General features: G+C 32.8%; 5 protein-coding genes and 1 pseudogene across 8 annotated transcripts; 1 reads left to right on the forward strand and 5 right to left on the reverse strand.

Moving 5' to 3' along the window:
• Positions 1–15,285: 15,285 nt before the first annotated feature.
• On the reverse strand, positions 15,286–18,783 carry LOC110263615 (uncharacterized; annotated as a pseudogene).
• Positions 18,784–20,362: 1,579 nt separating this feature from the next.
• LOC107648521 (putative WRKY transcription factor 40) lies at positions 20,363–23,193 on the forward strand. The gene is made up of 4 exons (XM_016352351.3): positions 20,363–20,728; positions 21,143–21,409; positions 21,852–21,968; positions 22,575–23,193. The coding sequence occupies exons 1-4, from the start codon at positions 20,717–20,719 to the stop codon at positions 22,977–22,979; spliced, it is 801 nt and encodes a 266-aa protein (XP_016207837.1). The 5' UTR covers positions 20,363–20,716; the 3' UTR covers positions 22,980–23,193.
• A 51-nt stretch (positions 23,194–23,244) lies between these two features.
• Positions 23,245–35,397, reverse strand: LOC107605420 (formin-like protein 18). 4 transcript variants are annotated; one of them, XM_088490074.1, is made up of 18 exons: positions 34,741–35,397; positions 33,070–33,770; positions 32,009–32,230; positions 28,874–31,911; positions 28,638–28,758; positions 27,764–27,835; positions 27,155–27,253; positions 27,001–27,042; positions 26,599–26,679; positions 26,446–26,496; positions 25,901–25,982; positions 25,467–25,561; positions 24,847–24,918; positions 24,623–24,739; positions 24,357–24,425; positions 24,190–24,256; positions 23,654–24,022; positions 23,245–23,554 (listed from the first exon to the last, which is right to left on the reverse strand). In XM_088490074.1, exons 1-17 carry the CDS (start codon positions 34,811–34,813, stop codon positions 23,841–23,843), a joined length of 5,184 nt encoding a protein of 1,727 aa, XP_088346200.1. In that variant the 5' UTR covers positions 34,814–35,397; the 3' UTR covers positions 23,245–23,554; positions 23,654–23,840. The 4 variants fall into 4 exon arrangements, with proteins under 4 accessions (XP_088346200.1, XP_088346203.1, XP_088346202.1 ...); XM_088490077.1 differs by having other exon boundaries at positions 25,467–25,571; positions 34,741–35,396; XM_088490076.1 differs by having other exon boundaries at positions 34,642–34,747.
• A 7,868-nt stretch (positions 35,398–43,265) lies between these two features.
• On the reverse strand, positions 43,266–45,891 carry LOC107647678 (putative polygalacturonase At3g15720). The gene is made up of 7 exons (XM_016351733.1): positions 45,733–45,891; positions 45,512–45,649; positions 45,007–45,186; positions 44,506–44,713; positions 44,127–44,208; positions 43,824–43,932; positions 43,266–43,643 (listed from the first exon to the last, which is right to left on the reverse strand). Exons 1-7 carry the CDS (start codon positions 45,889–45,891, stop codon positions 43,266–43,268), a joined length of 1,254 nt encoding a protein of 417 aa, XP_016207219.1.
• A 5,394-nt stretch (positions 45,892–51,285) lies between these two features.
• On the reverse strand, positions 51,286–52,132 carry LOC148563088 (uncharacterized). Its single transcript, XM_088489745.1, has 2 exons — positions 51,563–52,132; positions 51,286–51,474 (listed from the first exon to the last, which is right to left on the reverse strand). The coding sequence occupies exons 1-2, from the start codon at positions 52,130–52,132 to the stop codon at positions 51,286–51,288; spliced, it is 759 nt and encodes a 252-aa protein (XP_088345871.1).
• A 38-nt stretch (positions 52,133–52,170) lies between these two features.
• On the reverse strand, positions 52,171–54,285 carry LOC148563089 (uncharacterized). The gene is made up of 5 exons (XM_088491161.1): positions 54,070–54,285; positions 53,489–53,980; positions 53,225–53,371; positions 52,386–52,904; positions 52,171–52,212 (listed from the first exon to the last, which is right to left on the reverse strand). Exons 1-5 carry the CDS (start codon positions 54,283–54,285, stop codon positions 52,171–52,173), a joined length of 1,416 nt encoding a protein of 471 aa, XP_088347287.1.
• Positions 54,286–72,089: the final 17,804 nt, after the last annotated feature.

A 72,089-nucleotide genomic window follows, 5' to 3' on the forward strand; every position in this document is an offset into this window, starting at 1 on the left:
ATCATATCCCTCTTATAAAAGTGTAAAGATAAAGACAAGGAAAAATATATCTAAAACAATACAATACATCATATAAACGGAAACGAAAATAAACTCTTCGAGACTTATTCGTCTGTATCCTGAAAAGGAAACACCTGTAGGGGAGTGAGAACATCGTCCTCGTTGGTTCTCACTATAGGGTTAAGGAAATGCTATAATAAGATATGTAAAATAAAACTATTTTCAGAGTACAGTGATCGTTGTTCGCCTTATGTATCTTTCTTAAAAACCAAAGGTTTACATCAAAAATAAAAAAATTCCGAAATCCAATTTAAAAGAGAAATCTGTTTATTCTTCAAAATCCAAAACCCTTTGTATTAAATAAGAAAAAACTAAAGACACAAACCAATCACGGCCTCCGTCCCATCACATAATTAATCACGGCCTCAGGCCTAAACAACTCAATCAACATCCAATTCACCACAATCCAATCGATTCCAGTTACAAACACAAGTAGAAAGATTCAAACACAAACAAGGCAGTTACATCAAGTATAGCAATTAGCAGTTAAACATAATTATTCACATAGGCAAACCAATTACAATATGTACACCCAAACAATGCCACATAGATGCATATGATGAATGTCTATCCTATTTTGGCTCGTGATATCACTTGTCGGTTCAAAACGCCAACCCGCCACATCCCCGAGATGTCGCCCTTCTGCCACGATCAAGGTTATAGTGCCATGCTCACAATTTCTAGTGCCCAACACTTTATCTTGCGCCTCGTGAATTATAGTGCCCGACACACTCTTTCGGGTTATAGTGTCCGAGTTCACTCTGGCAGCAGCAAGGTTATGTGAGCGGGAGACTGTCACAGTCCTTACATCTTAATGTAGGCGGGAGATTGTCTCGGCCCCTACGCCGGCACCGCTACCTCCGACAAGCGGGAGACTGCCACAACCCTTGCCAAAGGCGCATAGCGACTTTCCAAATCAATGCATGTCACGTGAGTAGGAGACTGCCACAGCCCTCACATCCAAACGTAGGTGGGAGACTGCCACAGCCCCTACGACGGTGGACAATGCATTTCACAACCACATACTCAAACTCATAATCAATTTCCAATTTCTCAAATAAATTTCTCTTTAAAATCAAAACCCATTCTTTTTGGTAACATTCTCTGAAAACGACAACATCTTCAAAATCATATCAATTATAAATCTCTTCCAAAAGTCATCGAAAATCATTCATTCTAAATCAGGATTTGGTAATAAAATCCCACACCAGAGTCTCAAAACTTTAGGGGAGAACAACCTATCTCAATTCCTTAAATTCATTGAAAACCTTTTAAACCTTAGCTTCTTGATTTGAATAAATAAAATAGAATTTAAACCAAAACTAAGTCACGTATCCAAATATTACGAATCAATTTTAACACCAACTTACTTAAACCAAAACCAAATCATTTAAACCGAAAACAAATGTCAAGTTCATTCTTAAATCTGAAGCATTTCCAAAGGCTCGGAAATTGTTTTAGTTTTGCTAAATCAAAGTTTTTGAGAATACATCAAACTTTTCCTAAAACATCGTCAAGTGAAATTAGTCAATCGAAATTCAAGTTTCTTTTAAATCCACTAAAACTCCTTCAAATCTGCTTACCTAATCAAATTCTAAAACATAAGTATTTTCCACTTCAAATTGACTTTAAGACATAATTCTTTTCTAAAATAAATTACATTCGAAATATAATAATTTTCTTAATAAAATAAGTTCAAACATAATCTATTTATCAGTAATTCAATTCAAAGCATAATTCAGTATTTTTCAAAATAACGTTTCAAACAAAGTCTCGGATTTTATAGAAATTTTGACAGCATCTCCCCTAAAATTTAGACTTTGCCACCCTTTTCGGGTCCCAACCAAACCATTTCCAAATCAAATCAATCCAAAATCAAATTGTCTTCAACAAATCAAACTCATTTCCAAAACTTAAAAAAAAAAGATTTAGCAATCGTCCGTTCAACAAATCCAAACAATAATTCAATCAACCAAACAGTCATAATCATCCAAAAACAGCCAGACAATACATAAGACTTGTACAATCACTAAAAAGTGTATTTCTCACATCAATATCTATTTATAACAATTCCAAATTATAAAATAAACTTTTTAGAAAAATCCCCTACCTAAATTGTCAAAACTCGAAAACTCTAAAACGCGTCACAACTCATTTTTCCTCGGCCCGCAACTGCGGCAACCGCAATCTAAGCTCCAAACCACTTTCCCAACAACCACAACGACTCTAATTACAACGTATAATAACCAGGACTCGACTTGAAATAACAAAACAAAGTAGCTGCGACTCCGAATCGACCCGGCAGTAGCTCTGACAATAACCCCCAAGTGACAGCCGCGAGTAAAAACCCTGGTAACGGCGGCGACAGAGTTCCCGGCGACAGCAACGAGGATTCGGACAGCAGAGGCGGCGTGAAGCTCTGGGGGTTCAGCAACAGCGGCAGTGGCTTCCCGTCTTCTCTTCTGTTTGCGTTCCCTCTCCCTCAGACCAGATTGGCGGCTAACCACCATCAATGGCAATGGAGCACGTGATGGCGGCGGCTGGGCTCGATAACGACGGCGGCGGCGAAGGGGATCGGCGACGACGAAGACGGCACGGACAGCAGCAGCGGCGTGATGCTCTTTGCGATGCCTTCCTCCCTCGCGCGTTTCTGCTTTGGCAGTGGGCTGAATGGCGACGACGCGGGATCCATAGGACGGAGACGCCTCCTTCTCCTCGCGCGGTTCTGGAGGCAGCTCGTGGACGGACCGAACGGTGGCGGCGCAAGGACGGCGGCACGACTCCCTCTCCTCGCGGCTCTGGCGGCGGCAGTGTAACACCCTAACTTTTAGCACCTCATGATCGCACTAAAAGTCCGAGCGCTACTTACCTATATTCCTTTAATTATATACTATGTTAATTTAATATTGAGTTTTCGTGAATACGAATTAAAACTTTAGTTAAGAAATCGGAAAGTTTTCACTTTAATTACTTATTTATATATATATATATATATATAGAGACTTATTTCTAGATACTCAAATACAAGTCCTACCCCTCTAAAAATAAAAGACAATAATGGCGAGGGGAAAGCCTAAATCTAAACCAACTACAGAAAATACGGATACATATTTACATTCGCGGCTCCGCGCCAAGGATTTATGAACCTGTTGCTGAAAGAAAAATCTGTAGGGGGTGAGAACGTCATCCTCGCATGTTCTTAGTAGGGAAGTGAATGTTGTAAAAAATACAGAATAAACTACAAATAGTTAATTCATGTCCCAAGACAGTCCTCTCTATTGAACCCTTAAAGTTTTTCCTAAGACTTACTTAAAACCGTTTAAATGTCTTTCTTTAAATTACTTTACTTAAATAAAGTCTCAGACACATTAATAGTGCATCAGCCACAAATTGCATTCCTCAATTCATTACTAAGTTCGCAATATCAACAAAATATCCAATTAAGCACACAAGCAAGTCATCAAGGCAAACAACACAATCACAGAAAAATTAAATAAACAACCACAATCAAATGCAAATACGCAAACAATATGATGCATATCTGTCCTAAGCAGGTCATGAGCTCACGCGTCAGTTGTCTACCCGCAACCCGACGTTACTCGAGGCGAACCCCGAATATGGTTTCTTTACCGTGTTAGTTAGGCACAATTATCATCATGGGTATGCCCGTTAGGATATCTTGGCATCACGGTAGAAACAGGCTATTAATTAGGCAAACATTCCCTCATTAGCAACCTTAGACTATCCGTTAAGTGGGCACTTTCGCATTAGCAATTTGGCACAAAAGCCCATTCAACATACCATATGCTATCAGTTAGGCGGGAACTTCCACATTAGCAGTTTGGTACAAGACCCATTCGACATACACTTTTCATGATTCATTATCCGTTCCAATTATCATTTTCATACATGGCTTCTTATTTTCTTTCTCTTTATTATACCTCCACATCACCAATTACATACACATACCTCTGCATCACCTACATTATTAAATGTATCTCCGCATCACCGCTTAATTACACATACTTCTGCATCACCAAATAATCAATCACTCTTTCCTCCACGTCACCTCATAGGTATACTTTCGGACTCAGCATTAAAACCTTTAATTTCCAAATACCCAAATTTCTTTAACGTTTAATTAAAGAAAAAATCATTTTCTTAATAAATGATCTCAAAACAAAAACGCTTTTCTCCGTAATTCAGAATCATAGCATAATTTATTATTTTCTTAACAAGTCGAAACAAATAATATAGTTTTTAAATTCAACTTTCTTTTAAATAACGCTTTAAACAAGTCTCAGAGTTTTATAAAATTTCTACAGCATTTCCTCTAAAATTCGGGCTTTACCACCCTTCAAGAGTCCCTACCAAACCATCTTTAATTCTCAAAAATCCTTCTTGATAATTTAAACGAATCAAATTCAATACTTTAAATCCATTTTCAATTCTCAAAGATCACTTTCCATTTTAATAAAATTCAGCTCCTTTTTAGTTCTTTTGCTATTGAATCAACCCAATAATTACTAATACATCAAACCAATATTTTCTCAAACTCTTTTCAACGGTTTCAAACCCAAGTCACTCCTTAGTATAAATTTATAATTCAAACTTTGAATACAAAACCCTTTTCTCAATATACGTAAATATGCAACCAGATCTTTTTCAACATAGAATCATTTTCTTAAAATAGGTTTATAAATCGGATTTCCAATAAAAAGATTATTTCTTAATATAAATATATATAAAAATCAAGTTTTCAAAATAAAGAAACTTTTTCGTTTGTTTTTACAAGAATACAGGCAGAACCTCTCCTCAAAACTCGATTTTACCATCCTTATGGGCTCCCTCACTTTCATAACTTCTCGACAGTTTACCAGCCTTCCATCAGCACTTTTCAAACACAAGGTTCTCAATAATCGACATATGATTTCAATCCTAGTAAAATCATTTAATAGTAACACCAAAATCAATTACCATTCACTTTTTCAACCAAAAATTCAATCACAATCACAGCCAATCATCCATAGCAAAGAAATCCAAACTCAATAACATTATAATTACTAACATATTTGCAATTATTTACTATATTTTTGGGTATTCTTAAATTAAAACGGTTAATTTTAAAATAAAACCCCCTACCTGCGTATGGAATCAAAATCAACGAAAGCTCTAGAAAAGTTTTCTGACCGAGCTGCTGAAGAGGAAAGCGTCAGAAATCATCTGTGCCTCTTAGAACTCTAATTGGCCAAACTGAAAGAGAAGAGGAACTACGTCACTGTTAGCTTCCATAAAAAAAAAGTAACACTAACTTGTAGAGGAGGATACGAACACTTTTATCGGATTAAATTTTTTATTAGAGTTATAAATCGCAAGAAATCGAAGCCAGAAGTCTTAATAAAGGTCACGGTTTCCTCAAAAAAAGCTTCGGTCTCTCTCTTTTTCTAAGGCTGGTGAATGAAATGAAAGACAAGGTAAAGATGATGATTAGTGGTGATTAAAGAAAGGGCCGTGTGTCTTAGTTCATTAATGAAGGGCTATGTGTCACAACAAGCTCCCTCTCTTTTTCTTTCTCCAAAGTAATTCGGTCATGCATGAAGATCAAAATAAAATTGATAAATGTTAATGCATGATCAAGGATCATTGGTCATTAAATGAGGAAAGGCATGCATGTGTCATGATTTTATATATAAACTTATGCATAAAAGCCACGTTTTAAAATTTTCTTTCTTTATTCAAGGCTTCGGCCAAATATTCTTTTTGTTTCTTACCAAAACTAAATAATAATAATAATAATAATAATAATAATAATAATAATAATATAATTTTTTTATCTTTTTTTTTGAATTTTTTATTATTTAATTTTTCAAAATCTCGGGGTGTTATAAGCAGCAGCGCGGCTATCTCTCTCTTCTCCTTCCTCAGTTCTCGCTCTCCCTTATCTGTGCTATACGACGGCGCGGCGGCAGTGACGCCCGCCGGCGCTGTGCTCATTCTCCCCTCCCCTTCTTTCCACAGATCCCTCTCCTTTCTTCCCTTTCTGTTTCTTTTTCTTTCTTATTGCAGTCGTTGCTGCTGCTTAGTGTGTCGTGTGTGTTGAGTGAGGAAGAGTGTGAGTGGAAAAATTAGGGTTAGGGTTTATTTTGGGTGAAAATAGGTATAAGGGTGTTTTGTAATTTTAAATAAAATAGAGATAATATAGTAATTGGAAATAATTTTTAATCCAAGAATAATTATGTATAAAAATACTATTTGTTCATCAATTTTACAAATTATTTTCAATTAAAAGCTTAAATCTAAGAATTAGAGATAATATAATTAATTTTCTTTATTTCCTAAAACATAAGTATTAAATGATAAAATATTAATTATTTAATCCAAATCATATAAAATTCTTATTATTTCATAACTACCAACTTTATAATTTAAAAATAAAAAATAATTCAATAATTATAAAATTGGATAAAAATCTTAATTTATCAAAATTTGCTTTAAATATTCTTTAATAAAATAATTTCTGAAATTAAAGTTACAAATAATAAATAATTGAAATTTGAAATTAGTTTATAATAAACCTTTTCAAAAGTTCTGGGTCTTACAATTGTAGCTTCTAAGCTCAACTTGTTGGATTGAAAAGAAAGAAATAAGAAAAATATTGGTAGTGAAAAAGTTATATTGAAAGATTGTGATGTGAATGATCAAATAGATGAAATTGATAAACAAATAAATAAGTAAATAAATAAATAAATCAAGATAGATAAAAAAAAAATTAGAAATTGAGAGAATTATGTCTATTTATAAATTGGTTATGCAATGAATGATAGCTCCAAACTTAGTTGAGTTATATGTCAATACTTATTTAAAAAATAATTGAATGGCAAGAGTTATTTGATCAATAATACAATTGTATGGAAAATATTTTTTTTCTTGAGAATAACTTTTTATGGCATCTATATAGCATTTGTTTGATGCAATGCAAACTGAAAAGTTTGAAAATATGTATTCGTTGACGGAATTAATTGTATGACGCGAGGATATAATGATAACTTATTTTGAAAAATTTTCTAATTCATAATAATTTATTGATAAATTTCTTGCTCAAAACAATTAATTATTGAATATTGAGTGAATAATAAAGATGTTACAACATAAATAACATATGTTAAAAGTAAACATGTATAAATTATTATAAAATAAATAAATAAAAAGGATGAGCCAATTACCCATATATCAAATAACGATAATTACTAACTGAATTTATTCTCAGATTGATAAAAAAATCAATTTCTTTGGATTGATTAATAGCCAATTTTATTCTCAGATTAATTGATTGATTGATTTTGATATATGAAATAATAGATACATAAATAATATGAAGCAATTCAAGTATATAAAGAAGTATATACTTCATAAGAAGTTATAATGTATTGAAATTTGACATAAAAGATTTATATAAGCAAACTAGATTATGCATATATATGATTTTATCGAGGTAGAAATGACTTAATAATTTAATTTGTTGAGGTCATTTGCCTTTTGTTACATTTTGTCGTTGAGCTAATAAGTTGACCGGACCTCGACTTATATTCATATGTTATAACTCGACCTGAGTTGGTGGAGGAGGATGTGGAGTTTGCTCAATAGACATTATCGAGATCCTAGAAAAAAGAGGAATAATAAGTGGAAAAAAATGTGGATTAATGTTAAGGTCGGTCATCCGTTGATTTTCAGTCCGAAGGGACTCATTAATAGCTAATAGCTCGATTTCGGTGTGAGAAGGATTATTTTGCTTTTCTACCATTGATTATGTCCTGGAAAAAGGAGGTAAAAATAAGGTAAAAGAAATGTTGATGGGATTAGTCTAAAATTTTGATTCAACGGTGGGCGCCAAATGTTCCTGCGTAATAAGCCGAGTTTGAGGTATAGTTCGTTTTATTTAGGGATTGAACTCTTCTTTATTTGAAGTGGAAGAGGTATATGTTAGTTTCAAAAGAAATGGCGACGTCGAACATCTGTAAAGGCACTTCGATGTTCAACTTAATAAGAGTAGAAAATAAGTATGATGTTACTCAAAGTGAGTAGCGTATTTTTTACATAATTAAAATTTTATATTTATAAAATTGTTGTATTATAAACAATTATTCAATAAATCTAGTATTACAAAACTGTTAAAGATGTTAATCTAATTTTGTGGTAATTATTTTTAAATGATATTTGATCTTATTCTTATACTAACAAATCTGTTAAAAAAATATGTACCTTTAATTTAGTATGTTTTATTTTTTTATTTAAGTTTTGATTTATAAATATGATTAGTTTGAATTATAACTAATGAAACACTATTGGTTCATTGGTTGTGCTGAGTCAGTAACAAATGGAGGCACAGCACTTAATAGTATCATCCATAGTTATCAAATTCGGCTTGACCCGGCCGGTTCAACCAAAAATCCGGTTACTCGGTCACCTGGTCGAGCCGAGCCACTCGTCGAACTGGACAAGCAATAGATCCGGTAAAAACCGGTTTGACCCGACCAGTTTTCATTAAAACCGATGACCCGGTCGGTTAATTTAACCTGGTCCGAGTCATTTTTTTTTGTTTAAAATGCCTGAAACGGGGCGTCGTGTCACTCCTCCTGTCCTCCACCCCCTGTTGATTTGCATGAAATGAAAGCATGAACCCTAATGGCTAATGTCCCTAATCTGAATGGAATTGGAACCCCTTAACCCCCAGCCAGCCTTGTGTCTCTTCTCTCTCGAGCTCAACAGTCCATCACTCACGGCGGCTCACGGTGGCTCACGGCGTCACCTTCACTTCGTCACTCACTCGTCGCTCCCCTCACCTCGTCGGTCGTCACACTCAGTCTCTCACGGCCTTACCTCATCGCGCTCTCGGTCTCTCACCTCGTCCCCTCACCTCGGTCGTCGTCGCGGTCCCGTGCACATGCGCTCGCTTCGTCGTCTTCTTGCTTCTCAAGGTCTCTGTCTTGCACCTGGTCTCGATCTCTCCCTTCTCTGCGCTCTTCGTCGTCGGTAGCAGAGGCAACAGATCCCGGTGGGCTGATCTTTATTGTCGTCTTCTTGCTTCGAGCCTTGCCGTCAGCTTCTCCCTAGCCATCAGCTTCTCCTTCGCCATCAACTTCCTTCGTGCAACCCGATTTGGTGAGTTTTCCCTGATCTTTCTGCTTCAATTTTGGTGCTGCATCAATGCACTTTGATTTTGTTGCTGAAAGTAATTTGTTGTTGAAAGTTGAATGTGTTGCTGAAATTTGTTACTGATTATCATGAACCTTGAATTTGTTGTTGACATGCCAAAATAATCACTTAGCTTAAGTTTGTTCATCGCCGAAAATCATTACTGAGTTTATTGAACCTTGAATTTGGTGCTGTTTTGCAGAATAATCACTTAGTTAAGTTTTGCTTCATCTCTCTGCCCAGGTGAGTTTCAGCTTTGGCCTTGTTATTTGATGCTGAACATATCATGAATGTGGTTGTTGCTGAAAGTAAAATTTGTTGCTGGATAACTGAGTTGAGTTGAATTTGTCACTGAACCTTGTTGTTGTGATGCTTAAAAAATGCTAAATCTTTTGTTGGTGTATGTTAAGGGATAAGAGATAAGAGAGTTGGTCACTAACAAAATTAGTTTGGTATAGTTAGTTAGGGTTTGTTATTCTGATCTCTAATCTTTCTCTCTTTTCCAATTCTGTTATAAATGAAGCTCTTGCATCCCTCTAAGAGGTATGTAGAATTGATTCATTGATGAAAGAATAAGATGAAGTTAATTTAGTTTGCTAGTTTGTTGTAGCTCTCTCTTTAAACTCTTCTTTCTTTGTTTCTGATGTAATGCAGTGTTTCTTATGGAAGATATAGATGCAAATCAAAATGAGAAAAATGTTGATCAAGCTCCAAATTTGTCTATGAAGATATAGATGTCGATTTTAAGATTACTTGGACTTGATTTATCGATTGTGTTATCTTTTGCTTTTTCTTATTTATTTAAATGGTGAAAGTATTTTGTACTAGAAACTAATTTATCATCTCTTTTTGCATCATTAGTTATGTCTAAAAATTAATATTTGATTATTATTATGTTTGTAAAGACTTGCATTTTAAGTTTTAAGAATTAATTTTAATTTTATTTATATAATTTGTATTTTTTTTAAATTATGACCGGGTCAACCGGATGAATCAATGATCCATCAGTTGAATCAATTACCCAATCATATAACTAAATTGATTGCCAATTCAATTCTGATAACTATGGTATCATCTTTTAGTTGTGCTGAGTCAGTAACAAATGGAGACACAGCACAATACAATAGTATCATCTTTGTCCATCTATTATTATATATATAAAAACCGTGGTGCGTGGGGACAATGGAAGTTATAATCAAAATGTGAGTTACGTGAATAGATTGTATTCTTCTACTTATTAAGCAGTGTACTGAATTCATAGAGTCGTTAGAATATAAATTTATTTTAATATATTTTTAGTGTAAAATAATTATATATATTTTTTATTATATAATTTTATATTAATAAAAATAATTATTTTTTATATTAATTATGTAAATAATTATTCAAATGAATTAATATAATTATATAATTATATAAAATATTTTAAATTTTTAGTATATTAAAATTAAATTTTTAAATATTAATCTAAAAAAAAGTAATGAAAAACTAGTGCCGTTTATAACAGTATTATGTGGCCCTTTTGGTTACTGACATTCAAGTAGCGTTGAATTTGCAGTGTAAACAAAGACTTTATGACTATCGCAGCTTGCGCTGTCTGCATGCATAGCCCACAGTGATACCTAAACATTAAATTGACAATAATCGTGGAATAAGACTAGTACATTTAAAAAAATTGCGAAGTATTTATCTAAAAAAAATATGTCATAAAGTTATTTAATTAATAATTTAAATTGATAAATAAAAATACATAATATTATATGACATGCATCCATGTAGACGAAGCTACATGTGCATTGACTTGACGAAATTGAATGAAAGACTCGAAAAGATGAGACATATATATCACATATCCAACGCTGACTAGTATTCTTCTTCCAAGTTCGATAATTTTTTCTACCTAAAAACAAACTTGTTTATATTACCGTTATTATTATCACTCCTAGAGATGGCAGAAAAAGTATTAAAAGTTAGAGTACACTACAACAAAAGCAGAAGATAGCGGCAGATTATTAGTGTCTGTTTTGATAGCTGCTACAATTTTCTAATTTAACGGTAATTCTGCCTGCAGTTTTAAGAAAAGCAGCTGTATGATTTAATTTGCAGCAATTTTGAAAAATCCGCCGTTAACCTAACTCTTTTAATCCATTAAGGTTCGGCTTCAACTTGCCCTCTTTCTGTTTCATTCTATTTTTCACTCTCCATGTATCTACTCATTTCTCGACTTTTCTCGCCATCATCCCTGGTCGTTATCTACTTCAACCTTCGTCCCGAACTTTTATGGGTGCTGCTTCTGCCGATGTCAAGCTCTTCTGTTTCGTCTCTTCCTCCGGATTTGCTCGCCATCACGTTCTACGTGTGCGTTGTTCGAATCTGCTGTAGTTGCATGAGCGTCCTGCTTCTGTCTATGTCGCCGCCAGCTTTTCACCGTCACCATCCATCACTGGTTCTGCTCTTTCTTCCTTTCTTTGTTTTTTGGGTATTCGCTTTCTTACTTTGTCTTCTTTTTTTTCTTAGGTCATTGATTTCATTTTTTTCATTGATGGAACAGCAAAACGAGGTGAATTCTTGAAATTTGTCTAATTATACTAGCTAATTGTGTTTGTTGCAAGTCTAATTTTTATTTTACCTAATTGATTTTTGTCTAATTTTACTATGAAATCCATTGCTCCTTGAGCCCCCTAAATCTTGTTAACCCTAACCCTTACTCCATGAGCATCGATTGGCGCTGCTTCTGCTGGTCCTGACCCCGAAGCAATGCTCCCCTGCTTTCTTTCTTCTGCCAAATATGCTCTATCCGTGGTTCGAATTTGCTGCAGTTGCACGAGTTTATATTATCATGGTAATCGTATATTATCAATTGCAATTAAGTCTCTACCTTTTATGGAATACTTTGAGGTACAACACTCTTATGGCCATTTGATTTTGTTTCAGAAGTAAGAACTAACTCAACTAAGTATAAATTTTGTTACTGTTTACTTAGAATGTAATCAATCTTTATGGTTTTGGAATTTGGTTGTTCATTAAGTGTGATATTTCTGACATAGGAGTACAAAAAATATACACCCTAAGATATGGACTATATGAATGAGAATGACTATCTAGTATCTAGTATCTATTAACCTTTGCATTACTATTTGCATCTATATTTTGGTTGCTATTTGACAATAATTGTACACAAGAAAAGGGTGTTTCATATGTTAACTTTGACAATGACGGTAGATAACTAGATATAATGTATTTGTTATTACTTATTAACATATTCCAGAGTTAGTCAGGTTCCATTTGCTAGTGTAGTGTTGCTTGGTCAAAAGAAGTTGTTTCAGATGTTAGGTTGGTAAGAGTTATGCTTTTTAAATGTGAGCATAGTTGTTTTCTTTGTTACATTTAGGAGCCATGTCTGAAGTGTCTAGTAGGAGCAATAGTAAATAGGTAAGACGTGATGATCCATTGTAGTGGCATATCTAAGCCATTGAATTGGATGATAACTTATTGCATTCAAACTTATAACATTTCATAAAATTTGCAGACATGGATTGAAGAATTGATTAACTATTTTTTTCAGTTGACAATTCTTGTTGTCATTTAAATTAATCAATTTTCTGTCCTAAAGTCATGTGGTCTAGTCCTCTCTGCTCCTCGTAAGTCGTATTGTGGATCTCAGTATGTTTTCTTACTATTTGTGTATCCTTAATTTTGATGATCATGCAGTATATGAGTAAGGATTTTATTAGTTTCTCACATCTTGTTTGCACTACAAGATTTTTGTTTATTTGTGGAGGTTTTTTTTCTTATTTGTGGGGGTTTCCAAAACCCCCAAAATTTGAGGTGCCACGAGGTCTTTTGTGGGGGGTTTTTAAAAACCTCCACAATCTATTCAGTGGGGGGTTTTTAGTGTGTTTAGTGGATGTTTTATATTGAACTTTTGTGACAGTTTTAAATCACTTTTGTGGCAGTTTAAAACCCCCACAAATTGACTTTTCAATTTAACACAAATTAACTATTTTGTGAGGTTTTCAAACCTCCATAAACCTTGTAGTTATTTATTTTTAATTTCAAATCATTCATTAATCTCAATTTAAAATCCTAAACATTCATTAATCTCATCTCATTTACATATTCTCAAATTAAAAATTTATTTTTTAATATTAAAATTTAAAAACTAAATCTTTTATAACACAATTCCTCAATATAAGACATAATTCTAAATAGGGTAAAGTATATTTTTTGTCCCTGAAGTTTTACAAAAGTTTCAAAAATACCCCTAAGTTTTATTTTGTTTCAATTTTGTCCCAAAAGTTTTCGATTTGCATCAAATATACCCCTAACGGCTAATTTTTCAAAAAATTTAAGATCAATTCAACAACAATTTCATAAGAACAACCCTCAATACAAGCAAATCAAGCATAATTTTCATGCATTATTGTTAGATTGGTCTTAAATTTTTTTGAAAATTTAGCCGTCGAGGGTATATTTGATGCAAATCGAAAACTTTTGGGACAAAATTGAAACAAAATAAAACTTAGAGATATTTTTGAAACTTTTATTAAACTTTAGGGACAAAAAGTATACTTTACCCTTCTAAATATCCATAACCTTCATTAGCTTCTCCGCCACAACCTTCATTAGCTACTCTTCATATTCAGCAGAGATGCAAATATCCATAACGCAAAAAAGACTGAGCTTTATATGTGTGTATAGGGTATAAATAAAGAAATGCCATATCATTTTTTATAAGTGCAACACAGCATGCTACAGACAAACATTCTAAGAATAGAAAGAATAAAATAAAAGATATACAAAGGAAATGTCTTCTTTCATGAATCAACTTGTATCTTTTATAAGCTGCAACATCAAATTATCCATTCGAGATGCACAAAATTCAAGAAGAAATAAAAGTCTGAAAGGGAACAAATGAAATGATACAAACATGCAAGCATATAGTTTTAATTCAGCATATAGTTTTAATTCAGTAGAATAAGTAAACATATAAACTCTGAATGAAAGTAAACAATAAAGCTAATTTTAGAAAAAAAACAAAAGATTCTATACTTTACAAAGAGCTCTGTATTCCTTCTCAAGGTACTTGATACATGACTTCAAGCAGTATAAATAGCAAGCCCTTACACAGTTCTTTGTCTCTTTATTATAGTGTCCTCTGACAAGTTCATCTCCTCCAATGCCGACGTTACTACCTCTAAAATTGGTCACAATATTCCATCCATAATCTTGTAACGGCCAACCTCGAAAAGAAAGTCCAAGCAGGGTTTGAGCCTCACAATACCCTGAAAGAAATAGTTCAGTGACATCAAAAGGACCAGTTTGAACATAGATGAGCTTCATATCTACCAGTCCACCTATGCCTAAATAATTTAACAAAGATTTATTAATAAGAAAGCAATTCTATATGCAAATTATTGAACCTATTATTGTTCAAACACTAGTCTTTCTAACAGCAACAAAAGCACCAACCTTGTAACACCTCTATATTGAGATGTTCTCTAGCCAAAGGTATCAATGGATTTTCTATGAGTAATTTGCTTCTGGTTCTGCTCCACCATTTCGTCATGCACCCTCTTCTTTGTAGTGCTCATGACAGCATGTGATGCTTGTTGTGAGGATGTGACACAACTTGATTGGGAGCTTGGACTCATGGATAACCTCAGTGATTGTAAAGGGTATTAAGGCAAAAGCTGGACATTATGCCCAAATGACCTGAGAATTGAAAAAGAGAGATTATCTTTACAAGAGAAAAGATTAAAATGAAACTACGATAAGAAAGAGATCGATCAGGTAACTGAATAGGAGAAGAGAGATAGTGTTACCTCATATATCTATGTACAGACATAGTTCTGATGGTCTGCAGTGGCACTATTTCCTTTCTATACACACAGAAAACCACACAGAAAATCTACCAAAACCACACAGAAAAAAATCACCAATCAAACACTATTTTCTTTCTATACATACAAATGCATGCATAATAAATAAAAAGCTTAAAATGTTACCTTTGGTAAAATTTTATACAAATTTTCATTCAAACATATCTCTTGCCAAGTTAGTAGCTACATTATCTTCAATAGCATCGCTATCTAATAAATTGGTAGCTAATTGGATGTACTCATTATTGGGGTCAAATAATTGTTCAAGTTCTTGCTCTTGATATCGCTCATTTTCGTACACTACATCTTCATTTCCTTGACCCATGTCATATATATCCCTTGGCTTGACATGCACAGCAATACTCTACCCTTTATTTACCATATCATCAACATAATACACCATTTGTGCTTGAGATGCTTCAATATAAGGTTCATGTTCTTCACGCTCACCCGTGTGAATTAATCTATCGAAATTGACGTAATTGAAATTCCAATCGTCTTTTTTATAACCTCTGTCTCTAGTAGTGTCAGCCCATTTGCATTTAAAAAGAACAACAGCAAATTGTCCATGGTAGTTAAGCTCAATTATATCTTCTAACTTGCCATAATATGGCAAATTTGCTTGTCTCATATTTCTATCAGCAATACTTGCAATGCAGGGTGTGTTAGAGACTAAGAATACTCCACTATTTTGTGTCTTAAGGCCAAATTCTCTAGTCAAAGTTCGAAATCTATACCCATTGATGTCATAAACAGAAAATCTCCTTGCATTCATCATTGGGCCTCGTGCAAGAAACTTTATATCAGTTGACATTTCGTATGGATTATCTGGATTCACACTCTACGAAGTAAAACAAAAAGTATTAGTCAAGATTATTTAGTTGACTAATCTACAATGTATACTTTATAAAGTATGAATTTTCACTTACCAATGCTTGAAACCAATCAACAAAGTCTTTATTAACTTTCTTTTCTATCTCTGCAGGTGAGAGTCTTCTTCCTTTTGAAGTTCTCCTAATGTGGTCTCTAAAGGCGTTGATATATGGTTTCACATCTTCGCGATTGAAAACCACATAACGATGAGCTTGCAACTTCTCTATTTTAGTTAAATTGAAGTTTGAATGACCTCCATGTGGAGTACCTAACTTGGGCAAGACTGAAGACATTTCATAAGGGGGATCATAACAAAGACGACTAGGCCTGTTAAATCTAGTCTCCATGTCATCAATATACCGAGAACAAAAAGTAAGAGACTCTTCAGCTAAATAACCCTCAGCAATAGAACCTTCTGGATGTGTTTTATTTCGTACAAAGGACTTCAAGTGTCCCAATTCCCTACATAGATGAATTGTTAGTGTACTACAATTTCATCAAATGATTTTTATTTTAAAAAAGGAAAAGCATTATTGTACCTTTCGATGGGATACATGTATCGATAATGGACTGGCCCCCCAAGTTTTGCTTCCTCAACAAGATGGACTGTTAGATGCACCATAACGGTGAAGAATGATGGAGGAAATAACATTTCCAAATGGCAAAGAGTAATCACAATGCGATCTTGGAGCTTATCAAGTTCTGTACGACTTAGACTCTTACCACAAAGAATTCTAAAAAATGAGCAGAACTCAATCAAAACTGAGGTAACTTGGTTTGGTAGCACATTACAGATTGCTAGTGGAAGCAATTGCTCAATCAAAATATGACAGTCATGACTTTTAAGTCCAATGATTTTTTGTTGTGCCTCATCAATACATCGAGATATATTACTTGAGTAACCATCAGGCACCCTAACATTCTTCAAAGTTACAAGAAAGACCTTTTTAGCATCTCGTGTTAGTGAATACAAAGCAAGGTGATATTTTCCATTATCATCTGGCCAAAGATCACGCCTTATCCCCATGTCTTGTAGATCTTTTCGGACATTGAGATTATCTTTTGCTTTAGATTTCTCATTGAGCAAAGTATACAAAATATTATCGCATACATTTTTCTCAATGTGCATAAAGTCAAGGTTATGACGCAACAAGTTGGTTTTCCAATATGGAAGTTCAAAAAAGATGCTTCTCTTTCTCCACTGCATAGTTGCTTGCCTACCTCTTTTTCCTTTCTTGTTCAACTTTTCTTTCTTCCCGAATGTAACATCAAGATTTTCTACTTGTGCCAGAATTTCAGATCCTGATAATTTAGCCGGGAGATCACGTTCTTCTGTGTGTCCATCAAAACGAACTCTACTTAACCTGAATCGATGTTGTCTACCAAGAAAACGTCGATGACCTATATAACACCATTTTTTGCTATGATTAAGATAACAAGGTTTTGCATCAAAATTACAAGTTGGGCAAGCCAAACCAGTATATGTGTTCCATCCGGAGAGCATGCTTAGGCCAGGAAAATCACTAACTGTCCATATAAGAGCTGCATGAATCTTAAACATTTTATGTTCTGATGCATCATAAATTTCCATACCCTCATCCCATAATTCTTTTAACTCTCTGACAAGTGGTTTAAGATATATGTCTATATTATTTCCGAGACTATGCTTGCCAGGTATAACCATTGACAGGATAAAGGAAGTATGTTTCATACACATCCAAGGAGGAAGATTATATGGAATTAGAAATATAGGCCAAATGCTATGAGTAGAACTCATTGATCTATAAGGATTGAAACCATCACTAACAAGTCCTAAGCGAACATTTCTAGGTTGTAATCCAAACTCTCTGTGTGTCAAATCAAAAGTCTTCCATGCCTCACCATCCCTTGGATGCACCATTTTGTCATTTTCTCCCTTCCCTGTTGCATGCCATAACATATGCTCTGCAGTTTTACGACACATGAACAATCTTTGCAACCTTGGTTTCAACGGAAAGTATCTCAAAACCTTGGCAGCTTGCTTTTTCTTCTTCTTCTTCTTAGAATTCCACCTAGAAGCACCACAATGACTGCATGTTTGTTGGATGTTGTTTGGGTCTTCATCCTCGAACAACATACAATCATTGGGGCAAGCATCTATCTTAACATAGTCAAGACTTAGTTTTCGAATTAGTTTCTTTGCCTGATCAAAAGTCGTAGGCAAATTCACACAACTAAAAGCATCCTTCACCAACTCAAGTATCATGGTAATGGCCTTGTCACTTAGTCCACACAAGACTTTAATATGATACAATTTGACTATGAATTCTAGCTTTGTGAAGTCGCTTCCTTCCTGTAGCTTTTGATTGCCTTCCTTGATAAACTCATCAAAGTCTCTACGATTTTCTCTTGGCTCATCGTTTACAAAATCTTCCGTGCCTGAATCCTCACCGCTCTCCTGATCCATATGTATCCCGAAAGCATCATTTACCATGTTATCTAGGGGATGTTCAGTTGCCAATGTCTCGCGCATGACATGTGCACTTGTTGAGAATTCGGTTACTTCTTTCTCGCCATGAAAGTTCCATACAACATAATTCTTAGGGAATGGTTTGTAAAGTAAATGATCTCTAACATCTTTTCGAGCATGCCATTTGTGAAACCCACAACTTGGACACGGACATATTATCTTACTATTCTCAATTGCTCCATGTTGAAATGCAAAATCCAAGAAGTTTTTTAGACCGACTATATATTCATTTGAGTTTCGTGGCTTAGCAATCCAAGATTTATCCATTGTTTCTAGTTAAACTTCAAGTAGAAAAAAAATAATTACTAGACATGTGTACTACCAAAAAATATATATGGGTATGGTGGTGGTGACGATGACGATAATAAAAAAAATGAAGAAAAAGAAAAAAAAAGAAGGAGAAGGAGGAAGAAAAAGAAAAAAAAAAGACGACGAAGTCCTGCAACGTAAACTAAAGGACTTAAATAAACTTAAATATAAAATTATTTGAATGTAACAGAACTCTATTTAATATTTGTTATAAACACTAGCTAGTGTTTTTTCGCCTTATGTCCCAAAACATTTATAAGTGACTTAATATTATTATCACTTTTAATTTTGTCAAAAATACTAATAGAGAATGTATATCTTCTCAGATTGTATTTCTTCTGCGATTTAATTGAAAAAGCATAGTCTTAATTACTCTTACATACATAGCTATGAAAACTTGATGATGATGATGCAAAATAGAAAAGAAAACCATAATATTCTAAATATTTGTGACAATTTCTTTTTATTTTCTATTTATAATTTATTATTTTAAACCTTTTTAAAATTTTTTAACAATATCAATATCGTAGAAATTTAGAACACACAATATTTGCTTAACTCACCACTTTCATTAGTAAGATTTTTATTGAGTCAACGACAATATTAAATAACTTTTAAAGCACTTAAAAAAACAAAACTTTTGGAGATTAATAATTTGATCGGAATAAATATTAAATTATTTTTAATAAATAAATTTTATTAATTTATATATATAAACTTTAAAATATATAAATATAATCTGTATAAATTTATGTATATAAATTATATATTTTTATGTATAAAATTTTTATAAATATAAATATAAATTATTATTATTTAAATATTAAGTAAAAATGATAATATTTTCTAGTTATATAGCATATTATTATAAAAAAAATAATTAGCTTCCTTTGTTTTTCCGTTAAAACCACGTGTAAAAAAAATTCTAACAATTTTTAGGAAGAAAAATTCCTATGCATCCCATCCAGCCATTCGCCGCCTCCATCCCACGCGCCACGCGGGGTCGCTATTTTCTGGTGGGACCCACTTTCTTAGATGTGTATGGCATCTTACTTTCTTGTTTTCTTGTCTCTATTCTATGGGAAATCAAAATTAAAAATAAACTAATAAATAATCAAAGACTTTAATGGTAAAGTCCATTACATCTGAATTTAAATACTTTAAAATAAAAAATTAATAAAATAATAAAATTAATTATTTTTAAATTAAAATAATTAAAATAATTATTTTAATTTAAAAATAATTAATTTTATTATTTTATCACTTTAACACTTTCTTCGATTTTAACAAATTTTAAACCTTGGCTTTTTATGATCCAAAGAACACGTTGGTTGGTGGTGACATTTTCACCAAAGAAAAAACAAAACTTTGTGTCTCATCTAAAACCCAATGCTTATGTAATTGGTGGTGACATCATGGTGCATACGCTCTAATATTTGTGGAAAATATTGTCCCCATCTTTCAACTGTTCAAAGAATTTATTCTTTCTTATATACTATTGTTTATATATATTCCAACTCTCTTAGAATTTTTTTCTAACACATGGAGTTGAATTGAACAATTTTACTACTTGTTAGAATTAAGAGAGAAGATTCTACATACTTTGCCATTAGCTTTCATTGTATTTGGTCCAGAACAATTATTATAGACACTATTGAAGAGTAGCCACGTATATAAAGGAATTGAATTTCTATCATCTTACTCTTCAACTACGTACCCAATTCTTTATATATTTATTATTATTATATCACCTTTTTTGTGGAACATACACAATTACTATTAGAATATATGTTCTTATTATATGATTCATATATAGATAGATCAATTCATCACTGAGTTGTGAGTAATTGAAGGCTGTTCAACTTCAACTTCAACCTACTATATCACAATAATGGATGAAAAGGTAAAACATCTGGGTTCCTTAATTTGGTTTTGCTTCTTATTCATCTTCTTTTTCTTTTTTCTTACAATAATAACAATAAAATTTTATCCCACTATATAGAATCGGCTATATGAATCAAACGATACCATTACGTATATCATGTATCATCAAAATCCTTGGATAATGTAACGGATTATAAGCAAAAGTTTGTTGAGATTATATAGTCCACTATTCCCAATGTACTTTAAACAACATATACAGTTTCTGTTAAGATTATTGTTCTTGTTTTGCTTTTCTGGGTTAATTAATTATGCAGAAGCAAATAATATTAATAATAAACATTAAAACATGAAACTCCTATATATGAATATCATTAAGAAATATGAAAATATACGCAATTAATTAACCATGTTCAATTCATTTAATTTCATTTAGGTGGAAGCTCTTCAAGTGGAATTGCAACGTGTGAAAGAGGAGAATAGTGCTCTAAGATTGATGTTTGAGGTTCTAAGCAACAAATTCAAAAGCCTTCAATCCCAAATTCAAGATATAAACAAGGAATCGGAGCAAATAATAGGCTTCAATAATTCAATGCCTATTGTTGACTCAACAAATTGCAAGAGACCAAGACTACTAGAGTTTCCGACAGCTAAAAGGCCATTGCAAATCTTTGTCAGAATCAACCCCAAGGATGATACTTTGGTTAGTAATTTAGTATACATGCCCCGGTTGTTATTGTTGTTGTTATTGTTGTTGTTGTTAAGTTTAATTTTGATGTAAAATGTTTTACACAATGTACAACAATCACATTCATACTTTTGATGATGTAATATTATGTGATTGGATACACGTATAAAATTGTTTTACTCTAAAAATACATCAAAATTAAATTCATATTAGTTCATTTACTATATCCTACAATTCTACAAAGAAACCTACCTTGCTGACACTTACAAAAATTGATATATTTAGACATATTTTATATTTAGATACATTATTTTTTTGATATACTAATCATTAAAGTAACCGTTATTTGGTGGGTGCAGAGCATTGTTATATCAAATTATTCATTAAAACTCAAGTTTTTACCCTAAAGTTTCACAAGGTTTATTAATAAATTTGGAATTCCCTTTGGTGATATTAGATGATAAGAGATGGATACCAATGGAGGAAGTATGGACAGAAGGTTACCAAAGACAATGTTTCACCAAGAGCCTACTTCAGGTGTTCCATGGCCCCTAGTTGCCCAGCCAAGAAGAAGGTATATAATATAGAAAAGTTTTTAAATGTACTCGAAATACCAATGTTATGATAATCTTAACCGATTTTAGTTAATATATATTATATATATTTTTTATAATTAAGATCAAGGACTAAAATTATTAGAATACCAGTATAGCTGATACACTTGAAATTCTTCTTATAATATAATACATTCAATATCTTACTTGCTAAATTTTATTCAATACTTATTATAATATAAACTTGTTTTTTATACTCTAGTAAGATTATTATACCATCGATCTATGTAGCCAACTCTACTAAGTCAACTTTTTTCTTTTGTTGAAATAATGTTTGGTTGTCTAATTGATTGTTAAACAATTCCCACTAAAATTGGCATATGGTTACTCAAATTAGAGAAGTATAATCAAACAAGAATGAAGATTTAGCTTCTGCAAACAATTATGAAGTGTAATTAATATGGATTTTTTCCCCTCAATTAAATTCAAGAAATTAAGCTTGTGTGGAAATTATTAAATTTTTTTCACCAAATGAAATTATTGTGTTGATGAGTGATTTAGATACAAATTTTTGGTCTCATAGACTCTAACCTTGTTGCACTTATTATTACTCATTTATATGGTAGGTGCAAAAATGCATACATGACAAGTCTATATTAGTTGCAACTTATGATGGAGAGCACAACCATGCTGCAATTCAAGATTCTTCAATGCCTTCTTCATCCACTCCCAAAGGCTCAGTGGTTAATAAAAATAACAATAATAATAGTAAAAATAATAATGATTTACCTCTTCCAATCTTAGAAAATTATAAAAAATGGTCTCATCAAACAGATTCAATAAGACTATGTTGTGATGATGTTACTATGCAAAAAAGTAACACCAAAATTGAAGAATATGCAAATTCCTTAATCAAAGATCCTGAGTTCACTGCAGCATTGGCTGAAGCAGTTGCACGCACCATCACTGGTCAGAGTAAGGAACAAGACCTAAACCTCAATTTGGGGTTCCAGCAGGGTGATGAAAACTGAGATCAATTAATGCAATTGTATAGAGATTTTTTAAGGACTTCAATAGTAGCATAGTTTGTCAAATTAGGATGAATTATTAGTTTAGTTTGGTAAATTGCTGTATTTAAAACAATGTAAGTTTAATTAGTTTTAGCTCATGCAAAAATTATGTGATTGGTGTTAACTTCTCTACTTAGTGATTTTGTTCAATTATGTGACAGAAATTGAATACAAAGAGTGTAATAAAATAAATCAAATGTTAAATCAAAACTTCAAGAAAAATGGATAAGTACAATGAATAACTTTCATTCTAACCAATACCTTAATATTTACATAGCATTTATCTTCATCAGTGCACATAATTAAATAAAGTTGGAAACTCTCAGTATAGCTGCCTCTAAGTGCTCTAATATTAAAATAACAACTCAAATACTACCCTATCTTATCTGAGGGGAAAAATATATATATTAACTGCATCACATTTACATGGCTACTGCTCAGTAGACAGAAAATTCAAGACTAACATGGTAAAACTAAATCAAAATACCTTTTACACCAAAATAGTTCCTCATGCTGAGCACCACAAATCTGATTTTCTGCAAGAATTGAGAATGAAATTAAGTTTACATGATAAAAGATAAAAAGACTATTTTGCATAAAAATCTCAACATAGAGGAGGTTTGTGGAGAACTTACTGCTTAAAATTATCCTAAGCTTGAGACTTTTTTCTGCAAGCTTCACAATTCTTGCATTATATAATTCAAGTATCATATCATAACTTATGGAAGTGTATACTTCATCCATCCACCCAACCAAATTGAAGCTCTAAGGCTGTGTAATGGCTATTTAGAAGCTCTGAGGCCTTAAAAAAAATGCATCTGTTCAATTGATATCCGCACTTTTGATGGCCGGCTGCATCACATTTTCTGACTCCTTATGAGTTATCTTCACCTTCTCGTTTTCTGCTTCCTTCTCCGCTTTCTTCTTATCGGATTCCATCTGCTTACAGTTTTCTTCATGCGCTTTGACAAACATCCTCACAAAGTTGAGAAGAGTAGATACAACTACAGCAAAATACAAAAAATTAAACCATTAGTAATAAGTACTCCATCATAGTTGCACTGAGTTCTTCCTAGTATCAAACCATTTCCATAACTAAGTTATGATGGAGTCCCCGAGATGAAGAGGAACAAAAAATGATAACATAGACTGAATGATGGTAACTGGTTACCTTGTTCAAATGGGACACGTGCTGGATCTTCTCCGAAGTACAGAGCCAATGCATCTGCATTTCTACCCTGGTACATCCAGATTCAACGTTTCAAACACATTCCTAAATCATCAAACTTAGAGTTCACAGTTTAAACTAAACTTAAGAGAGTAGAACTAGATCCATACCACATTAGCATAAAGTTGAGCCAAAGCCCTCACTTCAGCTTCACCATTAGAAAGAAATTCCTTTAGTATCTGAACATAACCAAATGGAACAAACAATAAAATAAGCTAAATATTTTATCATAATTAGAATGTATGCAAAAACAGATCTGTGTTTAAGACCAGTTTCAGATCCCCTTACAAGGGTATCATCACTCATGATCCCATATAATGGTGTGTGTGCGAGTGTGAGTGCCTGCATGCCTGTGTGCATATATATGCATATATACCTGGCAGAAGTTTACTGACACCGGCCCATCATTCTCTGATGCTGTCAATTCCTGAACTACTTTCTCCAGTCCTTTACTAATAGCTTGCATTTCCTCTGCCAAATATTTCAATTGTATCTGTATGGTATACTTGGTTAATAAACAGCCTATACCAATTTTCAAAAGAGTAAAATGAAACCACTTCTTATGATGATTATGACGGTACAATAAACGAAGAATGGTACCTTCGTTGAAGCCTCCAAATTCACTAGGTCTTGGGGGAATTCTAAAAGCTCTGGAAGCTTTTTAGAAATCACCTACAATTTCTCAACCATCAAAATAATTATTATCTCTATTATTCATTAAGACATAACAATTCACTAATATAATATATTTGCATGGTCCAACAAGAGCCGCAAGCAAGAGTGTTGTATACTGGAAGAACAAATTTGCTGTCGAATATCATAGAACACCAATGAAATAGTGTTCATTTTCTTGAGCATCAAATCAGTTCTGAAGGTTAGTACGCAAAGCAACATGAAATTTCAATAACTCAATAAACATCACCATTATGCTAAACTATACTACTAATAGATATCTTTTTCCTCAGGTTCATGCTTAGTTCTTTACTTTATGGATGAGAATGTGAGGGAAAAAGAGTTAAGTAGCCAGCTTCAATGATTCTCAAATAGTTAATGACCTTCAACTTTGTTGATGCATTCCACCAACCAATTAATGTGGAATAAAACACCAATGAATGTGTTTTACAAAAGGACAAGAAAATCTTACCTATGGTTGTACACGAGACATAAGATTTGCAAGGAACAACAGGTTCCTGTAAGAAATTCAAGGTGAATAAACGTACCTTACAAAGATAATGCATAAGAGTCATCTTGTTGTTCCTGGCACGTGTATCAGTGAGTTTAAGGAGACTATCCAATCGAAATCCAAGTGCAGAACCTGCATTAATCTTATAAATTAACAAGTAAGAAAGCAATCAACACTGTGATGGCACTGTTCTCCTTTAAAATTTTAATAATGGATGAACAAAACTAAGGAAATAGCCAAAAAGTCCAAGTTTGCTTGTTTGGCTTTCAAAAACATATACCATTTTTATTTTCGATATTTTCTATTTTTAGAATTCTGTGAAGTTTTCAGTCTTTTTTTCTTTTACAGAAACCATTGAGAATGGAAACAAAAAACATTTTCACAAACCAAACAAGCTAGTTTTTAATTTTTTTCTTGGTTATATTCCCTTTGACACAATTTAGGCTGGTGAAGGCCAAAACTTTAGCTCACCTCTTGCAGTTCCGTGGTTCAAAGCATTGCCAAGAGAAAGAATGGTCTGCATGATTCTTTTCAACTTGACTGAACTCCTGATCTGAGACACACAACAACAGAAGCTGAATAGTGGTGGCTATGGAATTAGACTATCTATTTATCTATCTATCTGTATTTATAAGAGAGCGTGTCATCATGTTAGTGGAATCATATGTACACAATTCTATGACAAAATATTCATAACTCGAATTTCATAAATAATAGTATATTGTAAATCTAATGCTGAGATACTATCAACGAAAAATATTTTATAAAAAGGTTTAATTGTGTGTAAATGAATTAGTAAAAGTATTCGAGTTTTATACTGTTGCAAAAATTATGCAAATAATATCATATATAAATGTCTGTAAATTTTATTGCATTAATAGTATATTCAAATTGAAATCATATACTAGACCATTCTGTTAAAATTATTTCAATTTAGTATTTTTGCCAAATGTGTGCTTTTTTTAACCTTGCACGGGTAAACATATCATTTTAAGAGACAAGTATACATGAGTAACCTCTTCAGATGCACTGTTCACAATATTCAAGTCTCTCTTGAGTTCTGAAACCTACAAGAATATGATACAGATGCCAAGAATTATAAAACAGAATAATTTATAATATATATATATTCTGGAAAAAAAAAAAAGATTGCATGATTTTCTTCTAACCTGAGAGTTGAATTGAATCTTAAAAGAGAAAACTCTTAGCTTGTTTTCCACTCTAGGTACTTTCATTAATTCCAAGAAGAACTATCATAAGATTCAAAAGCAAATTAGAGCAAATCAGGAAAAATTGAAAGGGGAAAAAACAAAAAAAAAAAAAAACTATACTAAAGAAATGTGGAAAGTATTATCAAGAGACTAGGCTCAAGTTTACTATATAAGAAAGCTTCATCTCTAATGCAAATAAAATCTCAAATTAATTTAATGGGTCTAGTTTACATAATTCACAGCACTACTTTTTAATTTTTTTTATTATACCATCAGTGCTAATAATCTTACCATAAGAAATTCCCTAGTTAAAGATAAGTAAAAGAAAAGAGTAGTTAGAAATAAGTAAAATCCACTTACCTGTTCACACCTTCCTAAGTGCTCCTTATCTCCAGTATAGTTCTGCATATAAAGTATGGCTACAGCTCAGTTAAACCAAGATTGTTGCAAACCAATGTTTTCTTAGCCTATGATATGAAGTTCGAGTCGAAGAAGAGAACAAAGTGTTTGATACCTTGAGCAGCTCCATCTCTTCCTTGGTTGGGCAGAACTTGATGAGGTTTTCAACCTGATCAATATCTAATGCTGATTCATCCAATGCTAGCACAGAGCTCTGAGACATTGGTGTAAATAATGTGAAAAGACAACTTTATAAAACTTATGATTTCAATTTAAACTCAAATGTTCATGACCATACCAATGTGGTACCAAAAGAGATATATTCATAAGTGGACAACTAGGCTTAGGTTAATTCTAAGACAAATATATATTCAGATCATTTGTTTTTATAGTTGAGTCTATGATGGCTATTATTACGGTGACTATACAACTTTCTTAAAAAAGTGTTGCTAAAATTAAGATCATATTTTTTTTACATTCTTGCAACACTTTTTACTTGTTATTATCAAATTAAAAATTGTTTTCAAATATTAAAAAAGTATTACTTTAATTTTAGCAGTACTTTTTAAGTGTTGCCACCATAATGAATTTCCATAAGTTGATAAGCATTTACTACTTAGGAATTTGAAAAAGTGTCAGAATGAACTTTCCCTAGGATCTATCATTAAATGTAAAATGCTCATAGCATCTTCATGCAAAAAAGATTACGCAAGGAATATCTCACCATTAGATCAGCCAAAGGTATTTTGACTTTTGAAAGCATGATCTCACAGTTATATGCACGCCTGAGTTCAATCTGCATGATAGCATGGATCCTTTATTAAGATCTCAAATTCTATAAAACAAAAGATTGACAATAATTTAACTGAAGAACTCAGGCCTTAATGAAAGGCATGACACAAGATTCAAGAGATAAATGAAAACTCCATAGGCGGAATACAATATATATCTTTAGTTATAAGAAAAATTAAAATAATTGTTTGGTGGTCAAAATAATTAAAGTGGAAAAGCAGTAGACAAGTTACTTAGAAGTGACAAACTTTTAATAAATTAATTTTCATAATTAAAATTAAAGTCGTAACTTTTATGAGTTTATTTAATGAACATCAGAATGGATAGATAATTATTTCTGGACCTATTGAAACAAGAGAAATGAGAATAAAGTTTTTTGAAGAGGTACTTATGCACACTTTGTATTCGGTAAATAAAAAGGTCGTGCATGTGCTTTTAGTTTTGAAAAGCTAAGGATGTTTTTTAAAGCACATATGTAGATATGTTTCAAAGTTAGCTCGTACTTCTAAAATTAAAGAGTCTAATATAACTTTATATATTAATAAATATCTATATTTATTCTTATTTCTTATTATATTTATGTCTATTAAAGTCAATTTAAATGTTAAAAGTAATTTTACCAAACATAATTTTTGTAGTTTATGTTTATTGTCATTTTTATTTTGATTTACCAAACATAGCTGTTGCAACTTTTGGGAAGCTCTATTTGAAAACCAAACTTTAAGCTACTTTTGAAAAATCAAAGCTTTACCAAACCAAACCTAAATAACTAGCCAGAACAGTACTGCCAAAAGCAAAAAACATACCAGTTGGACTTTATCCACTTTCTGTCCAGAACGGAGAGTTGATTTTCCTTCATTTGCATCAGAATTTGGAGCAGTTGCAGAGAAAAGAGACTCCAGTTCTGACATGTCAAACTCTGGAGTCCTAGCACCAAAAAGATTTTAAAAGAAAAATGATAAATAAATAATAATGAGAAAATCACATGATCTGAGTCACTCTCTTATAACACCAAAGAGAAGGCTTAACACACGGGTCATACCTTGAAGCTTCATCAAGTTTTTGTGTCTCAGCCCATAAACTTCCTTGCATGACCCTTGTTAACTTTAACCAATGGTAAGGTTTCAGATTGCTCTTTTTAGTACAGATACCTTTGGAATTTGCTCGCAACAGGCCACGTCCTTTCCCAGGCGGCCCAGGGGCTGCAGGCGGTCCAGGAACCCCAGGCGGTCCGGGAACTGGAGGCGGTCCAGGAATTGGAGCCACATTAGCATTAGCTTGTGATGACAAAGAGCCAGATCTTGTCAATCCATTTGGAAGTGGAGGTGGGGGTACAGGTGGAACATTTGCAGATGCAGAAGCTGAGGGAGGAGGTGGAGGTGGAGCCAGTGATGTAGGAGGACTAGGTGTGGTGACCGAAGGAACAGGAGGAGGAGGTGGGGCAGGGGGATGAGACATTGCAGAAGGAGGAAGTCCAGACATAGGAGGAGGAGGAGGAGGTATTGAAGATGATGATGTCTGTCCAGTTGACAGCGGAGGTGGGGGAGGTCGAATAGGCATAGCAGCAGCCTTGTTCATACTCAAGGGGCCATCAGCTGAAGATAATGAGGACTGTCTAATTAAAGATGGAGGTGGAGGAGGAGGAGGAGGAGGAGGCAGAGGAGACGGACTTTTAAATGAATCTTTGACAATGGAAGATGATGTTTTGGGAAGGGAAGGGGTTGCATGAGGAGGAGGAGGGGGAGGGGAAGGATGGAGGTTATGGATATCAGTAGTTTGTATTGATTTTGCAAAAGGCTCACTTTGAGGCGGTGATGAAGGTGTAGATGGAGAACGGGAAGGAGAAACCACAGGAGCATTGAGCCCAAAAGTCTTCTCTATGGTCGCAACAGCATCCACCGAAGGTTTTACTGGTGATGTATGCAAAATATGTTCAGGACTATGCTCTGCCGATTTCGACACCTTTGAGTCCGGGGGAGACATACTACCGGACAGAGGAGATTTCACTGCATGTGTGACTTCTTCTTTCATATCCTTTGGTGCATCATCCTGCAACACAGACATTATTCCAAGAGCTGATGATGAACTCGGAAATCTTGTGATAGCTGAAGGTGAACCTGGTGCTGGAGCTGGTCGAATTGCTTGATGCACCTGTGGAGATATGATTTTAGGAAACTGTAAAGGAACCTGCAATTCATTAGATTCAGTCATTTTTTTACTTGAGGTTGCATCGACAGGTGGCTCAAGTGAGGGACTATGTTGTTTCCTCTGATCTGTAAATGGGAGACTCTTAGTAACGGTTTCTGATAACGTCATTGACTCTTGGGCCTTGATTGAATTTACATCCTGGGATGGTTCAATCAAGGGAATAGACTGTTCCTCCTGAGCCATAGATGTCGAACTCTTTACATCACTTTTAATTGATGACTTTGATTCTAATGATTTAGTATCCTTCTTCTTTTCCATTGACTTAGCATCAGTAGATGGTTCAATCAACGGAATAGATTGTTTCTCCTGAGCCATAGATGTCGAGCTCTTGGTCTCACTTTTGAGTGACGCCGTCGACACTGATGATTCCGTATCCTTTACCATGGACTCTAATGGTTTAATCTTTTCCATAGAATTAGCATTGATAGATGGTTCAATCAATGGAATAGACTGTTTCTCCTGAGCCGATGTCAATATCTTGGCCTCATTTTTAAGCAATGCCTTCGATTCTAATGATTCAGTATTCTTCATCATTGACTCTAGTGGTTCAATCTTCTTTTCCATTGAATTAGCATCCATACACGGTTCAATTGAGGGAATAGACTGTTTCCCCTGAGCAATTGAAGCAGAAAACTTACTGCCAATGCGTGGTTCAGGTAAAGGACTATCTTGTTTCCTCTGAACTATGGATGTGAGACTCTTGGAATCAATATCTGACAACACCTTTGCTTCCAATTCCCTAACCTCCTCCTTGTTTGAGTTTGCAACCACGGATTTGGTTACATGAGTAGACTGTTTCTCCTGAGCTATACATAGAGGATCCTTGGTATCGTTTTCCGATAATGCGTTTGTTTCTAATGATTCAACCTGTGCAATAGCAGAACTGGAATCTCTTGAGGGAGTGAGATGTGTCCTCGGACCCACTGAAGTGTGAGTCTTAATGTCACTTGCCAGAACAGTGTGTGGTTCTGCCAGTGAATCTATCTTCTTTTGCATAGGAGCATTGATGGATGATTCAATTGATGAAGTAGGAATTGTCCCCTGAACTGCCGAAGTGGGTCTCTTCAAATCACTTTCTGGCATCTTCTGTGGTTCAAGTTTAGATCTTCTATCATTTTCCAACAATGCCGGTGACTTTAATGATTCAGTATCCTTTTTGCTTGATTCCAACAGTGCTGAATTTGCATCAGTTGGCGTGGGAATAGATTGTATGCTTTGAGCCAAAGATATAGGATGCATGGTGTCATTTTCCAACTTTGCATTGGATTTTGCAACCGTAGATGGTCCGGTTAAGGGAGTTGATTGTTTCCCTTGAATCATAGATGTAGGAAACTCGGCGTTATTTTCCATTGATTCCTTTGATTTTACTGACTTCATTTCCTTCCAAGTAGAATCTGAATGTGCTGAGACTCCAATTGTGGGAACAGGTTGGTACCCCTGACCCATATGAGTAGGAGTCTTGATGTTATGTTCTTGCGACGCCATTGATTCAAATGCTTCTACCTTCTTTTCTACAGAAGCATCTCCAGATTTGAGTGAGGACATAGCAAGTTTCCCCTCAAATGTGGAGTCAGGACTCTTCACATCGACTTGTATCTTAGAATCAAATTTAAATCCTCTAGGCGATGAATCCTTTCGCAAATGGCTCATTTTGGGAGAAGCTGCACCATCCAATTTTTCCAAAAAGATATTTGATCCTGTGATTTGTTGTAGCACAGCTGCTACCTCAATATTTGTGTCGAGCCAGTCAACATGGCTGAAAATTTTTTTAGCCTTAGCAAATGCTTCAATCGGTAGGCCATCCTTCTCCTCAAGATAAGGCAGATCAATTGAAATAACAGAAGATTTTGTTTCCATATCCGAGAAAAGAATCTGCAAAGCAATATACAACATGCTCAGTAAAGATTTTAAGTTAATTTTGTCATTAATTGTTACTTAATAAAATAGAAGCAAAGAAAGATATAACTACCTCTACTCTAAAATCTTTTGGGAAGTCATCTTTAGTATCCCATAATATGTCAAGGTCATCACGGTTAAGCATCAAAATATTTGACCTTATGAATCCTGTATTAAACATCACACGAAACATCATTTTTTCACGATCCAAATCATTTTCTAGAGTAATACACTCAAGAACGACATCCCCTTGAACATGACAATGTATGTCAATCTTAACCAGTTCTGTATCAGCCTGCAACAAATACCAAACAAAAAATAAACAAAATAATGTAGAATAAGAGTAAAATAAAACATAATAGATCTTTGTTTAAGAACTCTACCTAAACATGATCAAATAAAGAACATGAGGGAAAAATATGCTGCTATTTTAATCTGAGTTCAACAGTGCCAATGGATCATATCCTATTGTGTATAAAGAGAAGAAGAAACAAATTTTTAACTGATAGAATTTTATGTTGACTCCAACCAGTTTTATATAAGCAAATCATAAGAATGAGACCCAATCAATAAAAGCAAATATTTGTTAAAATTCTGAGAGTTTTTTGTCTTTAAATCGAATGGTGAAACAGCATAAGTGCGTATCAATGCAAAACAATTAGCACACTCTTAGGTATCCCCCTTTAAAGCACTACATGTTTTCTAACATTCTGTTCATATTAAAGATAGTCCATTTCCTCAGATCCAAACAAAGATACCAGATGTAACCGTCATGGGGAATATAAAACATTATTATAAATAATAAAAGGAATGAATATAGTTTAATTTAACTTGAGTTCATAATTTTGGGGTTGGAAAACTGCCTAGTTGTAGGAAAATAAAAAAGGAAATGATAAGGGAGATTAGGCCTATGTATTTATATATTGTCACCCTGTTTGTATGCAAGTATAAACTATTTCAATATAAGAAGCCCACAGCATCACATATGGTTTAGAATATTATACAGATTCTGGAATAAACATCTCAATACAAAATGCAAGAACAATACAAAGGGAGACAGTTTAATTGTCTTGAATCATAATTCATAAATCAGCATCAATTGTGGGAAAAAAATTGAATAGAGGCAGGTGTCACCTGCTTGTAATGCCGAACAAATTTGCTCCTTTTTGGAGTCGAAAAAAGAACTTTGGGAGTCCGATCAGCTGCCATAAAAGGGTCCTGTCCATATATCCGAAATATAGGACGGCAACCACCCTCTCCATCCATATTAGGAATGATTCTTATAATTACACAGTCCAATGTAACTGCTCTATCTAGAGGAGGCCATTCTGAACCAACATTTCTTCTTGATATATATTGAAGATACCTCAGTTGTGAAGGCAATGGATTCAATGGTGACATCAATTGCAAAAGTTCCCTCGGAGCTTGCTTGTATATCATTTCTAATGTTTTCAGCTCTCCTGTAAATTGCTTTCTATAAATCAAGAAAGCGGCTAGCATAAATGCTAAAACGGGCCATCCACCTCGTTCACAATGCATTAAGACAATATTTTGTAGCCCAAGCTGAAGCCAGTTTTCACATGATCTCAGGAAATGGTGGATCATCTCCATGGTGAGTATTGGGCAACCTTCATACTGTCGAGGATAGTCCATCACAGTCATATCATAATCGTTCAAAATGTAAGAAATCTGGCTTTGATTTTCTCCCTCCCGCATGTTGAACACCATATATGAAGCTTCAGGGAAGTGATCACAAAGTTGCTCAATTGTCCCCCTTATATGCATTTTATGTTCATCTTCATCCATAAGATCAGTCGTAAAGCAATAATCAAAGACTGCATACACAGCAAAAGAATAAAATAAATAATCACAAAGAGATATATGTGATATATAGATCCTTTTAAGATAATGAAATGAATAAATGACACATTACAACTACAACAACAACCAAGTCATGTCCCATTAGGTGGGGTTGGCAACTATTATGGATCAAAGGATGCTATACTGTACCATTGTACAATAGAAAAGTAAAATCTATCTTTCTCAAAATGATTTTGGCTATAGCTTTCTAGGTTGCTTTCTACCTCCAGCTATCAAGATATCCTCAATCAGATATGCTCTTCTTATTGGGGTTTCAATAGTTCATAACCAAACCACCTAAGACAAAATTCTGCCACTTTTTTTTCTAAAATAGGTGCTACTCCCATTCTCATTCTCATTCTCATTCTGATGCATTATTTCCTAAGTTTACCTTAGTTGTCTACTTATCAAGCATATTCACGTATCTGCAATGTTGAACTTATTTATTGTTGGTTTTTCTACTGCCCAAAAGTATATGACAAACAACACATCTCTTATAGCTGTGTAGTAAAATTCTTCCTTATGATCGACTAATTAAAAAAAAATGCCCACATTCTGAGAGACATATCAAAATGCATCTCCTTACCACATTCACCATTCACTAAAAATAATCAAAGGACAATATATTGTAAATTAAGAATACTGATTGCACAAAGAAAATTTATACCTGTCCACATAGGTGGGAAATATCAGCGTTTCATATCAACTACCATTCAATACAGGATAAACAATATCATTGAACAGCTGGAATCACTTCAATGATCGCATATTTGTATAATAAAAATGTAAGAAATTCATGCAATTCCTACTGTTGACTCCAAAATCAACAAAATAAACTATACATACCACAATATTCCCCCAGCCAAAAATAGCACAAAGATGAAACTCAACAGTATATTGTTTCACTTCCACAAGAGCCAATGAGCCAAAGCAGAGAGAACTTACCATAAACCCTCTCACTGATTTCTAGAAGCCCATCTGGGGGCTTCTTATAGAAGAACTTGCGGAACATTGCCATTGTTGCCTACAAGATCCAAAAGGGTATCTTCTCACCCCTAACTTGTAGGACCACCCCTATAAGTGCCACATATCAAACCACATTGCATCACACACACCCCACCAAATAAAATCAATAGCAATCATTATCGTATTGGTATTGGCATTGTAACAAGTATGTTGTGTGCATTCAGGAACAAACAATAGGGCATGGATTTTGCTGGGTCTTGAAGGAACACTTTCATCAGGGTATTGTCCTTGTCCTCTCACATGCAACTTTATCTCTTATCTGATGGAAAGAGAAAGAGAGAAAACTTAGCTTTCAATCAAGAAAGAGAAAGTGGGTATGGGGCAATCTTAATGCAAAGTTGAATCTTATTCATGGGGTATGAAGAAAAGAGTTGGAATAAGAACAGATATGGTAGCTGTGTCGTTGTGGTTAGATTAGAATAAGAATGAAGAACATTTTGGATCCGAGGTTTCTCTCTCTAACGCAATCTCTGTCTGTGTGTGTGTCCGAATCTTAATGTATTTGTTTATGCGAAAAAAGAATAAACAAAGAAATGGTGCGGTGATGATGTTGATGTTTTTGTTCATATTCCGCTTAAGGAAGGTTAAGGACCAAAAAAGGGAAGATAAGATCCGTACTAGGTTCTGGTCCGTGTGGGATTTTTCCCACTTCACATCACATCACACCTACTAACTAACTAAACTAAGGTTGCAAAAAATAATAAAAAAAATTAATTTTAATATACTTAAAATGTAAAATAATTTTATACGTATATTTAATTACGTAATATTATACAGATAAAAATAATTATCTTTTATATTAATTATATAAATAATTATTTAAAAGAACAAATGTAATTATACGATTGAATAAAATATTTTATATTATCAGAACATTAAAATTAAATTTTAATAAAAATAACACCAAACATTTTCAAAAGTTCAAACCAAATTATTTTTATATAAATTTAATAATTAAAAATTATTAAATAATAATTTATTTAAATTTATTAAATTATTTAAAGATTTTCAAATATAATTTTATATAAAAATAATTGTATATGAATTTTTATTATTTAATAATATAGACTAATTATTTATTGTATTAGTCACCCAAAAAATTATTGGAATTTTTTTTCTAGCCATTGTCCTTATATTTGAATTTTATTTGTGAAAAAAAAAATAGAAAGGGAGAGGCAGAAATAGTAAGGTAGTGATGAGTATTTTTATTTTTATTTGAGAAAATTATACTCTCTCTTCTGCGAGATGTTAAAATGACACTCTCATTCCTTCTATTTTATAAATGTACATTCTCTTCCCTTCTAACTTTTAAAAAACCTCCTCTTTAATCCATTTTAAACTTTTTGTGTTAACTAATGTTAACTTTATCCATTTTTTAAGAAAAAATAAATTATTTTTGAAAAAAATACCCATTAATAAAAATTTTATTTTTTATCATTAAATTTTGTTTACCAACATATTCTTTAATAAATTATTCTTTTATTGATTAAATTATATTTTTTAAAAAATTTAATAGTTATATAATTTTTTTCTAAAATACCCTTCAATAATTTTTTAATTATGAAATTATAATTTTACCAAAATTTTTGTTAACAATTTTTTTATATTTTCCTATTAATTTTTCGATATCTATATATATTATTTTAACATTAAATAAAAAAATTTAGTAAGATTATTTTTCAATATCAATATATATTAATTATTATATATATTAACAGTCGTAAGATTTTTTTATTTAATGTTAAAATAATATATATTAATATAAAAAAATTAATAGTAAAATATAAAAATAATTGTTAACAAAAATTTTGGTAAAATTATAATTTAATAATTAAAAAATTATTGAAGGGTAGGTATCTTAGAAAAAATAATTTAATTATTAATTTTTTAAAAAATATTTTAATAAAAATATAATTTAATCAATAAAAAAATAATTTATTAGAAGGGTATTTTAGTAAGCAAAATTTAATGATAAAAAATAAAATTTTTGTTAATGGATATTTTTTAAAAAATAATTTATTTTTCTTAAAAAATGGATAAAGTTAATATTAGTTAATACAAAAAATTTAAAATAGATTAAAGAGAAGGTTTTTTAAAGTTAGAAGGGAGGAGAATGTACATTTATAAAATAGAAGGGAGGGGGTGTCATTTTAGCATCTCGCAGGAAAGGGAAGTGGAATTTTCTCTTTTTATTTTTATTTTTAGACAGTACACAAAGAAAATAAGAATTAAATGCTATTTAAGTATTCTTTTGATGGTTTTTTTTTTTTGGAGTTAAACTCAAAATGATCCCTGAGATTGGCGTCGTGCACTAAAATCGTCCCTGAGATTTTAATTGCACCAATTACGTCCCTGAGATTGAAAAAAGTGCACCATATTAGTCCCTGACCTATTTTCCATTAACGACGTGATGACATGGTATGATGACGTGGACTGTAAGTGACACATGTCACTTCATGATTTGGCCACATGTAATGGTATGATGATGTGGTGACCAGTGACACGTGGCATGCTTATGTGGATGGTTGTGCCACGTGTCACAATGTTATTTGGCCACGTGTCGTAATAGTATTCGTCCACGTGTCATCCATTATGTCATTGTTGTATATGTACCAAATTAGCCCCTCACTTTGCATTAAGTGACTCATTTTAGTCCCTGAAATTGAATGTCGTGCACCAAACTAGTCCCTTCACCAGTTTTTCTCTTTTTTTTTTCTATAAATTCAAAATTCTCAATATTTTTTAATGCATTAATTTCAATTCTATTTTTTCACATGTTCTTCAAATAAAAGTGTTTTTATAAAATATTTTTTCTCTTGCGAATACCTTAACCGCGACTTAGAGTTGACGTGAAGGTTTTTCAAGCAACTTCACTACCATCTCCGACCTCTTTCAATACTTGTATAAAATATTTTTTTCTTGCAGATACCCCTAATAACCACCGTCTTGGAGTTGACGTGAAGGCATTTCAAGCTTCCCTCATTACCATCATCTCCGACCTCTTTTGTCTAGACTGCAGAGGTCAAAGATGGTGGGGAGGGTGCTTGAAATGCCTTCAATCTAACTCATTTACACATTAACGAAAACATGTATTTCATAAGAAAAAATGTTTATTTTAATTATTAATTTATTGTTAAAAATACATATTTTTTTATAAAAAAAATGTGTCTAATCAATTATATAATTATTTTTTTATAATAACATACTTATATATTACAAATTCTATCAATGTTAAATTATTAAAAAAAATTATATAATTAAAACTAAAAAGTAAAATCTTAAAAATTTTTATGAAAACATTTGTATTTAAATGATATATGAAAAAAATAGAATTGAAATTAGTGTATCAAAGATATTAAAATTTTAAATTTAAAAAAAATGAGAAAAAATTAGTGAAGGGACTAGTTTGGTGCATGACATTCAATTTCAGGGACTAAAATGAGTCATTTAATGCAAAGTGAGGGACTAATTTGGTGCATATACAACGATGACATAATGGATGACACGTGGACGAATACTGTTGTGACACGTGGCACAAACGGACACATGGCCAAATAACATTGTGACACGTGTCACTTACAGTCCACGTCATCACGCCGTTAATAGAAAATAGATCAGGGACTAATATGGTGTATTTTTTTCAATCTTAAAGACGTAATTAGTACAATTGAAATTTTAGAGACGATTTTAGTACATGACATCAATCTCAAAGACCATCTTGGGGTTTAACTCTTTTTTTGGTGACAAAAGTTGATGGGTTTTATAGTAAGATATGATTTTAAAGTTTTTAATGATATTAAATGCATAAAAAGGGAGTTACTTTTTCTATAATTAATGTTTTGTTTTCACTTTATATCAACTTAAATAAATTTATTTATATGGTCTGAATTTGACACATGTGTTTTTTTTATAACTGCATTTTAATCAAAGACATTATTGCGCTAAAGCTAGGTCGTTGCCCGGAAGCAACGCGCCGTGTGGCTCGAGTACGGTGTCGAAGCAAGAGCCGCTGCATCGGTGCCCGGATGTAGTGTTAAATGAGCAAGGGTTCTCGCGTTTTCGTGAACGGACGAGGGTAAATAAGCTAGTTCACAAAGGAAAAGGTAAAGGTCGAAGCGACAGAAGGTTGAGATTTGGGACATGGAACATAGGCACTCTAACAGAAAAGTCCATGGAGGTGGTGGACACCATGACAAGGAGGAAGATTAACATTATGTGCCTACAAGAAACGAAATGGGTTGGTGCAAAGGCTAGGGAGTTGGATACTTCTGGTTTCAAACTTTGGTATACAGGAAAGGTGAAGAATAGGAATGGGGTTGGAATAATTGTGGATAAGCAGTGGAAGAAAGACGTAGTGGATGTCAAGAGGGTGGGAGATCGGATCATCTCTATCAAACTTGTGGTGGAGGGAGGTGCTTTCCATGTGATTAGCGCCTATGCACCGCAAGTGGGTTCGGACGAACAACACAAGATAAGGTTTTGGGAGGATCTAGAGAGTTTGGTTCAAGGCATACCTTTGGGAGATAAGATTTTCTTAGGAGGAGATTTAAATGGCCATGTTGGGAGAGAAGTGACTGGATATGGGAGTATTCACGGAGGCCATGGTTTCGGGGTGATCAATGCCGAGGGTAAAACTATTTTGGACTTTTCCTCAACTTTTGATCTTCTCATCGCAAATACATGTTTTAAAAAGAGAGACGAACATCTTATAACCTATAAGAGTGGCATGACAAGCTCTCAAATCGACTTCTTCTTGTTGAGGAGAGTCGACCGGAAATTTTGCATTAACTGTAAAATTATCCCGGGAGAGAGTTTGACAACACAACATAGGGTGCTCGTCATGGATTTTCGCGTTGAGCAAAAGTTGAGGAAAAGACATCATACGAAGAACCCAAGGACGAGGTGGTGGCGGATGAAAGGGGAGGAACAAAGAAGCTTCCTAAGACGGGTAGGAGAAGAGGCAAAGTGGGATGGGAATGGAAGCGCGGAAGAAATGTGGAGGGAGATGGCAGAAGTTATTAGAAGAACAGCAAAAGAAAGTTTTGGTGAATCTAAAGGAATAGGACCAAGAGACAAGGAGTCCTGGTGGTGGAATGCGAGTATACAAAAAAAGATAAAGATAAAAAGGGAATGCTTTAAAGAGTGGTCTTTATGCCGCAATGCAGATAACTGGGAAAAATATAAGGCGGCTAAGAAAGAGACAAAAGTGGCTGTAAGTGAAGCAAGAACAAGAGCATATGAGGGTCTCTACCAGTCTTTGGGCACGAAAGAAGGAGAAAAAGGTATATATAGAATCGCAAAGAGTCGGGAAAGAAGAACGAGAGATTTGGATCAGGTTAAGTGCATAAAGGATAAGGATGGAGAGGTGTTGGCTCAAGAGGAGAAGATTAATGAAAGGTGGAAGAGCTACTTCTACGAGTTATTTAATGAGGGACAGAAGACTCTTCCGATCCTTGGTCGATTATGCACAAGGGAAGAAGATCAAAACTTTAACTACTATCGAAGGATTCGAGACTTCGAGGTAAAAGAGGCTCTAAAGCAGATGAAAAATGGCAGGGCAGTAGGACCTGATAATATCCCGATTGAGGTTTGGAAGGTTCTTGGAGGAAAAGGCATCAACTGGTTAACCAAGCTTTTTAATGAGATTTTAAGGTCAAAGAAGATGCCTGATGAGTGGAGAAAGAGCACCTTGGTACCTATCTACAAGAATAAGGGGGATATACAAAGTTGCGGAAACTATAGAGGGATTAAGCTTATGAGTCATACTATGAAGTTATGGGAAAGGGTGATAGAACGGAGGTTGAGAAAAGAGACACAAGTAACAGAGAACCAATTTGGATTTATGCCAGGCAGATCTACCACTGAAGCGATATACCTATTAAGAAGGATGATGGAGATGTATCGTAGTAATAAAAGGGATCTACACATGGTGTTTATTGATTTGGAAAAAGCGTATGATAGGGTACCAAGGGAGGTCTTATGGAAGGTTTTAGAAAAGAGGAGAGTAAGGATCGCATATATTCGGGCAATTAAAGACATGTATGATGGGGCCACAACTAGTGTGAAGACTCAAGGTGGTGTGACAGAGGAATTCCCTATTGGTATAGGATTACACCAGGGATCATCCTTAAGTCCATACCTTTTCACATTAGTCTTGGAAGTACTCACAGAGCACATCCAAGAGCCTGTGCCATGGTGCATGCTTTTTGCCGATGATATCGTCCTTATGGGAGAGTCAAGGGAAGACCTAAATAAGAAGTTGGAGTTATGGAGAGAAGCTCTAGAAGTGTATGGTCTGCGCATAAGCCGTAGCAAGACGGAATATATGGAATGTAAGTTCAGTCTGAGAAGGGAAAACTCCAATATAGAGGTGAAGATTGGAGAAAACATCCTGCGAAAAGTTAAAAGTTTTAAGTATCTTGGGTGCATCATACAGGATAATGGAGAGATTGAACAGGATGTAAATCATAGGATCCAAGCAGGTTGGTCAAAATGGCGGAGTGCATCTGGTTTTATATGCGACAAAAAAGTGCCTTTAAAACTTAAAGGTAAATTCTATCGCACCGCTATAAGACCGGCTATGCTGTATGGTACGGAGTGTTGGGCGGCTAAAGGGGAGCACGAACATAAGTTGAGTGTGGCAGAGATGAAGATGTTGAGATGGATGAGTGGTCATACGCGATTGGATAAAATAAGGAATGAAGATATAAGGGAGAGAGTTGGAGTAGCACCCATTGTGGAAAAGATGGTTGAATCGCGTCTCAGGTGGTTTGGACATGTGGGAAGAAGACCGATAGAACATCCAGTCAGGAGGGTGGATGAGATGGAAGATGGACAAAGGGCGAAAGGCAGAGGAAGACCTAAGAAGACCATCCATGAGGTGGTCAAACGAGATCTACATGTAAACGGTCTCTCTGTAGACATGATACATGACAGAGCACAATGGCGTTGTTTGATTCATGTAGCCAACCCCACTTAGTGGGACAAGGCTTTGTTGTTGTTGTTTTGTTTGTTTGCATTTTAATAAAAAAAATTAACACATTTAGATACACTCTCCAATACAATTATATATTGATATATCTAATTTTGTTCTTAGCCTATACTTTTTAAATAATTTAAAAATAATATATATTATTAATACACAAAATTATCTAACATGATTTATATAATTAAAAAAATATTAAAAATATTTAAAAAATTAGTTTGCGCATTAATATCATCAATAAAATATTAATATACGATTATAGTTTATCCAAAAAATTCTTTATATATATATATATATATATATATATATATGTGTGTGTGTGTTATTGTATGTATTGTATTATGAGTGTATTGTATTATGTTGTACCTTATGGTTTTATTATTGACGGTAAAAATAATGATAAAATTTCTTATTCATCCATCAAAATATTTCTACCAAAAAAAAAATTTTGTATCTCTATAAGACATATTTATTTATCTTTTCAATTCAGATATAGGAGTATTTATGGGATGGGTGAAATTGGGTATGATGTGACACAGATTCGACTCGAAATAGATACTAGACCTATTTGTTAGACCCGAATCCGATTCTAAATCCGATGAAACTTATACATTTTCGGGCCACGATTATATCGGGTGAAAACCGGGCCGTTAACATTATATTACCTTGATACCTTCTTATAAGTTAGCATGTGAAAATATCCAAATTTTTAAGACTCCAACCATTATTTGACATGGTAAAATTTACTTAGAAAAATATAACAAGAACCAACCCTTCTCTAAAATTAAAACATAACCATAATCAATAGTAATATTGTCTAATAACACTAAATATTTAAATCAATACAAATAACACAATATTATGCATTTTAAATATAAAACATTAACTTATAGTCTTATAATGACCAATAACACAAAATATTAAAGTTTACAATACTTAAATTCCACATAAGAATAGTCATCATTCATCTCTAATAACACAAAATATTAATTGTGTATGATGACCGGACCACTGGGCCGAGTTCGGGTGACCCGAGTTATGGCCCGGATCTGACAAAAAATAATGACCGGATCTATTTTTAAGACCCTTACCCGATTATAGACCCGATAAAATCACACCAAATTAATCCCTAAAATATTCGAGATCAGATCAGATCTTCGGATCAGACCAGACAATGTACACCCCTACTCAGATGGAATTTTACGTTAAAATCTTTTAAATAATATAATTCAACCCTAACTACCAAGGAAAAATAATACAAAGGGGGCCAAGTTAAATTGTAAAGAAAACACTTAAATTGCAAATGAAGTCAACATGATAATTAAAAAAGTTATAATTGTCAGACATTTTAAAATGAGATCAGATATTATTATATAAGTATTTCTTATTCTATAAATAATTCAGGAAAATTGAGAAAGTAAAGAACAACAACCTAGTAAGTAGTCTATATGGGTGTGAACTACAAGAACTTATTAGTTGTTAAATTATTTTGACTAGAAAGACATGGAACATTTGGAGTGCATGAAGAGCATATCCCTTGTACATTTTTGCAGGATGCACGTGTCTTCTCCCCATTGGTCGATGTTATATCAATTCCTTCCAAGTTAATATTGGTGCATCCAATGGCATCACAATTAAGTTGAACCGGATCTTCAGAAGTTGAGGTCCCTCTCACTTTGAGAAATGTAACATCACTCACTTTTACTGCTTTATCATCCTTCACTTTTTTCACTTTTATATCATCCGTTTTATATTGTTGGTCAATAATTACAGGGATATCCACTGCATCCATTATAATATTATCAAATATAATATTTTTAGCATATCCAGATCCTCCCTGATTAGGAAAAAAAAAGGGAAACAAATTATATTGATATTTCATAAGTTAGAAAATTTCTTGCATCTTCTTACATGATACTTAATTACATATAATTTAAAGAAATTCTTTTCAAATTAATTAATTTGCTTATATATAGACAACTAATTAAAGTGGATACTTATGTAGTTATGTTATTACCTTCCATGTCTTAATTCTTGCCCCATTTGTAGTTCTACTGAAGTTGCAATTTTGTACACGTATCTCTTGTGCTGTTTCATAGGCTCCATTTTTTCCAAGGCTTCCAATACTAAAATCATAAAAGTTTTTTTTTTAATATATGTAACTATAAGATGTTTTTATTATATGAAAAATAATATACATAATTATTATCTTAAACATTTTAATAAAAAATATTAATTTATCTAACTATTTTTAATTATCATCTTTATATAAAAATATCCTTATATAAATAGAAGACAATTAGTTTAGATAAACATATACCTGATTCCATGGCCAGGTCCACAATAAATAGAAGACACATTAATGAAAGAGGAACCACCATTAATCGCAATGCAGTCATCACCTACATAACAAATAAAATTACACATAAAATTGATTATGTGTTTAACTCCATAATAAGCATATGGGTATAATAAATATTTATTTTTAGAATAATAATAAAGAAAAAGAATATAAAACAAAAGATGTTATTCAAAGATTATTATTATCTTTGAAAATAAAATGTTTTTAAAAAATATTAAAATAGTGTAAATGCATTTTCAATAATGCCTATTTGATTTCTTCATTAAATAGAAATGAAAATTCCGTGAATTAATGTTTAAAAAAAGAAAAAAAAAGGTATAAGTATTTTGTGTGTTACCCGTTGTTATAGTAGATCCTGTAATAAGAATATTGGAGGAGGCCGAAATATCAATTCCATCAGTGTTAGGGCTTTCCTTTGGTGCACTAATTCGAAGATTAGAAATTTGTGAGTGATTACATTGGTTTATACTTATGTGACTTCTTGGACTATTCATGTGATTCAATGAATTAAGATCTAAGTTTTCACACCCATGAAAACGCAAAGCCTGCAAAATTTAATTTCCAACAAAATGTACTCAATTAATATGTGATTTGAAACAATAAAGTTATCTAAATTGAATTGGCTAATAATAATAAGGGTTATTATTCTCACTTGAAAATAAAATTAAAATAAGATGAAAACTAAAGTGAAGTCGGCTTCATGTAAAGTTGATATCGGAGAGTTATTATATAAAAATTCAGTCAAATTATCTAACGGCTCTCAAATACCAACTTCACGTCAAGTCTACTGCACCTGAGTTGCACCTTAAAATAAATGTTGATTAAATGAATCACGTACCGTTGGTCGGTTACATTTTTCACAACCCCACCATGAAGCACCTTGGCCATCAAATTGTCCACCTCCATTGATAACAAGACCCCTTATGTTTGAGAACGTGATCCATGCATCTTTCTCATCATCATCACTTGACCATTTCCATCCTTCAAGTTTTTTGGGGGCAATCACAGTTCCTTCAAGCTATATATATCACATCAAATTTTTTAAGGAAAAGTATAGGTAGACAATGAAAATACTAAACAATGTGAACAATAGATATATCGGATGTTCATTTCACTAGGTGTACGGATAGTTATTTTAATATTAAGATTTAAGTGGGTAATTTAGAAGTGTAGTGTATTTTTATTTGATTGGTGGTTGTTCATATTGTTTAAAAAAGTCATTATTTACCTAACACACACTCTCCTTTTTTTAAAAATAAAAAATAAAAAGACAACTTATTGTAATTATTAATTAGTGGGATTGAGGATGCAGTGTAAAAGATCAATTTGGAAAATTTAATTACCTTAATGTTAATTTTGGTAGGTTTGCAAGGACCCTGAAATGAAATGGGTTGCAACATGAAGGTTTTTCCTTTTGGTATGACAAGTGTTGGCGCATTTTGACTTGCATCACACACCGATTTCCATGCTTTCAAAAAAGCCTTGTAAATCACACAATCATAAAATCAATTAATTAATTAAATATAAAAACTGTTACATTATATTAGACAACGTTATACATTACTTTTGAATCATCAATTTGACTATTCCCATGGGCACCATAGTCAACAACATTGAAGCTGTTAAAACTTGCATGAGATGATGATGAAGATATTCGAGCACACAAGCAACAAGGTAAAACAACAATGGACACTATAAAAATGGCGAAAATTTGTGATTTCATCATATTTGAGATGTATAAAAGAATATCATGAATCGTAGTATTCTAGTTTAATACATACGATAAACTACAACTAAAGACTATGAGAGATAAAACCTAGTCTTTGTGATGTGAAAAGTAGAAAAAACATGACAATTTATACAATTTAAAATTTAATAACTTACGTTGGAAATTAAATTGTTAGATTAATTATAATTAGTGGCAAAACATATGTTACAACCAAGAGACTAAATAAACATTAGGAACTATATATATGTCAGCTATTTACTAGAATCTCAACTTAAGTTACATATATAATATAATATAATACTTGCAGCATTAATTATATTAGTGGATATTAAGTACTGTTATAAGATATATACTAGTGATATTAATTAATTGTTAGAAAAAGAAGAGAGAGTAATAGAAAAAATGTTTGTACGTATTTAAGTTGTGTAAAATGATATAATATAAAAAAGATTTATAGGTGCTAAGAGAATTGAAATAATAATAAAGTCATAATAAAGTCGTAATATCCTATAATAAAATCGTAATATCGATCTTATAATAAATATTCAAATATTCTATAATAAATATTTAAATATATTAAATAATACTAATTTAATCTAATTAATCATAATTATACTCAAACATTAATAACTAGTGGAAATTGAAGCTGCATGTAACATCTTTCAACTTTTTTTTTATTGTTTTTAACTCTCAATTTTTAAGGGGAGAAAAATCATAAGTTTACATGGACAACACAGCACCATAAAACAGAAACACAATACATAGAGTCAACAAAAAAAAAAATCTATTTTCAATGTTATATAATATGAGAAATATTAGCGAACTAACAGAATTTATTGTTTTTAATCAATAATTATATTAATATTTAAAAGTATAAATTAAAATATATTGTTAAAATTTTAGACTAAAAATAATAATAATAAATAATAAATTTTATTAATCTTTTAGTATGTTTTATATAATATATTGGATATATTAGATTCTCACTTTTTATTCAAATGTATTTTTTCTTCTTTAAAAAAAAGCACACACACAAAAAAATTCAATATCCTCCTTAATTAGTCAAATAGAATTTTATTATTTATTTAACTTAATGTATCTAAAAAATTATTATGGCAATACTTTTAATTGAATATTTAAACCTACAATAAAATTTTAATTATTAGTTGCAAATTTACCCATTTTTATTACTAAATCATTCCATTCTCCAAAAATTTCACATCAACTAAATCATCGATCATATTAATATTATTCAATTTCATTATGTAATTTAAATTAGATATTAAAATGGAAGATTGATCTCTCTCTTTTGACAAATTAAACCCTAACCTTAATTCATATCTCTTAATTACCTTTCTTGGATATATGCGTCTAATTTTGGATGCTTATTATTTGGCCATCAAATGGTGGGGAGTTATAGATCATTATTGTTCCTCCTTTCTCATTTTCCATTTCCATCACTACACTGAATAACTGTGTATTAATAAGCGCACAAAAACTTCTTATTTGACTACTAATAACCTTTATTAATGCCGTAATGGTGTGAGTGTTCACATAACTCAAGCACCATATATAATAGAATTAACCGGGGAAAAAAGCATCAATGTATTAAGAAATTCAATTATCCTTAAAATTTTATATATTTAAGGTGAGTGTGACGAGTTCTTCTAACTAAGAAGTTTAAATAATGTTTAATCACATTAAGAAAAAAGTCGATAATACTTTACATGATATAAAGAAATAGTGATGGCTATAACATACACACGCACCTTCAATATAATTCTCATCCATTAGACAATAAAACAATTAAAACCATCATCACTTCTTCCAAAGCTAGCATAATATGTGTTAATTATTTTACTTCTGATTAGATTATGCCATTTTGAGTGTCATGCATGATCATAATAATGCTTTAAGAACAATTGTTTTTCTAAAAAATGAATAGATTATTAATTATATAAGAAAATGAGATTTTTCAATGCATTGAATTCTTTGAAAACTGAAAGAATATATTATTTCATGCATGAAACCTTCTTTTTTTTTTTTACCTGACTAATGCTAATAGGTTATAACTAGTCTGATAATTAATAAATTAAAGACCAAACTTACACAACTATATATAACTCCTCTCTCTAAAATATTACTAGTTTTGTATAACAACATCAATATAGCACTAACTACATCATTATCGTTCATAAACTCTTTGAGGGTGGTTAGATATCTATATTATTTTGAAGTTACACTACAAGAAAATCGGCAGATAGCAGCGGATATTTAGCAGCGATTTTTTTCTACCGCTGCTAAATATGATCTGCCAGCGATTCTTGTAGTGATATCAGGAGACGCTACCAAATGATTTCATTTTGCAGCGGGTTTTTGATAACCGCTGCGAAATGTACCCGTTTTCCAGCGGTTTTAGGAGACGCTATCAAATAATCTAATTTTACAGCGATTTTTCTGTAACCGCTGCAAAATGTACCGTTGTAGAATGCATTGATATACGTTTTGCAGCGATTTTTTTCTAACCGCTGGAATATTATTTTTAACTTGAATTTCTTTTTTGTTGGTATAAAAAATTAATAGACATACATTCTCACTTTGTACTATGCTTAAAGAGAGTAGCTACGTTAAACATAAAACTTTCGATCTTTGTTGACTTTCAAAGAAGAATTTTAAATTTTTAAGATAAAATAAATAACTACTACAAAAAAATAAAGTATTTATAATAAAAATTTTGTTTCAAATTAAAAATTCTTACAAAAAATTGATTTTTTGTAATAATAATTGGTAATTGTTACAAAATAATAATGTTTAGTAACAAGAATATAAGTTGTTACGAAATATGCTAATATTTTGTAATAATTTAATTATTTTTGTTACAAATTATGTTGGTTTTGTAATGAATCGTTGTTTTGTTACAAATTTTATTATATTTTGTAACAAAAGATGAAGTAGTTGCAAAAATTTAAAATATTTTATAACAAAATATCTTTTTGCTTCAAAAAATCAAATTATTTTGTAACAAAAAATTAATGTCACAAAATTCAATATTTTTTGTAACAAGTTATTTATTTATCACAAAATACAAATATTTTTTGTAACTAAAAAATTTATTTTAAAATGTTAAAATTTTTAAGAGTAAAAAAAATTATTTATATAATTTTTTTAAAATAATTTTATTTTGTTTTAAATATTTTTTTAAAATATTATTTATATTCATTAATTATTTTTTATAAAAAAATTTATATAACCATGTCTTTTATAATTTTTGTCACAGTAAACAACAACATATATATATATATATATATATTTCAGTATCTATATTTTAATGGACATATATATCAAAAAAAAAGTATAGGGTACTAATAGATTATCTACTAACTTATTGTCAATAATAATTAATTATTATATTTTAAACACATGTATGAAGAGACACATTCAGAAAATAAACTTATAAAAATACTTTTATTAGACACAATTATAAAAAAAGCATTTTTATTAGACACATCTACAAAGACACTTCCATTAAACACAGTTATAAACAAGAGTTGACAAAAATGTTGTTGGTAACTTAATAGAATTGATACCAAAAACAAATGCTGCCTTATATATGTAGGTCCAAAGATAAAAAGGAAAGAGACACGGGATGTTTATGATTCTAAGAGCCTACTAACACATCAAGCAATCAATTAAACAAGTTTAAAAGTTTAAGTCAAAAGTTATTGTTAGCGGTCATTAACGGTAAAATTCTAATAAGTTCAAGGAAACACATTCCAAATGGCTACCACAATAACAACTAAGCTACATTCTTCCCTTCAATGTCTTCGTCTCCAACAACAAACCTGTTCAGAGAGTTAAAAGTAGGAAAGTTCAATGGATAGGTTCAGGAAGTTTGAGACAGTATAATATAAGCAAAGAAGATAGAGAAAGGCTCATGCTCACATGTGGAGTTGGGTATAGCGACCAAGTTTTAACTCACCGTTGGATTCAACCTTGGCAGAAAAAATACCATAAGTTTGGAGCTTTACTCTTGCATAATGAATAAAGTTAGGATGATTATAGTCATTGTCATCGTGTTCCATGAGGATATAGATCAGACTTTCTTTCCGGGTGCAATGACAACAGAAAACATGTAACCAGGGGGAGTAAAATTCCATAATGGTCCCTCAGATTGAGTCCGTGCACCAATGTTACTCCTGACTTTTGAGTTGCTCTAATTGCACCCTTCAGATTGAGCTCCATGCGAAATTCTGGTCCTTCCACCCAATTCCGGCGTGACTCAGCAGCCGGAGCGCTAAGCTAGCTGATGTGGAGTATCATCAAAGAATCTCCGAATTCCCTGAATTAGTCCCTGGTACCAATTATAAACCCTAAGTTGTTCTTCCCTCATCCTGTGTAAATTGGTTCGTCGTCCAGCTCAAGCTCTTCTTCCCTCTTCCTCTTATTCTTCTTTTTCGTCCTCTCCCGCCATGAGTGACAGTCACGCTTCTCGGAGGTCAAATCGCTCATCTGCGACCGAAAACTGGAGAGGGAACAATGTGCGTAGCCAGCGTTCAGTAGTTCCAGAGTGGTGTGGTTGTGGGTGCAGGCCTGTCTTTCGGTGGTCAGGGACGGAGAGTCATCCTAATAAGCCGTTCTTCGGGTGAAATTACTATCCAAATTATAATGTGAGTGCAATTACTGGCTGAAATTTCTAGTGTTGGTTAGTTGAGGTAGTTGTTTGATAACGATGATACATATTTGCAGACTAGTGGAAAGAATTGGTGTGAGTTATTTGTCTGGACAGATTCGGTACAGGATGAGGTGCCACTGAAGTCTGATGAAGAAGATGAGCATGGTGGGATGAAAATGAACATTGCATGGAAGGTGGGAAAACTGGAAGCAGATGTGAAAAATGTAAAGCTGATGGTCCAAGTGCTTGATTTAGGGGTATTCGTGTTATTTGTGTTTGTGTTGATGTTATTGTTGAAGGTTTGATTAGGGTGAGAACTGAAACACAGAACCAGTGTAATCCAGTTTATGAACAATGTAATTGACATCAGATTATTTTTGATATATTGAATGACTATTTGGTTTTGTTTTTGTAAACATAATTGAACACCCAATTATGTTATGGATAAGCAATAGTAGAAAAAGCTTACATAAGGCACAATTCATAACTGAATGACAATAAAAATAGTTCATATAAAATTCTGCAATAATGCATTGATGACAATAACAAGCCAAAAAATACTGAGCATTGTTTCAGCTAGATTCCAGCAACTTACTTAGTATTTAAAAGTTGCAGAGGTGTCTATAAATCACCATGACCAAACAAAAAAGACTAAGATAATTATTTCACAAAATATTACAATCTTTCATAATTTCAACCTAAAGCTAGGATCATAATCACTTCTTTTTTGGCGGTTTGAACCCTGGGGTGGGCACAAACTTAAGGAAGTTGGCGAGCCTTGTTATAGTTGCCTCACTAGCTCCCTCCATTGGATTGAATGATGCAGAGCCAGTTGGAGTAGGTGACCTTCTTCTAAGTGGCAGTTTCCCAGGTCTTGTAGGTGTGTTCCTGTTTTGTTCATGCTCCTGCAATGCAGACAATACATTACATAAGGCCTATAAAATAAGACAAATAATAAAAACACATTACATGAAGCATTATTAAACACAATACCTTTTGGGAATTTTCAGCTTCAGAGTATGAGGGCTGAGACAAATCAATCTCAGCCTGCTGGACATCCACTTCCATAAGATTGGCAGGAGCAGGGGCAGATGCAGTAGCAGTAGCAGACGCTGTTGCAGTTCCAGAGCTTGTAGCAGTAGCAGAGGCAGTTGCAGCTTGAGGTGCATTGGAAGTAGTTGTTGTAGCTGACGTAGAGGCAGTTGCAGTGACATTCTGAGCAGCAGCCTTAGGGTCTTTAGCAACGGCCTCCGCAACATTCTTCTTCTCAGCCTCTGCAGCTTCAGCAGCCTTCTTCTTCTCACACCCTCTTTTTGTATGACCTTTCTGCAAGCAATACTTGCAAGTGAATGGTCGTAGCTGTCTCTTCAGAGTGGTGGTTGGCTTTGATTTCTTGCTAGACTGACCTCCCTTATCCGCATCCTTCCTTCTCTTGGTTTGGAGCTGTCCAGGTTTCTTCTTAACCAAAGGTGCCAATGGTCTGTTGGCCTCAGATCTTTCCCATAATTGTTGGTCAGGTAAAGGATTTATGTGGTGGGAGTAAGTGGCTTTGTAGGACTCCATTGTGAGGAGCTTGTGGCAGAAATCCTCTGGCCACTTGTTCACCCTAGCAATAGTAGCACATGCATGCACACATGGGATTCCTGTAACACCATAATCAGCAATAACAATTAGGTGCATAGTTAATTAGACTCACTAGGCAGAGTACTTAAATAATTAAGTAACAGTTAAATACATTACCTGTTAGCATCCAAAAATGACAAGTACATAGCCTTTTCCCCAAATCCACTACATGGTGTGTAGGGTGTCCATGTACCTTGAACATCTCGTATCCGGTGTCTCCAGCCCAGATTGGTTGCCATTGCCTATATTCCTTCCTCAGCTTCTCCAGTCTGCTCTTGATCACTGGGGGAAGTATCCCCACATGATTATCCAACTTCACTTTATTTTTGGCCATCGTTCTCATTACGAACATCCTAACCTCTTCCAGCAGTGTGATTATAGGCTTCCTCCTAGCTTCCTTAATCTTTGCGTTGAATACTTTGCACGCATTGTTACATATTGAGTCTAACTTTGGCTTGTGACTGAACTGAGATCTTGTCCAAAAATGTGTTGCCCAAAAATTTTTTAGGTATGCCCATGCCTCCGGATTAAGCCGCTTCAACTTTTTCCTATGTTCCCTGAATTCCTCAAAGGTTGTGGCTCGTGCACAATCCCACAGCAAGCTTCTTAGCTCCAGATCTTTCCATTGCTTGTTGAAATTCTTCCACAAATGCCATACACAGAAACGGTGATGCACATTGGGCATCACCTCCTGTACATCGTTTATGAGTCCCTGCAACACAGAGTGGATGCAAATAATAATTAACTCAGATACAGCAGAGAGAAGTTTGTAGAATACACAGTTATATGCTCACCAAATTAGACCCTGACTTTTTTAATTTTCATCATAATAGTCCCTGACTTTTAATATTTTCACCATAATAGTCCCTGAGTTTCTATTAAACGCACCATAATTGTCCCTAACTTTTGCTATTGTGCATCTAAAGTAGTCCTACTCACATATCAGCAAGCCTCTTGCATGATCCAGTATATTATAACACAATGAAGCAACCAAACAGGAAACTAAATCAGAAGGGATTAGCAGCCATGTACCTTTTGCATATCAGATATAAAACACCAACCATGTGTCTTGTAATCTTCCAAATCTGCATGCAATAGTTTCAGGAACCATTTCCAGTTGGCAGTGTTTTCAACTTCCACAATTGCCCATGCAATGACATATATGTGGTGGTTTGCATCCTACCCAATAGCTGATAGAATCTGCCCTCCAAAGACAGTTTTCAGGAAAGCACCATCAAGTCCAATGAGTGGACGACATCCTGCCTTAAATCCATTCTTGCAACCACTTAAACACACATAAATTTTCTCAAATATGACATCACCGTTTGGATGTGGGATGGTGCAAATTTGGACAGTTGAACCCGGGTTGGTCTTCAGCAGTGTCTCCCCATAGTCCCTCACCATTGCATATTGTTCCTTTTCATCACCATATACAAGATTTCTAGCATCAGACAGTGCCCTTGAGATCGAGTTCCTATTCAATGACAGATCATACTTGGTCTTGAAGAAGGTGTTTGCATCACAATGCCTGAAGTTGGGATACTTTCTGACTTTCTTCACCAGCTTACTAGCAACCCTGTTACGATTGGCTGCTCTGTTCTTATCCTCCCTTGCACGGTTATGATCATCTCTGAAAGTCTTCACTTGCCAGCAAGTATCGTCTCGATCCTTGGAAGCAAAGATAACCCAACTGCATTCCTTCACCTTGCAAACTGCCCTAAGCCTCTTCCTATCATTTTTATTGAATCGAATACGCCTTCCCTCCTGGATGGTGTTCTCCCTAACAGCCTCTTTAAATCCCACTTCGTATTAAACTTCATTCCAACCTCTAAGTGAAGCTCCCCGAACCTAGCCCCCTCTCTAAAAACTGGAAATACCTCATCAGACTCGGTCTCCTCTTCTAATTCGTCTTCAAAGTTGGGTGGAGTTTTCATCTCCAATGAATGCCAAGAGTTGGCACCATCAGAATTGGTCCCAGGATCGTATGCATCATAATCATCATTCTTATCAGTTCCAACTTTCCCAAAATCCACTTCAACATTAGAATTACCCTCCACATAAGCATCGTCATCAACACAAATCTTCTCCTTCATCTTATTCGTTCCCTTACCCTTATCCTATGAATCACTCTTATTACTTGTTTTCTTCTTACCCTTTACCTTACGTGAAGGAACAGGGTCTGCAGCACATGAATTAGATGAGCTGTCTTTCCTTACTGGTTTATAGGGCTCATCTTCTGAACTATCATCAGAATTAGGGGACTCCTCATCAGAGGACATCAACATCATTGGGATCTTGCTACCCTGCCCCCTTTTCTGAGCATTTGTGCCTCCTATCCCAGTGGCAGACCTCATGCAATACCTCCTATGAACTTTTGTTTGACTTGGTTTTGGGGTGTTCTTGGCCTTCTTTTTAAGTTTTTGTTCAATTGGCACCTTAGCAGATCCTTTTACCCCTTCCTACCTAGGTCGACTCACATTAGCAGCAGGATTCTTTTCATGATTTGGCCTAGCACCATCGTGTGGGGCAGCTGCAACATTTTTCTTAGCTTGCGTCCCAAGGTCCCTTACTTGATCATCAATGTATACCATAACCTCCTTCCCTTCTATCAGTTCAGGTGACGAAACCTCATGTTCAATGTAGATATCAACAAGACCCGCATTTTGTGAACCCATCTCACACATCTCTCTTAGGTCTGCATCACTATTTAACTTCCTCAATCCCTCCCCTATGCTCTTTCCAGGTACAAGCCACCAGACTTCCTTCATTCTGTCATAACCTAGCTCCTTATAATAGTTTCTCAGGTAAAATATATCCAGCCTATCCACCTCAACATCACCAAGGCAGTTTCTGTTGTTTGGATAGTAACCAATCTTTCCATCCACACCCTTTTCAAAACTTCCTCCATGATGAAACATAATGTCTAGTACTTCATCCATCTGCGAGATAAGTAAACAAACAAATTAAACACATGTAACACTAACTTTTGACCATAACTAGAGAACCTTATCATTAGAGGAAAAAAACAGAGCAACCCTTCTTTGATACATAAAAAATACAGAGCAACCCGAACCCCATCCTAACAGCGTAACCACAAAAAACCTAACAACATAGAAAGCTAAACAAAACACCAAATGAAGATGAACTCTCCTTCAATCAACACACCACGTGAAGAGCCATCAGTGAACACCCAAAAGAAAAAAATTTAAACTTCAACTACACATTGTATTACTAACCTTGTTGTAGCTGATGATGACGATACCCTCTGCTTTAACAACTTCGTACCTGCGGCGTCCTTCCTTCTCCTGGCAATGAACTCAGTTAAGCACTAACCAGAACGTGCCCTAATGTCACAGCATTCTCTGGACGACAGAGAGAAGAAATGTCTGAAGAGAAGTAGGAGAAACACTAACGACTGATCAACCCTCTCCCCAAGCAACCTTTCAATTCTCCTCCAAGCCAAAATGACGTCGTCCTGATTCATTAACACCATCCAGGCAAAACGGCATCGTTTAAGGCTGCCTACGTGGACCATAAGCAGCCAACTCAGCGCTCCGGCTGCTGAGTCACGCCGGAATTAGGTGGAAGGACCAAGATTTCGCACGGAGCTCAATCTGAAGGGTGCAATTAGAGCAATTCGAAAGTCAGGGATAACATTGGTGCACAGACTTAATCTGAGGGACCATTATGGGAATTTACTCCAACCAGGGGTGGAGCTTAGTTTAGATAAGGAGCCATAGCCCCCCCTCCCCCAAATTTTTTATAAAAAAAATTAGTAGTATTTTTTAAAAGATAAAAAATAGTTTAATTGACTTAAATATTTTACTATGACTTAAAGTACCCAATAAGTTCAATAAGTAACACTCCCTCTATTTTTAAGTTCAAATATAAAAAATTAGATATTTTTTATTTATTTAATTTAATATTATTTTATATTTTACTATTTATTTAATTTAATTTTTTATATGATAAAAAATAATAGAATATTCAATATGTATTAATATTATTGTATTTGTATAAATTGATAAAAAAATTCAATAAATATTATAAATTTTAATATTTATCCGTCTAACTTCTTCTTTACATGTTTTACAGGATATATATTCAAATTTTATATAAAATAATAATAAAAAATTGAAGAATTGATGCATTTTTTAAGAGGAAGGCTAATATTTAAGAAAGAGAACATATAGCTTTTACAATATCAACACCTGTAGATAGTTCTTTTACTTTAATAAATCACGAAAAAAGTGAGATACAACCTTTAAAAGTTCAAAAAGTTACATCTGATGAGTTTGACCTTAATTTTTTGGAACAGGACATTGGAAAACAACTTTAAATTTGGCAATATCACCTAAACCAGAGAGATGAGATTAGACGAGCTTATCTTAAATGGGATCCATATCAAAAGCATCTTGACAATTATCTTCTATCTAACCTCCAAAATTTTATTTCAAGTTTCGCCACTGCATGCAACACCAGCCAAGTATCATCAAGACCAAGACGATCTTCTTAGATAAGTCGTACACGTACCAAGTAGTGGCCAAATCAATAATGAGTAGATAATCAGTGGATCCCAATGGAAGGAGTTTCCTAGGACAGTGCACATCATCACGAATTGGTGGAAACCAGCACTCAATGGGTTTTTGGATGTTTGCTTCAACATCATATGACATGAGTGATTGTTGCCTATCACCAACAAAATACAAGAAAAGGAGGGTCTTGTAATTCTTAGTGCTAGTGTCCTTCCACAAAAAATAACACTGAAGACCCATATAACCTTGAAAAAAGTCTTTATAAGGCACTTCCCTTCTATCCCAGTAATATAATTTTGGGTCGTAGATCTCAATCCAATCACCCCCAAAGTCAAAGATTAACAACTTGCCGTTGTATGGGACTACTAAAGTTCCCCTCTTGAATGTGTTACCACATATACTCGAAATCCAAGTAGAGCCATCATTCTTGAGGCACCACAAATTTTTGGGATAATAAACGTCCGAGCTTACCTGATATCTTTTTGGAAGAATCCCCCTCACCTAACCACCTGCAAAGTACAAGACACCACCAACGGAATAGAATCCTAAAGTTAATAGTTACTTAATTTTGTTTTCGAAAGAGAAATGCTATTTGTACACCAAAATCAATCACTAAAATCAGCCATCAATGTATTTTTGTATTAATATATATGTAGTTTAATTTATTTTCATAGTGTATTTATATTCCAGCATGTATTTTATACTGGTGGCTGATTTTGGTGTATACGTAGCATAACCCTTCTCGAAATTACACTCTGGGACTCATAGTAGTCCCTCATGCAATTTCCGTCTATCACTAGTTATCAAAAAGTTGAGGTGGACTAATTCCTGTCACGTTGGCACGCCAACAGTTACTGATGTGGCAAACAAAACTTTTTTGTTTACAATGTGGTCCTTTCCCCTTTTAAAACCCTAATTCATAATTTTTGTTTCCTGAATTATCTTTCTCATCCTCTTCTCCTTTAACTCCATTTTCTACTCTCACTCTTCTAAATCCAATTATCAATGCAACAATATAAAATACCAATAATTATTTATCAACAAAAACATAGTAAATTATAGTATAAACTTTCCAACTGGTACCTTCAACTAGTACAATACCAAAGATAAGAGGAAAAAAAACATCATTTCATAACTAAGACAAAATGGAATCCAATAAATTTTGTATAATTCTGCAGATTACCAATCAATTTATCACACACAATGTTCCAACTTCCTTAAACATTTTCAATCCATCTCCAACGACGACGATTCAACTCACCACCACCACCACCACATGGCTGACAACAATGATAACGTTGATGAAGTCCCAACCATCCTTCCCCCTTCACTCGTAACCAAGGCCAACTTCTCCCGCCGGAGTTCCACCCGCTACAACTCCCCGTTTGAGGTCACATTCACCGCCGCGCAACCCCACGGAGCCAACCCCTGCCAGCAGCGTGCTACTCCGGCCTCAGCTTTTGCGACGGAGCTCCTCTGGCATGGTGTTGGATCCGTTCCGAAAGGGGCACGTGGTGACGTTCTGGGACAACTTCGATGACAAGGAGCAGGACGACGAGGACGGGTCACGTGGAGTTAAGTTTCAAAGTGGTCCTTGAAATTGCACTCCGAGACCCAAACTTGTCCTTCAAGTAATTTTCGCCCACTTGGCACCACCAGAAAGCTTATCTGGACTCTATCTTGACACATTGGCAAACCCTAAAATGACATAGTATTGTATTGGCGTTCGAACGTTGTGAAACGATGTCGTTTCACACTATATTATAACCCCTATCTCAAAGTTAATCAACACTTCTATGTCCCTCTCATAACACATCCAGAGGTGTTTCTTCTTCCTTTTATTCCTCGACAACGATGACGTGATTGGTGCCACTACAGCTGCTGCCTCCGAAAACAACTGCAGTCCAACGTCAGCTTCAATGCTTCATCATCGTCGTTATTCAGAGAGTGTGTTCTGAAGACTATTTTCTCCATTAGAGGTAAGGAAAAAAGAAAAGAGGACGTAGAAATAAGAGATGCTCTGTTTTACCTTAATGTTGTTAATATAATTTTTTCAATAGTTAAATAGAGTTATTTATGGTTGATTGTGTGGGTATGCATGATGATGGTTTGCTTTTTTTGCTAGAGTTTCATCGGAACTAGTTTTATGAACGACCATTTTAACTGTGAAATTGCAAGCCTGACTTAAAATTATTTGGAGCATACCATAACATATGTAATGAAGTTGAATTGATGCTATTGATAGCAGCATTCTAAATTTGTTGATGATCACATTGTCCTTCAAACAAATATGTCGCTTATTTTTAAATCCCGCTTAATAGATACTAATATTGCTTCTATAATCATTTGACTGTCAACTATCCATGTGTGTATAGTATTTTAGGATAATAGCCTGTCATGATTGATAATGATTTACATATACTAATTCCTGTAAATGCCACCCTACAATGTTAAGGGATATTGATTGATAATGATTTACATATACTAATTTCTGGAAATGCCACCCTACAATGTTAAGGGATATTGATGGAGTAAGGTGCATAAGGCTCTGAGGGAGAAGTATGGAGATGAAGGATATAAGGAAGGTAATGTTATTGGTTTCTATATCATTATTTTTGGATTTGGGATCTGATTGTGTAAAATATGGTTAGTACTGCTGCATTTTTGTTTCATTATACATTATAGATATAATCACATGCCTTTTTGAATTTCGCAGACTGAATATCTGCTTATTGAAAATTAGGTGTGCTTAATTTACCTACTTAAAGAATTTATTGTACAAATAAATAAATCAATGACAAATTTGAATTTAGAAGATGCAGTTCGCTTCTTTTTGTTGAGAAAGATAATAGGTTGGAGAACTTGTCATCAAGGGGATGTTGAAGTACTGGCCAGTAACGAATTATAAAAAAAAAGTTCTTTTTCTTGGAGCTCTGTCTTGTTGGTTACTGTAGTAACAAATCAGATTTTGTAAGTGTCATTGCTTGTGCTGTTATAAATGAAATTTCCCTGCCTATAATATAAATTTAGTATTTCCTTTGCTGTAAGTTGTATTCTAAGTGGTCGCATGTTTATAAAAGTCACCTAATTCTAAATATCATATTGTATGCAGGAAGTGAGATATTTTTCTTCAAAATTGGCGTGTACCAAAGTGTAGTTTTCAAGGATCTTTTTGGCGGTCGATACTACCTTACTGCTTCAATGTATACTCTCCCCAATGAACCAAACTGTACGGTCAAGTTCAACTTTGGCCCTGACTTTGAATTCTTTCCCTTGAGGATTTCCAAGATCGGCTAATTCCGAAGCCAATGATCGAAGTTTCCAACCATAGTTTTGATAATCAAGGCTACTGAGAAGAAACCATGAAATGGTTGATGCTCTTTAAATGAAACTTAAATTCTTTTCTGTTTCAAGCTTGATAAATTCTTATGTTGCACGCGCACTTCTTTGATTATGTTATTAAAGGGCTGATAAATTCTTATGTAATTGCTTAATTGGTGTTAGCATTTAAATGATATTTTATTCATGGGATGTTGCTTATACTTATGTTACATTCTTAGGTGGTTGTTGCATGCTAAAAAATATGGTTTGGCTTCGAATGGAGAAGAGAAGAGAAGAGAAATTTGAGGATTAGGGTTTTTAAATTTGTTTCAGGGACCAACTTGCCACAAAAAAATTTACTAATTCACGTCAGCTAGCCATTGTCTAATCAGCGTGTCAGAGACGAGTCCACATTAGTTTTCCAATGGCGTCTATTGACGGAAAATGCTTGAAGGATGACTCTGAGTCCCAGAATGTAATTTCAGGGATGAATATGAGTAATTATTAACTTTAAAGACTACTTTAAGTCTCGAGTGTAACTTTAGGAAGCACTTTAAGACTAACTCGACATAATAACCTATGCATGTTTTTCTTTTTTTATGTATTTATTATATGCATATATAACAGGGAAAAAAATTTAATACACTACAACATTTATTAAGTTATAAATTGTTTCAACATTTATTTTTTATCTAAATATTAGGGGAATGTTTTTTTTTTTATGTAGACCATTTCTAAAGGATTTGAATTCTCTAAAGTTTGAATTTCACTTTAGAGAATAAAATGTGATCTTTCACTATTTATTTCATATGTGGGACCAAGAGAAAATATGAGAAAGAAATTATTCAAAGGTGAAAAGTCATACTTTACCTTCTAAAATGAAAATTTAAAATTTAGAGGATCCAAATTCATTTATAAATGGATTACAGTATATTGTTTCATGGGTTTTAATCTGTTCATGTATTAATGAATATAAAAATTTACGTATGTGTATCTATATATAGATATATTAATAATTAATTTCAGATGTATATATATGTTATTTAATATATATTATTTTACTTTTTCTTTAATTACTGGCATTTTTTTCGAACATCTTTTAATGGTGTTGGATTTGGTGATGTCTTTATTGATTCACTCCTTTTTTTTATATTCTATTTATTGCGTTCATTAATTACTATTTTTTTAGTAATGCTATGAAGACAAAAAAAATAATTCGAACTTATTTTATTTAATATTTATTAATTGTGGTAATAATTAATAAATTAATAATTAATAAATATTAAATAAGACAAATTATGACTGTTTTTAGTTGATTTTCTTTAGTTACCAAATATTTTCATTATTCTTTATGCATATTGCCGGTTGCTTTAGTTACTCCGTATCTCATTTAATTATCTTTTTTCTCTTATCAAACTAAACTTCGATTGTTGGATTCACGATGCTATAAATCTTCTGCAACGCCATCTTCTTTTTGTTACACTTTTTCCACAGCTTCCCCACTCTTTTTTTTTTGAAAACAAAGAGTTCAACACAGTACAGTGAAGCAGACAAATAGAAAACAAATTAATTAAAATAACAGAAACACAAGATATTAAAAGAACTCCCTTATTATCTCTGGTATGACTATCAACAACTAAAGGGATCCACACCTTTTCACTCTCTTTTTTCACAATTTGTAGCTTCTACACTTTTTCCAATCTGAGCTGAAGTCATTCTTTACCCTTCTAAGCAAATTTTTCTTCACCTTCCTCGACCATGGGTAATTTACTTTTTATGCTCGGTCACGTTTTTTGTTATGTTTGCATTCTTTTTTAAATGATATTACGTATTAATGTTTGCATACGTATATTTAACTATTTTTTTTTCTTTTGATAATGTATAGCAGTTAGGAGTAGCAAATGGGACAAAATTCGTATAACCTACTAAAAAAGGTGGGTTAGACTGAAAATTTAAAATCATCAAACTTAAAAAGTCCGTCTAACCTGTACCGCTTAAGCCCTGAGTTTTGGCCGGACGGAACAGACTTCTCCGGCAGATCGGTCGTTTTTTTGTCAGGACCGTTTTTTTACAAATTTCTATATTATTGATCTACAAAAGGATGAAGATGATAATTGAAGATATTCTAAGTTATATTTTTTTATTATGTTTATCTTTGATTGATTATAAACTCGAAGATGTTTAATTATATATTTTGGACAATATTTATTTTGTTTTGGACAATGTTTATTTTATTATTTTGTTTCAAAAACTTGGTTTATGATTATGTTTATTACATATTTATAATTATAACAACTTTAATGTTCGTGAATTTAGAATTATAATTTTTTTATATCTTTAAAAATTATAAATTTATTAAAATAGTTGTGAAATTATATATATTATTTAACATTTAATGATTTATAAAAAAAAAAAGATTTGGCGAGCTTGGCCCGCCAGTCTGCCATTAAGTGAGATGAAGAAAGAATTCATGACTGTATCACTAAGCAGAACAGGACAGTCCACCAGATTATGAATTTTTGGTGAGGCGGGGTGGGACGAGCTTCTCCATTTATCACCCCTAATATAAAGAGATTCAAGAGAAAGAAAATCTCTCAACCCCTTATCTAATATACAAAATTATGCTTTTTTTTCTTGGCGACTTTTTTTTTCTTTTCATCAAAATACATTAAGAGAAAAAAGAGAATTAAACATAAATTTTTTTTATCTTTGTTGACTTCCAAAATTTTTTTAAAATTTTTAAGATACAACAAATAAAAGAAAAACTTATGCAAAAAATTCACACAAATTTACCTAAAAAACTTTTTTTTTTTATAAAAAAACACGTTAAAAATATATCCATTCAATTCATTGTGTTCTTTCTTCTATCATGTTTCTTGTCTTTTAACTAAATCTTTACTTAAAACTATATAAATAGCTAATGTACGTTCAAATTATATATATATATTATACTATAAATATAAAAATAATTATTTTTATTAACGTGATGATTTATAATTAAATATATATAAAAAAATTTTTATCGATAATTTGGAAAAAATTAAATCTGCAAAAAAAATTGTTGAGAAAAATAACCTCATTGTGATGTGATATTTTTGAATATTTTTTGCTCAAATAAAATTGTTTCCGATAAAGAAACAATACTTATGGTCCCAAAAAAAACGGTTAGTTAAATGTGCAAATAACATGCTAATATGACAGACCAATCCAATCTTATAGAAAAAGTTGATAAACTATGCATATATATAGCTAATATTATAATGAGTACGCAATTTTCGCACGCCGAATGAATCATGCTACCCCAATTCACACATTTCCCTAACTAACTTAAATGAGAAATTCCTATCGCATTGATACCTTTGTAAGTCAACTATACTATTGATTATGCGAACCAATTGAGACATGATAAGATGCTTTGCATAAGTTGACAAAATTATAGAGTCACGCATAAGAAAACGAAAAGCAGTATGATTATTGTGTTTAATTTTAATGTATAATGTAAAAAGTTTTATATAATTGTATATTTTTTAATAATTATTCATCAAATATATAAAAAAATAATTATTTTTATTAATATAATGATATATAATTAAATATATGTATAAAATTATTTAATTATAATTATTTTTGAATAATTATTCATCGGATGTATAATTGTATATTATTAGTAAAGCTATGATTAAGAATAGAAGAAAATTATATATTTTTAAAAAAAAATTTAAGAATTTAACTTTGATGTCTTGATCATGTAAAATATTTTATATAATTGTTTAATTACATACATACATACATACATATAATTATTTACGTAATCAACATAAAACATAATTATTTTTATAATGTTATATCATATAATTAAATACACATATAAAATTACTTTATATTAAGAGTTCATTTTTTTTGAAATTATGATAGATCAATGATATTCTAAGTTAATGCATGTGATCTATTGCGTATTTATCAATTATTTGATTTAATTAAATTTTATCACTATAATAAATTATCAATATAGCGACCGATTCTGGTAGTCACTACTCGTTAAAAACTTGGTCGCTAAATTTAAAACAGTGACCGATGTTGGTCGCTAATAATTAGCAATTAATTTAGTGATCAATTTTCAATCAATACTACCAAATTCTCACTAAACAAAATCGGTTGCTAACCAAGTCAGTCGCTAAATGGTGACCAATTTTTCTGTCGCTAAATCGGTCGTTGAGAAAATTAGTTACTGAATTTTTCTTGACGACCAATTCTTAGTGACCGATTTTTTAGTGTCTAAATCAATCGCTAATCCTAATTTTTTAATTACAATAATAATTCAACAAAATATATAAATAAACAAAGATTGATCCATTTTTCATATAAATATCAAATAACATTCATGATATCTACATAACTATAAAGAAGAGAAATATTTACATAATCACTTAACGTGGTTAACACTTTCCTAAACAAAAAACAAATATGACATTATTCAAATAATAATACTACAACTATTGAACCAAGAAAGCAAAAGAATTCAATAAATTAATAGTCATTCTTCTTTATTAGCTTCTTTAACAAAATAATAACACTACAACCTCTTTTAACTTCTTTCCGGTTTCACATTCAACTTCGCATCTCTTTTTTTCACTTCTTCTCCAATCTTTCTTGCATACCCTTCATTATCATTTAAATTTTTTGCAACAAACAATAATAATGGTGGTGCTGTTCAGCATATCTACATGAACAAAAATCCAAAATTAACATGAAGGCACAAATTGATAAACACTGGTATATAGGTGAAGAATGAAATTCATGGTTTGGCATAGAATGATAGGTAATTAATATAATATTTTCTTTCATAAATAGGATAGGTGTAAGAGATCCAATTGACATAATCGTATGCGCAAGGTTCATCATAAGGAAAGTCAAAGTATTTAAAAAGTTCATCTCAAAAGAACAATAATATGAATATCACAAAAGTATAAACTACATTAATTAGTTTAGCTTACTTGCCAACGCATTCATTTTCTAAGGAAGCACATCCTTGCTATGTTCCAGAGATGTCCAATTAAGAGCTTCAGCTTTTGATTAATCATATGAATACATGATTAATCATATTCCACTAAAGATGGACAAAGAATCATATGAGCACATGATTAATGATAACTGTGCCAAATATATTCAGCTCGTAGCTAACATATTCATATTTCACAATGAAATAAAGTAACATTTCCTCAGAGAACAAATATGAAAAGATGGATTGCACCATTAAACGCGTTAAATATATACAACACTTGATCTACTCCAAAAGCAGCACCAACCACATATCTATCATCTTCTATTGGAAGGATATTTACAAATTTTATTAATTAATAATATTAATATTAATAAATGATTACTAACTATTTAGTATCATTTGGTTGAAAGGACACAACCTTTTAAAAATTGTGTATGTTCAAAACATTGTGTCTATTGGCTAAAGGGATATAACTCTTTAAGAGTTATGTATGTTCAAAACATTGTATTTATTGGCAATAGAAAAGACACAACCATTTGTATACATAATTAATTATAATTGCTACGTGCAATATGTATAAATAAGTCCTTATCCACTATTTCAGATTAGTAGTACTAAGTGTACAATTTACTCAACCATTAAGAGATTTTCTTTGTTCAAGAGAGTTGAGAATTTCTTACTATTACTAATTAAGAAATTCTTAGGTTTCATTGTATCCTGGGAGAGTATTGTCATCAACCCTATAGTAACTAAGTGTGGGGACAAATATCTTTCTAAAGAAAGCGATCTAATCGTGCCTTGAAACCACTACACAAATATAAGATTTTGTCATCTTACCATCTTCATATACCCAACAATTTTAGAGAGATATTACTTGAAGATGGCACAAGATCAAAACACCACGTTCAAGGTCATGAATCAATAGTTTGTCAAGTTAGATCGCTTAGATGGAACGAACTTCAATCGTTGGAAGGACAAAATGATGTTTCTTCTTTCAGTTCTCAATCTTGCATATGTGATCGACCCAAAGACTACACCAATTGCCAATGTTGCTAAAAAATTCCACACTAGAAAAGGAAGAAGAGATTGTTCAATTGAAGAAGAAATGTGATGAAGATACTTTTGCATGTTGAGGTCATATGTTAATTCAATCACTATTGGAGATTTGAAAATCTTTGGAAGAAAAGTACAATACTAAACGACAAGGAACAGATAAGTTTATTATGATAAAATATTTCGAATTTATTATGAATGATACTATGCCTGTTATGGATCAAATTCATGAATTACAAATCCTTGTAAGTAGACTTCGTCATCTATAAGTGGTGATCCCTGAATCACTGCAAGGTGAAGAATATTTTTTTTCTTTTAATGAATTTGATCACTTTTATAAATTACATAGTATTGTGCATCAATCTTCCGCTCCATATACTCTGCAACAAAATGGTTTGGTGGAAAGGAAAAATCCTACCTTAGTGGATATGGTTAATTCAATGTTACTAAATGCAAAATTGCCTTACAATTTGTGAGGTGAAGCATTATTGACATCATGTCATATCCATAATAGGATACCATCAAGACATAGAAAGGTTTCTCCTTATGAAATTTGAAAAGGAAGGAAACCTAATTTAAATTATCTTAAAGTGTGGGGGTGTTTAGCCTTTTATCGAGTTCTTGATCAAAAGAGAACCAAATTGGGGCCAAGAGCCATAAAAGGTACTTTTAAAGGATATGCTCAAAATTTTAAAGCATATAGAATATTAGACTTAGTGTCTAATATAGTTGTTGAATCAAGAGAAGTAGAATTTATTGAAAATAAATTTATCAATGATTCAACTTCTAATTCAGAGTATCCCAAAATGATACTAATATTTCACAAGAAATAAATAATCAAAATAATAAACGTCTAAGTGACAAAGAGTTGATTAAACCAAGAAAGAGCTTGAGAGTAAGAAAAGAAAAGGACTTGGGTCCAGATTTTATTTCTTCTCAAGCTATCACCTTTTTGGTAGAAGGAACTAGGAATTCTGTAACAAACAAGATTCCTATTGTTATGAACATAGATGGTGATCCTCAAACATTCAAAGAGGCTATGACTTCAAGGGATTCTGCTTTTTGGAAAGAAGCAATAAATGATGAAATGGACTCAATATTATCTAACAATACTTGGGTCTTGGTTGATTTGCCTCCAGGATCAAAGCCTATAGGATGTAAGTGGGTATTTAGAAGAAAGTATAACACTGATGGTTCATTACAAACCTTTAAAGTAAGGTTAGTGGCTAAGGGTTTAGACAACAAGAAGGTCTAGACTATTTTGATACCTACGCACCTGTGGTAAGAATGACTTCTATTAGGGCTCTTATAGCATTAGCATCCATACATAAGCTTCATATACATCAAATGGATGTTAAAACGGCTTTTTTAAATGGAGATCTTAATGAAGAAATTTATATGGAGCAACCAGAAAGGTATGTGCTACCCGGAAATGAAAAGAAAGTTTTCAAATTAATTAAGTCTTTGTATAGGCTAAAACAAGTGCCTAAATAATGGCATGAGAAGTTTGATTCAGTGTTGTTATCAAATGGCTTCTCACATAATAATGCGGATAAATGTATTTACTCAAAATTTACTAAAGATTATGGAGTAATCATTTGTTTATATGTTGATGATATGTTAATCATCGAAACAAATTTAGAAGGAATTCATATAACGAAGGAGTATCTAACTTCTAAATTCAAGATGAAGGATTTGAATGAAGTTGATACAATATTAGGCATAAAGGTGCATAAGAATGAAGTTGGCTCTACTTTAAGTCAATCTCATTATATCAAAAAGGTATTGGAAAAGTTTGATCATCTCACAATTAGAGAATCCAATACGCCGTATGATCCTAATCTTAAATTAGAAGGAAACATGGGAAGACCTATAGCACAATTAGAATATGCTAGTGCTATAGGAAGTTTAATGTATGCAATGTATTGTACTAGACCTAATATAGCATTTGCTGTGTGTAAATTATCAAGGTTTACAGGAAAGCCTAGCAATCAACATTGGAAAGCTATAACAAGAATTCTTGGTTATCTCAAGAAAACCATAAACTTAGGATTACATTATAGTGATTATCCCGCTATTTTAGAAGGTTATTCCGATGCAAGTTGGATTACAAATCTTAGTGATAACAAATCCACTTCAGGATGGATTTTCACCATAGGTGGTGGAGCAATAAATTGGGCCTCAAAGAAACAAATATGTATTACACATTCTACTATGGAGGCTGAGTTTGTAGCTTTATCAGCCGCAGGTAAAGAAGCGGAATGGTTAAGAAATTTGTTATATGATATAAAGCTGTGGCCACAGCAGACGACAGCCATTTCAATCTTCTGTGATAGTGAATCAACCATGTCTCGAGCATATAATAAGGTTTATAATGAAAAGTCTAGACATATAAGTTTGAGATATGAATTTGTGAGGCAACTAATAGATGATGGTGTAATTACCATCATTTATGTAAGATCTCAAGGAAATTTAGCAGACCCTTTGACTAAAGGTTTGTCAAGGGATAAAATCAAAGAAACTACTGCTAAAATGTGATTAAAACCTATTATTGCTAAATAATGGGAACCCAATCTTATTCTAGTAGACCACTAGTTTCAAGGTTTAATGGGTAATAACAAGTTATTTAGCAATTGGAGCACTAAGGTATAGGATTTAGTGCTATTTACAATAAATTAGGAGGGTGAGTTTAAAATCTTAATGGAATGATAATATTATCTATCAAAAAATTCTACCTATATGAATATAAGAGTGGTGCTGCTCTAATCGAGAATTTTAGAGGTTTTATTCTCGTAAATATTCATGAAACCAGGATGAGCACAAGGCCATATAAGTGCTTAAAATTGTAAACTCTTGAACTTGGAGGATATAAGTAATGTGTGTGATTTTTGGTACTAGCATATGGAGTATAGGTTTAATCGATTAGACACCTATTACTTCGTTAGAACTTTAAAATTTACACTAAAAGAATGTTTAATCTTAGTGACACATTCTTTATGCATATACTTGTATGACATTTAAATTTTGTAAATAGTGAGGGATTGAAGGGTATTTACAAATTTTATTAATTAATAATATTAATATTATTGATATTATTATTAATATTATTAATATTAATAAACGGTTACTAACCGTTTAGTACCATTTGGTTGAAGAGACACAACCTTTTAAGGATTGTGTATGTTCAAAACATTGTGTCTATTGGCTAAAGGGATACAACTCTTTAAGAGTTGTGTATATTCAAAACATTGTATCTATTGGCAATAGAAAAGACACAACCATTTGTATACGTAACTAATCATAATTGTTACGTGCAATATGTATAAATAAGTCCTTATCCACTATTTCAGATTAGTAGTACTAAGTGTACAATTTACTTAACCATTAAGAGATTTTCTTTGTTCAAGAGAGTTGAGAATTTCTTACTATTGCTAATTAATAAATTCTTAGGTTTCATTGTATCCTGGGAGAGTATTGTCATCAATCCTGTAACAACTAAGTGTGGGGACAAATATCTCTCTAAAGAAAGCGATCTAATCGTGCCTTAAAACCACTACACAAATATAAGATTTTGTCATCTTACCATCTTCATATACCCAACACTAATAGATAGTAATTTGAGGTAATTTGAACTTCACAGGCTTGAAAATTTAAGTATTTGAAGATTAACCAAAACTACACAAATTTAGAGTTATTTTTTTTAAACATTTGAGCATGATGCGGATAGAGCAAATTGGACTTCTCTAAAGCTCTCTAATTAGTTATCCAAAATACTAAATAGAGAAAGAGAATAACTTTAGTTACCTCTAAATGCAGGTGAAGAGAGGTGGAGCAGAATGAAGCATAAGAGAGGAGACCACAGCAGTACTAAAGTACAGTGTCACGGTAAATTTTAGAAGATTAGATTTAACAGTGTTTGTATAATTTTCTGGAGTGTTTGAGAATGTTCTAAATAGTTCCGGAACGTTCTAGAATGCCCTAAAAGGTCTCGGAATACTCTAGAAAGTTCTAGAAGACTCTGGAAGGTCATATAGTATTCTAGAAGAGTGTGGATGTATATAGGAGTATGAAGAGTAGTATAGAAGAATCTAGAAGTATTTAGAAAGTTGTAGTAGGATAGATATTTGTAATGAAGGTTCTAGATAATTAATCTGGACCGTTGATTAGATTTTATCCTAACCATCCATTAAGGAGGTGGATGACTATAAATAAGAGGTGAGAGTTAGTGTGAGTCATGTGTGAATCATTTGTAACAAACACTTGAGTAATAAAGTGTTCTTTTCACTAAAATTTCCTTTCTCTTGTGTTCTCTTATATTTTTAGCTTTCTTGCTAAGTATTGAGGGTTACACTGACTTTGTCTTAACTCAAGAGATTGAGTAAGTTCGAATGCTAACATGGTAGCTTTGGAGTATGTCCAAGGCTGTGACAACAGAGACAAAAGATACAATTTTTTATTTTGTGTAATGTTATAACTAGACCAAGTTAGTGCATAAATTGTGTACAAAAAAAATTAAACAAGCAACAATGACTGAGAAAGAAGGAAATTTTCATGAACCAACATTGTGTTTTCTCACTTTTTCTTCTCATGCTTATCCTTAACATTAAGATTTATGTATGAATAATTGAGTATAATTAAAATGTGTATCAAAGTGTTCATATTACATTTTTTTTTTTATTAAAGACAGATTTTATTGATGGAATAAAATAAAGTGGCCATTTTAGACTTACAGCAAAGATAAAATTGAGTATTTCCAAATCAAATGAAAAATCTAATTAAAGATTAACTACTAAACAAAAAAAAATTCTAAATAATATGAAAGAGTAAAGTGAAAAAAGGTAAAGAGTTGTTGAATAAAGAAGTTACTACTAGAATTTATCAATGGAGGCTAGTTACTGCTTCCAAGATTTTGGACCTTGCAATAGCTACTATTTGAGGAGAAATAACTTTCACTTCGAAGATTCTCCGGTTTCTCATCTTTAAAATTTGTTAGGTTAGTATTGCAACCAAATAGATTTTCTCTTTCACTTGTTTTCTCCTTCTGAGTTGTTTCTAGAACCATAACTACCATTTTCATGTTTCTATTTCTTAGGTTGTCTAGGGAATGCTTGCTATTTTTTAGGCATTCTCTGATTCCGGGCACTGAGTGAGACAGTAGAGAGTTGATTCTACTGTAGTATCGCAACGATTGCAGAATGAATTCACCATTTGGATTATAGAGTATAGCCTTTTCTTGATTGGTAAGCCTTCATACATTATTTTCTAGAGAAAAATTTTAATTTTGAATTGACATTTTAACTTTCAGATTAAACTCCAGAGTTCTCTCCTTCTGTATTGTTCTGACAAGAACTCAACTGGCGCATGGTAGAACTAAAAGGCCACGGTATATCCAGAGGCAACCGAATAGCATTCACTCTTCTTCTTATTTTAGGTAACCATATTTTCTGCTACTCTGATGCTTGTGTTATGATTACCTGGGCTACTATGTGTGTAAATGTTGAGATGATTAGTTCTTGATTCTAATTTTGATCTGGTAGGGGTAGTTCAGAAATCCAAATCGGGTGATTGTATAAATTGTTGAGAAATTGAATTTCATTCTGGTTAAATTTGTTTTATTCAATTGTTCTTTGTGATTTTAACTGAAAGTCTCCTTTCAATTTTCTAAAAAATGCCTCTTTCCAAAATCTTTGTGCCCTCTAGAACACTTTTCTAACTCCAAAATGGATTATTACTTATTTTTGCACGTAAGAATGATAAAATTTTAAAATATTTTCTTTGACGACTATGTAAATTAGAGAGTGAGGCCGAAAAATCAACCTCTATCCCTGTTTTTCTAGCACAATCAAGTTAAAAGTTCTGAAATTCTTGAAATTTAAACCATTTTGATTTTTTAGTCTACAAATAATCCGCCAATTAATCCATTACATCTTTCTCTCTACGTTTCTTTGGTCCAAAAAAATTATATTATTATCTTTTGTATGTCTTC

The sequence above is a fragment of the Arachis ipaensis genome, chromosome B6, assembly GCF_059453495.1.
Source record: "Arachis ipaensis isolate K30076 ecotype BB chromosome B6, ASM5945349v1, whole genome shotgun sequence".
Lineage (NCBI taxonomy): Eukaryota > Viridiplantae > Streptophyta > Magnoliopsida > Fabales > Fabaceae > Arachis > Arachis ipaensis.

Coding starts and splice junctions, on each gene's coding strand:
- LOC107648521 (XM_016352351.3), top strand. Junction 21,410..21,851: donor ACCCCAAGGATGATACTTTG/GTTAGTAATTTA, acceptor TGGTGATATTAG/ATGATAAGAGATGGATACCA. Junction 21,969..22,574: donor GTTGCCCAGCCAAGAAGAAG/GTATATAATATA, acceptor TTTATATGGTAG/GTGCAAAAATGCATACATGA.
- LOC107605420 (XM_088490074.1), bottom strand. CDS start 34,813: ATGGCAATGTTCCGCAAGTTCTTCTATAAGAAGCCCCCAGATGGGCTT. Junction 33,771..34,740: donor AATCAGTGAGAGGGTTTATG/GTAAGTTCTCTC, acceptor CTGTGTATGCAG/TCTTTGATTATTGCTTTACG. Junction 26,497..26,598: donor AGATTCAATTCAACTCTCAG/GTTAGAAGAAAA, acceptor ATATTCTTGTAG/GTTTCAGAACTCAAGAGAGA.
- LOC107647678 (XM_016351733.1), bottom strand. CDS start 45,891: ATGAAATCACAAATTTTCGCCATTTTTATAGTGTCCATTGTTGTTTTA. Junction 44,209..44,505: donor AGGATCTACTATAACAACGG/GTAACACACAAA, acceptor TTTGTTATGTAG/GTGATGACTGCATTGCGATT. Junction 43,644..43,823: donor CAAGAATTAAGACATGGAAG/GTAATAACATAA, acceptor TTTCCTAATCAG/GGAGGATCTGGATATGCTAA.
- LOC148563088 (XM_088489745.1), bottom strand. CDS start 52,132: ATGGAGTCCTACAAAGCCACTTACTCCCACCACATAAATCCTTTACCT. Junction 51,475..51,562: donor AAGCTGAAAATTCCCAAAAG/GTATTGTGTTTA, acceptor TCTGCATTGCAG/GAGCATGAACAAAACAGGAA.
- LOC148563089 (XM_088491161.1), bottom strand. CDS start 54,285: ATGAAGGAGAAGATTTGTGTTGATGACGATGCTTATGTGGAGGGTAAT. Junction 52,905..53,224: donor TTATATCTGATATGCAAAAG/GTACATGGCTGC, acceptor TCTGTGTTGCAG/GGACTCATAAACGATGTACA. Junction 52,213..52,385: donor CCGGATACGAGATGTTCAAG/GTACATGGACAC, acceptor ATGGTGTTACAG/GAATCCCATGTGTGCATGCA.